At 37.1% G+C, this 72,089-nt stretch overlaps 1 long non-coding RNA gene across 1 annotated transcript; it reads left to right on the top strand.

The window, feature by feature from the left end:
- Window positions 1–25,067: 25,067 nt before the first annotated feature.
- Window positions 25,068–37,960, top strand: LOC133807310 (uncharacterized). The gene is made up of 3 exons (XR_009879259.1): window positions 25,068–25,155; window positions 27,097–27,141; window positions 37,525–37,960. It is a non-coding gene; the product is annotated as an uncharacterized LOC133807310 (long non-coding RNA).
- The last annotated feature ends 34,129 nt before the right edge of the window (window positions 37,961–72,089 follow it).

Raw genomic sequence — 72,089 nt, 5'->3', positions numbered from 1 at the left:
CTAAAAGGGTGTTTTTGTAGTAGTATCTCCTCCTAGAACAAACAACAGTCGTACTTGCAAGCATGAATTGGTTGATAATCTAACCCTAACTTCCTCATTTTTTTCTTAGACTCTTAGAATGAAGTCGGAATCTTATTCTCCTTTGGGAATAAAAATTTCATAAACTTCAAAAGTTCATCAAATGAACAATTTGTCCATTTATTCATAATCTTCATGTGCATCATCTTCGCTAAGAAGTTCAAGGAAGACAACCAAGCACAACCAAGGTATAACTCAACTTCGACCTCTTGAAACAGGTCATCAAATTGATTCTTCGCACTATTGCCACCACAACGTTAGTGTCGTGTTCACCAATAACATCGTTGATGATGTCAATCATCTCATCAGTCATTGGAGCCCTGTCGTCCACTACTGGAGGCATATCAACTTCACTGTGGTAGGTCCACTTCACGTATCGCTGCAGAAACTCATATCGGTGTATGTGAGCCTCCACCACATCTAGTTTTTGATTCAGCATATTGACACACTGAACACATGGGCATCTGACTTCTCTCAAAGCATTCACATGATTCTTGGCCATTTGTATAAATGCTTGAAAACCATTCCAAAACTTATCAGAGTTACGTCGTCTATTAGTTATCCAACTCTTGTCAATCATCATAACTTATTCAAGTGGAAAATAAATTATCACAATGTGATAATAAAAAAATACTACCTTTATTTGCTAATTTTTTTTTATCGCCAAAACACTAATTTTTTTCAACTAAATTGTGAAATCTTATGAATAAATTATTAAATTTTATGAATATATATAATCAAATTTTATGAATATATATTATTGTTAGATATGAATATATTATAAAGTTTCGTTATATACTAAAATATTTAATTATTATTATGTTATTTAATAATTATCAAATTCTTAATATAATTTTCACTTTTTATTTTTTTTAAATAACAACAAAGTTTAATTATTTTAAAATTATTATTTTAATTTTATCTTAATTTTAAGAGTATAGTTAACTTAAATAACTATTTTATCTACATATATTATCAAATTTTACGAATACATTATAAAATTAATTAAATAAACAAACATTTAATTATAAATTTATTCTTTTACCATTAAAGATTATTATTTTAATTTCTACTTATTTTATAAAAAAATATTAATAAAGTTTTATACTTGTAAAATTATTATTTTAATTTAGACTTTAAATTTTTTTAATTAATTTTATTAATTGCTTTAAAATTTATTAATTAAAAGTTTTAATCACACTAGTTTTAAATCTACAAAAAATTTAGCAGCATAAGGGCTGTAATCTAGCCTATCCCAAAATTAAAAATGGGCATAAAAACATATAAACCAGTCCCAGAACATATATAATCATATTAATCTAACCTTCCACAGAATTTAAAAATATAATTCACATCCACATTTATATACATATTCACATATATTCACATTTATATACATATATCTAACCTATCATACATTTTTTATAACATAACATTTGATTAAATTAAATTAACATAAAACAAGATTAAAAATCACAAATATAATTAAATTAACAATACAAATTTAAAATGAAAAAGAAAATTCAACACTATCTAAAATAACCAATTACCCAATCAAAAACATAATTTAACCATTGATCAATCACAAAATATTTAAAAAAAAACACAAATATAATCAAATTAACAAACATACAAATCTGAAATGAAAAAATAAATTAACACTATATAGAATAACTGTCTGCCTTCCCTGGTTCTTTTTTCTTCAACGTCGGGCAATCCTTCTAGAGGTGTCCAACCACCCCACATAGGTAACAGACCGTTGCCCGACATTCGCCCATATGGCGCTTCCAGCATCTAGTACACTCGAGATAGCTCCTCCATGACTCACCGCCTTCCTGGCGGCCACCCTGGGCACCTCGGCCCCTTCTATCAAGATCAACAATAGTCGAGGTATCAGGGGTCTTCCTCTTCTGATCACTGGGGCCTCCGCCCCTACCAGGCCTCGTAAATGGAGGCATTACCCTGCGAACACCCCGTCTTGCAGCGTTCTCCCTCCAGATCTTGTTCTCTACCTCCTAAGCAGTTAGACCTTCTCAACCGCCTAAGCATAAGTCATCTCCCCACGCACTGATGTGATCCTCAAATCTTGGGCTATCATAGCATTAAGCCCTCGAACGAACCAATCCTGCTTATATTGGAGACAACTTGACTCCAGTATATAAATTAACAAATCTGACATGTCGTCACTGTAGGATAGCATATAATACTTGAATCCTCTCGTGTACTATGCGAATCCCCTATAGCGATGATAGGCAGTAAAAATTTGATTAAATTTTTGGCGGTTCACTTTCCCACTTTTTTTAGGTCCTATTGCGATGAGATGTCGTCACGATAGAGTACAAAGTAGCTGACTAGTGGATTAAATTGGACTCTATAGCGACGACATGTCATCGCTATAAGGAGTGAAAAATAGGCAACCAACTCTTAGCAGCTAAGTTCCCTCCCTATCCTACAGCGACGACATGTCGTCGTTCTAGAGCAACATATTTCCCTCCTTTTTTTCCACAAGGGCTCTACAGCGACGACATGTCGTTGCTATAGGGGGTGCAAATAGGCAACAAACTCTGGGCAGTTGAGTTTCCTGAGCATCCTACAGCGACGACAGGTCGTCGCTATAGACAAACATTTTTCTGTCTTTTTTTTTCGACGAAGACCTTACAAAGGTGACATGTCATCGCCGTAGAGTCAGTTCCCACCTCGTGTTCCATCCAAACACCTGGTACCTTACAGCAACGACGTGTCATGTATTGTTGAAGACCCTACAGTGCAGATATTTCGTCGCTGTAGCTTATTTTTTTAATAAATTAAGAATTTCTTTTTCGTGGATTTTGCCTACAGTCGTCGCAATAGATGTCGTCGTTGTGGAGTCTTTTTCTTGAAGTGCAACTCTGCATTTCTCCTATTTGGTAAGTATTCTTTCCCAATTTTTACGTCTTTGATGAATCTGTCTGAATCTCTTCGTTTTGTTTTATTTTGATCCAAAATAATTGACTTGTTTGAATAAAAAACTATTCTTAAGAAAACAAAAATTGGCTTGTTCCTTGCCTTTTTTTGCGTGATACTTTGGGTTTAGATGCCTATAGGCTAACCACCCTTTAGATTCAGTGGCCTAGGTGATTTCCAGGCTTAGGAAATTAGGGTTGGGCGATTTGGTTCCCCATCTAGCCATAGGCGATTTCTAGGTCTTTAAATTCCCTCATAGGCCGACCATCGTAGGTTTTCCTTAGCCTGGGCGATTTCCAGGCTTAGGGGATTAGGGATTAGGGTTTAGGCCGACTACCCCAAGTGTTTTCTTAGCTGGGCGATTTCCAGGCCTATGTGCCCTATGATTGGCGATTTCTAGGGTTTCACAACGTAGGTGTAGGCGATTTCCAGGGTTTCAAATCCTATGTTTTGGTTGACCCTAGATCCTCTTTGTGTTGCACCATTTTTTTTATGAGACTTGAACCCTAGCCTTTTTGCGATTTTCTATAGCTTAAATCCTCAAGGTGGTCAGCCCAAGGTGGTAGATCGACCACCTTAGTTCCTATTTGTCTCCTTGATGCGCCAAAGTGTTCTCCAATCCCTAGGGCAGTCGACCTAAGCCTAGGCCGACCACCTAGTCTTAGTTTTTGCACGTTATTGGGTCTCCAATATCCTAGGGTGGTCAGCCTAGGCCTAGGTCGACCACTACTTTGAGACATCGATCAATTTTCCCAAGCCTAGGGGAGTCCTATTGTGGTCGGCCTGAGCTTAGTCTCACTGAGCCGACCCCCTATATAGTTTTTTCCCTTGATTTCTTCATTTTTCTCCTTAAATTGGCCTATCTGGTCTGTGGTAGGGAGCTTCGTTATGTCGATATTCTAACTTTACTCTTTGTTTTTCTTTGTTGCAGATGTCCAACTCCTCTTCATCGGATAAGTCTATAAGCGAGCGTACTCCACAGGAGTTCTAGGAAAGGGTGAAAAGGATTTTCCCTTGCTCCGCTATATATTTGTTTAGTGAGGAAGACTTCTTGAAAAGGTATATCCCAATGGCGAGAATAAAACAGACAACTTGGCAACCCTCCGAAGATAATCTTCAGATTTCCAGGCACATCACTCAGGACTCTTCGCAGATCTCTTCTCAGCATAGTACTCCTCGTGGCTTTTAGGAAACATCTTAGCAAAGTCATTCTTCTCAGCGGAGTCTGTCCAGTCAGCGGGACCCCTTGCCATGCCCTTTGAATTGGGATACCAGTCGGGTTCCCCATCACTCTTCTTCTCAGCGAGAACATACCGAGGGCTCTCATCACCAGGTTACTTACCCTCGAGAACATTTTATTCACAGGTTCCGGCCTAAGGTGGTTCGCCCTTCTTCCAAGAGCCAGACAGTCTCGCTAGCTACGCAGCAGAAGAATAGACAAAAAAAAGAGGTCCATTCATCAGATTCTGGGGCCACCTTTGCTAGTGAGATCATATGGAAACTGGTTGAGAAGCCTCGCCCTGTTGATTACAAGGTTGTTTGGTTCAAGGGGGCTGCCTCTGACATGACTGAAGAGAAGGTAAAGAACTTCAGGAAGACCTTTGACCTTTCTGACATATCTATTACTATCCCTAGTCCAAACGAGAGAGCTGAGAACCCACCTTTGGGTATGTGTGCCTAGACACACTCTGCCATCATGTTTGGTACCCTACTTCCTCTTCATCTATACTTCTAGAGCGTGGCAGATTATTTTGGTATTAGTCCTTCTTAGCTGGCTCCTAACACGAACTTGGTGTTATCTATATTGATCATTATCTATCATCGTAGACAATGGGTTGCTCCAGTACCTCATGAGATAAACTAATTTAATCTGAAGACAAACCCTTCTCAGTGCAACTCGGGGTACTTCTACTTCCACCATTATACGAGCGAGGGTACCGAAACCTTCTTGGAAGAGATCTCTGGAAATAACAAGGCATTTAAATATGTCGACAACTATTTCTTTACTAAGGATGTAGAGGCCAACTACTCCAAGTTTAAGCACGTCAGGCCTTTTTATAGAGCGCTTCTGACCCAGGCTATGACCGTTAGGGTCAAGGCGTTGATTTCCATGACCCCTGAGGAGAAGAATGTCAAGACCCTCGTTACTTCAGAGAACCTTAGGAAGGTTGGGCTGTTTCCTTCTAGTCGATGTTCCAGATGAAGATGGTCATGAGCCCGTGAACGCCATAGACTCCTCGTGACCTATTGATGTTGAGGAGGTACCCTGTTCACCCGTGCTAGCTGGACAGGACAGTGATGAGGTGGGTGCCTCCGCACACTCGCTACTTGCTTCAGATGAATTTGATGAAGCCACGTTCGAACCTAACTCTCATTCAAAAGGTCTGACATTTTTATTATCTTTACTTTATTTTTCGTTTGTATTTGATATACAACTAACATTTGATCTTCTTTTGCAGGTTCAGATATGTTCGACTTTGTTCATACCCAACAGAGGTCCACTTTAACCAACACTAGCTCTTCTGTCCGAGCGGCCAATAGGGCTAGGATTGAGCCTGAGTCGATAACGGAGGTTCCTCCCAAGGTGTCTTCTCTGACTCCTTTGCCGTCTAGTCATGTCACAGAGGTAGAGCCATTCTTGCCTATGTCAGTTCCTCCCATTTTCACTTATGCGGGTGCCTCTTATTCTGCGCCTGCTACCTTATCTGAGCCACACCAGTCTGCCATACAGAATTTAGGTGCCATCATGGACCGAAAGTCCCATCTGGAGCAGACGACAATGAATTTTAATGGGATTAAGAATGAGGACTTGAGCACCATCCTCACGAAGTCACTCCTTGACAATCAAAGTGTAAGTCCTCTACAGTTTTCTTTTTGTCTAGTTAGCTTGTGTGCTGACGTTATCTAACACTTGTATGTTTTTTGCAAGCGCTGATTGTAATGCCCTAAACTCCAAGGACCGTTACGGTGTGCATTTTAAACAGTGCTAAACTCGGTAATCGAGTCATTTGGCTGTGGCGATCAAATAATTTAAAGGCTTATTACAACAAAATAATTTACAACTAGTCGATCTAAGTTGCAAAATAGGGTTTATCCCTAGCTCCTCTTTAAACCCTCGGCCGTGGCGGTCGAGCAACCGCATATGTCCACGTCGTCACCTAAGCTCTTCAGCTCAAGGATGGTCCAGCTTTCTTTTGCCTTTACCTGCACCACATAGCACCCGTGAGATGAAGCCGAGCAAGAAAACTCAATATGCTCATGAACAGTAATAACATGTCATCAAATCATAATGTGCATGCCTAGCAATAATAGCCTTAATCACGCATGCAAGCAGGTACAAATAAATTTTTGTGGAATCCTGCGCTCTAAGTAGATGACTAATAATTCTCCCGCTCTGAGGTAGATGACTAATAAGTCTCTTTCGGTTAGATGACTAATAAGTCTATCTCAGTCAGATGACTGATAAGTCCATCTCGGTCAGATGACTGATAAGTCCATCTCGGTCAGAAGACTAATAAGTCCATCTCGGTCAGATGACTGATAAGTCTATCTCAGTCAGATGACTGATAAGTCTATCCCAGTTAGATGACTAATAAGTCAATCTCGGTTAGATGACTAATAAGTTCATCTCGGTCGGATGAATAATAAGTCCATCTCGATTAGATGACTAATAAGTCTATCTCGGCTAGATGACTAATAAGTTAATCTCGGTCAGATGACTAATAAGTCCATCTTGATTAGATGACTAATAAGTCTATCCCAGTTAGATGACTAATAAGTCCATCTCGATTAGATGACTGATAAGTTCATCTCGGTCAGATCACTGATAAGTCTATCCCGGTCAGATGACTGATAAGTCTATCCCTGAGGTCCCATACCCTCATAGCCATGTGACGTGTAGATCACCTTAGTCTTTCTGACTCTGGTGCTAAGTGACTAGCCTTTAGACTAGAAAAGCACTTTTAGTTTTCATTGAACTTGAGGCCAGTCCAGCATTAATGCTCATGATGAGTCATTCAATGTAGATGTCAATTAGATCTAATCTTTTATCGACTCTGCGTTCATGACGCTTATGCCGCTCTTGACTCATCGGTCAGTAACACACGACCAGTGCTCAGTACCGTTGTCGAACTTGACTAGTAAGTCACAAATTCACAGACGAATTTGACACTATTGCCAATTTTGACTAGTAAGTCAGTGCCATTCACAAGTAAGCAAGATTTGCTAAGCATTTGATATGCAATCCATGTCCACATTTAAACACTCAACATGCCTCAATAATAATCATGCATGTCACATATGGGGTGCAGCTTTCTTACCTTTGGTTCGAATGAGAAATATCAAATGAACAACCCTTGAGAACGATCGATCCTTTAATACCTTAGCGGTCACCTAGTCATAAACCTCACTCCCGGGACCCCGAATTGTACCCAAACGGTGAGTAGATTCAATCCGAAGCCTTAGGAATTAAAACGCCGAGCCAAAAACCCATAAAAACACCCAAAACATGCATCATAGAAAACAGGGTAGCGCTACAGCACTACCCCCTAGCGCCCCAACGCTACAACCAGGGGAAATTTGCCATGGCTAGCGCTGTAGCGCTAGCACCAGGCAGATCACCCTCATTTTTCCCCTCCTTCGAATCCTCCACTTCCAACCTAAAATACAAGCTTCCAAACTTCTTTCAAACCCCCAAATGAACCCAAATACCATATACACAAGTCCTAGGCATCATCACCCAAGTATCCTTTGCCAAAAACTCCCATTGAAACTCAACTTTCAAACCAAATACCCAACTGAAACTCAGAGAGAAAACAGAGCAAGGACTAAGGTTTTAATGGCCAGAAACTCACTTCAATCTCAGCTTAGCACCCTTTTCAATGGTGGAACACAACCCTAGCTTATCAAAGCTTGGTTCCTCAAAAGAAGCTTCAACATCCAAGAAGAAATGGAGAGGAAATGGTGTACGGGAGAAGGAAAGGAGGATGCTCTGTTTTGGTTCACTTCCACAGCCTTTTAATAGCTAATTATAAGCTTAGGGTGAAAAGACCTAAATGCCCTCATGCCTAAATAAAAGCCTTAACAGCCACCAAGGGCAAAATCATCATATCCCGCCTATCTCGTTAATCATAATTAACACCCTCCAATTCTCGCTATTCTCAATAATCTCAAATGCCAATAAATCATATCCTAGTACCCTTTAATTTCTGGCAAGGTTTTAATCCTCAAATCACCCTGAGTCTCACCCCGAGCCTCTAAATTAACCATGTTATGACACGAACGAAAACTTGCATTCAAAGATCGTCTCATGTCGAATGGCTCAAACAAATCCACATATAATGTGGTATTATTTGTAATTAACCCACATGCGTGAAAATACACAATGACGCCCTCAACGGGCCAAATTACCAAAATGTCTTTATAATAAAATGTGGACCCATATGCATGCATTTATCATCATATAATAATATAATTCACATAACACATGCATATAATCATTTAATGGCATAGTAAATCAATTATGGCCCTCCCGACCTCCTAATCAAGGTCCTAAACCTTATTAGGGATTTTGGGGCATTACACTGATGTTGATCTCCCATGTCCATGATAAGTCTGTAGAGTATACCTCTATGCTTTCCAACCTTCGTTTTGAGCTTGAAGTTTTCCGCCAAGAGGTGTTGGACCTTAGGCGCGCTCTTGGCTTTAGGGATGCGGACATTGCTTTGAAAGATTAAGAGATCAACACTCTCTGCAGTACTGTGGAGCTCAAACAATAGGAAGTGACCGAGTTGACTCTCAGGATACCCCAGATGGAGGGGAAACTTGCCGAACAGCTCCAACAGTCTGAAGATGAGAAAGAGAAGTTGATTGCTGACATGGACCAACTGCGGAAGGATGCTCTTGTCGAGAGGGAGCAAAAGGTCAAGGTTGCTCGGGACAAGGCTCGAGAGGAGTATTCAGAGACAACTTTCTCTTGCTTCTACTTGATCTGGAATTCCAACAAAGATTTGAACTTGGATTTCCTTCCCGAGAAGACGCGAGTGAAGGAGCTTAGGAAGTGTCTTGCTCGTGAGGCTGCCGAGGCTCAGCGTGATCTTTCAGATGATACTCCTCGCCCTAGTTAGTCTTCTTTTGGTCTTTTACTCTGTCTTTCCTTTCATGCCATTAGTGGGGCACCTTGTACTTGACAATTTTTTCATATGACATTTTATGCCTTTATGCATTTCTTTATGAGTACTCAGTGTATTGATTGAAATTTTTTATTTCCAATGCTTACTAATTATATCAACTCACAACCCTCATTGGTTTGGGTATCAGTATACTTAGAACACATGTATTTCACATGCCATACTAACCTCACTCCTTTACGTTTTTCAAGTTAACAACCATGGTAATGTGAGTAGTACGATACTTCACCAAGCACCATGAACAAAACGGTCAGTTCGACCACCCCATGGGTGATAGGTAGACCACCCTATAGGGTTGATGGACTAGTCGACCACCCTATAAGGGACATGGCTAGGAGTCTCCCTACCAATGCCTTTTTTGTTTTTGTTTTTTGTACTTTCGGAACATATGTTGAAAAAATGTCCTAGAAAAACTGGAGCTTGCTTAGTACTTAAGGTCACACCCTCATTGCTCGTGTATACCCCGATCAGTATGTACTATATGCCCCCCAAGTGATCATGGGTTTAAAAGCCTTGGCCACTTACTACTAGACTATGCCTTGCTTACACGTAGTATTATCCTTTTCACCCAATGATGCAAGCAGCAAATGCTTCTCCCTGATTGGTAGTCGGGTGATGTTTTCATACTCAGTAATAATGATACCTATACACAGATGCAGATTGTATAGCAAGTGTCAATCACAATCTACGTAATCTCTCATGTACTCGTTATAATGATTGTAGACAAAAGTGTCTAAGTTGGACCAACTGGGTCTAGATGGGCTAATCTAGCCTAGAATGAGTCTTAGATCAAATTATCGATCGATACCTCAAGGACCAGATTCGATTATGATCCAATGATGGTGACTGGCCTTCGAACTAGTCTCTTTTATGATCGTATGGGTCGATAGGTTCCTCAAGAACCAAGATCGAACATGATCAAAAAATTTGGCAACAAAGACCTTAGACCAGTATCTCATTTGGATCGTATGGGTCGTTAGGCTCCTGAAGAACCAAGATCGAACATGATCCATAATTTGATGACAAGGTCCTAGGACCTATCTCTCTTATTGATCGGGTGGGTCGATATGTTCCTCAATAACCAGGATCGATCATGATCAAATAATTTGGTGGCAAGGTCCTCAGACCAGTCTCTTGTTTGAATCGTATGAGTCGATAGGCTCATGAAGAACCAAGATCGAACATGATCCATAATTTGACAACAAGGTCCTAGGACTGTCTCTCTTATTGATCATGTGGGTCGATAGGTTCCTTAAGAACTAGGATCGATCATGATCAAATAATTTGGCTACAAGGTCCTCGGACCAGTCTCTTGTTTGGATCATATGGGTGGATAGGCTCCTCAAGAACCAAGATCGAACATGATCCATTAATTTGGTGACAAGGTCCTAGGACTTGTCTCGCTTTTGGATCGTATGGGTTGATAGGCTCCTTAAGAACCAAGATCGAACATGATCCATAATGGTAACAAGGTCCTAGGACCTGTCTCTTGTTGAACATAATTTAAAGAATTAAGATAAGCATAAGAAATTAAACCCATTCATTGAAGCACTATGGCTGTCACATAGATAATTTGAAAATACTACATTTGCAAATTAAAACTTGTGTCACTGCTAAATAGCTTCACTGATAGTACGGGCAGATGTGTTTGCCATTCCAGTAGATTTGGATTAGTTCTCCATTTAATCGAGCTATGTTGTATGTCCCTGGTGAGATCACCTCCTCCACAAGGTATGGCCCTTCCCGATTAGGTCCTCGTAGCCCTGCTGTAGTGTCCTTTGAAGGAACACCCTCCTGAGTACTAAGTCTCCAACTTGGAATTTTCAATCTTTCACTATGGAGTTGAAGTATCTGGCCACTTTTTGTTGATGTGTTGCTACTCTGAGACTTTCCTTTTCTCATCTTTCTTCGATTAAATTGAATGACTCTTTTATTAGTTGATGCTTCCTCCCCTGATCGTATGTCTCTCGTCTATGGGATGGGGAGTGAGTTCAACTGGCAACATGGCTTCATACCCAAATTCCATAGAAAATGGCGTACGACCTTTCGCCATTCAATGTGACCATAGGACATCCATAAGTAATTCTGGCCAGGCTCCTTTGGCTTCTTCACGGTGTGTTTTTAGAGTGTCTTTGATAGACTTATTCACTACTTCTACTAGACCATTAGCTTGGGGGTGTGCTACTGAGGAAAAGCTCTTTGTGATTCCATGCCTCGTACAAAATTCAGTGAACATATCACTGTCGAATTGAGTCCCATTGTCCAAGACTATCTTCTTTTGTAGACCGAATCGACATATGATATTTTTCACCATAAAGTCTAAGACATTCTTCGAGGTGATTGATGACTCTAGGAATTAGAGTTATTTTTATGCTTTTGAACTTATATTTTTTTTATCAAGGAAGAGTGATTTGTGATGTTTTGTAGTAGTTTTATTGTGTTTTCATTAAATATTAATTAAAGTAGGGTAATATTAAATAGTATAGTAATGCTGGGAAAATCTCTAAAAAAAATGTTGGTTCAGTATCTTGATAGGTGGTCATTGAGTTTGGCGCAATTTGAGAAAGAATTAATGTGTGGAGCAGAATCGCATCCTGGCAAATGCTCTATTTTGAGGGTCCACGTGTGAAGTTTCAAATTTATGGTTTTTAACTCATTTTCTTGTAATTATCTTAATTGGGCTGAAAGTAATTGATAAAAGAATATTTGGGCTTTTATTGTACCTAGTCCATTTGTGGTAAAGAAGACAAAAAGAAATTAAAAAAAAAAAACAAAGAGGAGGCCCACGTGACCCAAGGGAAGAAGAATGACCTAAAGGAAAAGTTGTCTTCTTTTCCAATTTTTGTATGACACACGGCTGGTAGAGAAGGGAAAAGACCCAGCCACCTGGTGCAATCAAGGAGATCCAATTTAGTCCTGGCAGCCATTAATGTGAAGGAAAGAGGAGAGAGGAAGGAGAAAAGAGGGAAAAGCAAGAGGACGAAGCCACTTAAGACATCACTTGGGCTTGAATTTCTTATGTTTATTTCTATTTTCTTTAAGTTTATTCTTTAAAATTTTAGATTATGGATTGTATTTTTTTGAGTATTTTTTAGATTATGAGTATGAGCTAAACTCTAAATAGCTAGGATAATTAGAATCCTAATATGTGATTGTATTGACACTTTTATATTGATGTTTATGCGAGTTGAGACGTTTATCCATTCAAATATTTATCATGTTTAATGCTTGTTATTGATTGATCACCTTTAGTAGGTAATTGGGTTAATTTTTAATTCTGAAAAGGTTGAAATTAATGGACACACAATTTGAATGGTGCATGCTTGAACTCTTTGAATTCAAGATTGTGGTGATATAGACATATATTATTACCATGCATAGTCTTATGGAATTGATGCTTAAATTAAATCTTTGAAATTGAATTAGCATATACATATGTGATTTAATTAAAAGATTAGAATCATAGTTCTTTCACGGAAGCCTATGAAAATTAACTAAAATTATGGGCTAATAGACAACCAGTTGCTGCAGCATTAGTCCAGCATCAGTGTCAGAGTCGCAGATTAGGGGGATAATTATCCTAGTTGTCGTTATACCATTTGTCACTCCTTAAATCAATTTACCTAAGTTGTTTCTTTTTTTTGTCTGCATTTAATTAGTATTTAATTACTTAGTCCTTACACCACAATCTTTTTAATTAACTTTAGTGCTTTTAAATCATTTTGTTAGAACTTAGTTTCACAATTAAAACTTAAGAAAATAGTCCTTGTGGATACGATATTTGGTACTTGTTACTATATTACTTGTTGTTGACAGTGTACACTTGCACTTAGCTTTATTTTACGCAACAGTGATGGTGGCAAGCGGTTCTACTTCAGTCCATTTTGTTAAGTAGTCTACCGCAACAACAACAAATTGGAATCCTCCTCTTCCCGTGGGTAGCTTTCCGATCAGATCGATTCCCCATATAGCGAAGGGTCAAGGGCTTTGCATTTGTGTTAATTCATTAGGTGTCACTCAGGGTATCTGGGAGAACATTTGACATTTGTGGAATCTTTTGATATACTCCATCGAGTCTTCATTCATCGTTGGCCAAAAGTATCCTTGTCTTAGGATTTTCTTTTATAGGATCTGCCCCCAGCGTGATCTCCACAAAACCCCTCGTGTACCTCGATCATTACAGCTTTGAATCGTTGGGTGCAACACACCTTACCAGTGGGAGGGAGTACCCTCGTTGGTACATGACCCCTTCGACTATAATATATCGTGCAGCTTGTCTCACCAACTTCCTTCCTTTATTATGATCATTGGGTACTACTCCTTGGTTGAGATAGTTAATAATAGGGGTCATCCACATATCTGTTAACTCAACAAGTAGCGCCTCCTACTCGGTTATGCTTATTTTTGCCAAGTATTCGACAGGAACGACGTTCAGGGTGTTCGTATCTTTGGCCCTGTCAAGCTTGGCTAAGGCATCATCATTGGCATTCTGCTCCCTCAGGACTTGTGTAGTCGAGTATCTCTTGAACCGTGTCAACAAGTCCTTCACCTTGTTCAGGTAATGCACCATCCTAAGTCCCTTGTCTTGATACTCCTCCAATACCTAGTACACCACTAGGTAGGAATCGCTGAATATCTCTAGGGACTGTACATACATATCCTGAGATAAGCATAATCCTGCTAATAATGCCTCGTACTCAGCCTCGTTGTTTGAAGCATTGAATCCAAATATGAGAGCGCAGTGAATTCGATGATTCTCCGAAGTGATCAGTATGATTCCTGCGCCCGAGTTGTGTTCGTTGGATGCTCCATCAACATATAGCTTCCATATGGGAGTATCTCCTTCCATCTCGGTATCTTCATTCTCTGATTGGTAGGAAGGGTCTTCAAGGTTGGTGCCTTCGACTATGAAGTCTGCCAATACTTGTCCTTTTATCACCGTCCTCGAATGATAAGTGATATCAAACTGTCCTAGTTCAAATGCCCACTTGAGTAATCGTCCTAAGGCCTCTGGTTTCTGAAGAACTTGTCTCAGTGGTTGATCGGTCAGGACTCAGATTGAGTGAGCTTGGAAGTATGGATGCAACTTTTGAGAGGCGATTACTAAACATTAGGTTAGCTTTTCAAGAGGGGGATAGCTAGACTCTGCACCTTCTAGCCTTTTACTGATATAGTACACATGGTGTTGTACCCTGTTCTCTTCTTTTACCAAAGCAGCGCTGATTGCATCCTTGATGATTGCCAAATAGATTAATAGTACTTCACCATCTACTACCTTCGCTAGGAAGAAAGGTTGAGCGAGATGCTCCTTCAAGGCTTGGAAGGCTTTCTCACATTCCTTAGTCCATTGGATCTTCTTGTTGCCCCTCAGTAATTTAAAGAAAGGGACGCACTTATAAGTAGACTTTGATATGATCCTACTAAGGGCAGCTACTCTCCCTGTAAGCTTTGCACTTCTTTGATTGTGGTAGGTGACTTCATGTCGATCAATGCTTTGATCTTCTCGGGGTTAGCCTCGATTCCATGTGAATTGACTATGTATCTGACAAACTTACTAAACCATCTCCAAATGAGCACTTGAGAGGATTTAACTTCATGCTATACTTTTTAAGTATTGCAAAGCATTCCTCAAAGTCTTGAACATGCCCTCCATATTTTTTGGACTTGGCCAACATGTCATCGACATATACCTCCATATTTTTGCCGATCAAGTCTTGGAACATGCCATTCACTAATTGTTGGTAGGTGGCTCCTACGTTCTTCAAGCCGAATGACATTACCTTATAAAAGTACAATCCCTTGTCTGTCCAGAAGCGGGTATGTTCCTTTTCTGGAGGGTGCATTCTTATTTGATTATACCCAGAATACGCATCCATGAATGAGTGTATTTCATGTCCTGTAGTTGCATCGACCAGTTGGTCTATTCTGGGTAATGGGAAACAGTCCTTGGGGAAAGCCTTATTCAGATTTGTGAAGTCCACGCATCTCCTCCACTTCTCGTTTGGTTTTAGGACCAGCACGGGGTTTGATACCCAATCTGGGTAGTAGGTATCCCTTATAAAATTGTTTTCCTTGAGCCGCTTGACCTCCTCCTTCAGGGCTTGAGATCGGTCTTTGTCAAGCAGTCTCCTTTTTTGTTGCATTGGTGGGTAGTTCTTGTCTATATTGAGGACATGACTTATCATGGATGGAGAAATTCCAACCTTGTCCTTATGTGACCAGGCAAAGACGTCCTGGTTTTTCTTCAAAAATTCCACCAACCGTTCTTTAATTTCCACCTTTAACTCCTTCCCGACTTTGATTACTCTAGTCGGGTTCTCCTCATCTAGTAGGACTTTGTCAAGATCTTCGACTTGTCATACCCCCATGAAGCCATCCCCAATGCGAGGATCAATGTCGTTTCCCTCGCTTTGGGAAACTTCATATAATAACAATTCTTCATTAAAAGGAGCCCCCGACTCCAGTAGAGTGTTTCTTTCAATGTCAACTTCCATGTTGACAACCTCATCAGTTCCTTCATTCCCTTCGCAGCAGGTTACTACCATGTTGATTACACATGGTCCTTTCTCTGCCTTGACCACTGATGCATTATAGCATTCCCGTGCCTCCCTTTGGTTACCTCGTACTCATCCTTGCTCTGCGCTTGTGGGGAGCTTCAAAGACATATGCCAGATAGACATTGTTGTGTGTAATGCCATCAAGAGGGGTCTCCCATGCAATACATTGTAAGCCGATGAGCAATCTAACACCAGGAACTCTATCATCACAGTCTCGTGCCTAGGGGTCCCCCACTGTGACCAGCAGTCTGATAGTTCCTCCTGGTGCTAGGCATTCTCCCGTGAACCCATATATCACTTGGGAACATAGTGTCAGGTCCTTGACATTGAGCTTCATCTTCTAGAGGGATGATTTGAAGATGATATCTACTGAGCTTCTTGTATCCACCAAGCATCTCTTCAATTGGGCATTGGCGATTAGAATGGTAAGGACCAGATGGTCATTATGAGGGTACCTCATGTGCCTGGCGACATCCTCCATAAAAGTGAGATTTCACTTTCATACTTCAGAGTTTTTGGAGACCGCTCCTCGGATACCTTGCACTGGGAAGACTCCCCTACCTCATGTCTTCTGACCATTGCATATCGCCACGAGCATTGTTAATGTTGCCTGCTATGGGGGGCCCCCCACATATGGTATCCAATGTGAAGTATACAGCTGCTAGCTCCAGTGGTGGACTCCTCTACCTTTGGAACTCTGAATTCCTGCTCGAGGTTTTGCTCTTGACTCGGTACCTTGAGAGTTTTCCTGATCAGAGGAGAAACTCTATCTCATCCTTCAATTGTTTGCTCTCATTTCTGTCGTGCCCATAATCATTATGGAAACGACAAAACTTATTCTTGTCCCTCTTTCCTTCTGAACACAAGGGTGGTGGCTTTCAGTATGGTACCTCCTGGTATGTTGCCAAGTAAATCTTGGCCCTTGATGTAGTCAGGATGGTATAATTGGTGAACCTGGGCTGGTAGGGCTGCTGTTTAGGCTGTTCGTCAGTTGGTGTTAACTTAGCCTTCTTTTCTCCACCGTGCTCGGACCCTGACATACTCCTCTTTTTACCGTTGCCCCCATTGCTGCCCTAAGGGTTTATACCTTTTTCTTCCTTCATGATAGCGTCATATAGCTTCATGTATTTGTCTGCTTGGTCCAAGAACTCCTGCAAGGTGTTGATGGGGTTCTTGTGCATGCTATTCCACAAGGGACTATGATAAATTATTCCTGCCGAGATTGCAATGAACTTCTCCTCATCTCCTACTGTGGACACTCAGTTTGCCTCTCTCATGAATCTTTGGATGTAGTCCTTCAGGGATTCATCATTCCCTTGCTTGATGTCAGCTAGCTGATTGGCATAAACTAATTGAATCCGTCCAGCACTGAAGACCTTGAAAAATTGCTTCCTGAAGTTCTCCCAGGAAGTAATGGATCTAGGTTTTAATTTCCAATACCATTCCTGAGCTGAGTTAGAGAAAGTGGTAGCGAATACCCTACACCTATAATGATGCTCCACACCGAGTAACTCCATTTGATCCTTGAACATTCCAATGTGTTGTACTGGGTCCTCCTTCCTAGTGTATGTTGTAAGTTTTGGGTTCTTCAATTTCGGTGGTGGTTGAGAAACTTGGATCTTGGCACTGAAGGGACTTCCACTTCTATGAGCTAGCTCGATATCGAAAGTTTTCTTTGTCATACCCTGAACAACCATGACGAGTTCATCTATTTGAACCTGCACTACTGGCGGGATCGCTGCTCCAGGTGGGGTAGACGTCCCTAGTACCCCCTCCTGAGCGCTGGTCCTCCTGTTGATGACCTCCCTCGGATCCTGAGGTTGTGTATCTTTCCCGAGTCTATCGAACATGGTATTGGTGTTGTTCATCGATTCCTTTCCCTTGCGAGACTGAGGATGTAGGGGTGGTAGGTCCGTCTTGCCTTTGCAGGTGCGACCCTGCCCCCGAGCCTCTCCTCATATGTGACTTTGAGACATTGAACGACCATTTCCATTCCTGTCACGCCTCTCAGAAGTTTGATACTCCTCTCTTGTGTCGTTTCGTTTGTCCCCCTGGGAGGGGGCCTTCGGGTTGGTAACACTCTTACGCCGAGAAGAAGTGTTATTCTTTTTAGTTAAGGAAGAGGCAGTCTTGGACTACGCCTCTTCATCCTATCTCTGGGAAAGATGCTCTGAGAGCGTCCTTGGGGTTCGACTCCTCCCTTGAGACTCTGAGTTACTACTGTCTCGCATACCTACTTCTTTGACCTGAGCCTCCCTTACCGCCTGAGCAGCAGCTTCAGCGTTAGCTCGGGCTAACTAGATAGCCGCCTCTAGGGCCACAATAGCCTTTTGGTGCCTCCGGTCATCTTCCTGTTCCCTCTGGATCATCCTTTGGACCTGCTCATCTGTCTCTCGCGTTGTCGTTCCATAGTTGCCCTATTGAGGGTAATTTATGCGGCAAAGGCCTCATGCCTCTCCAGAAATTGAGTCGTCTCCTCCTGGTGAGCATCCTGTGGATCTTTTGCATCAGGTTGATCTCCAACCTCTACCTGAGGTTCGTTAACGGGATCGATGGGATCCTGAGTGGTGGAATCCTTGGAAACCATCTTCTTTGTCTGAGTAGGTTTTGGAGGCATCCTAAAACTGATGAATGTGTGTTTCTGGATTTCGTACTCTCAATGGAAGCACCAAAATATTGACCTGTGAAATTGGCCAACGGTCGTATGAACAGTGTCTGACACCTTTTGAACGAAATAAAAATAATATATGACATGGTAAAAATATCTTAAATAAAACACAAAGATTTTATAGTGGTTCAGCCCTGTTCTGATGAACCGAAGTATTCATTCGTTACTAATTTGCCCAGAATTTCTCTCTATAAAATATCTCTCTCAAACTTGTTCCCAGAAAGATCAAAAACGAAGAACTCCCTTTTATGAAGCCCTGGGTCCTTTATTTATAGTACCCAGGGGTTGTTACATGATCAATAATACTGGGATTGTGGTTTGGTACACGATTATTGGGTAGTGGAGATACGTGTCCACCTCCCCATGATTATGAGATCGTGGGTCTTCTCGTTGTTTCTCTAGATCGTGGTTGACGATGCATGATTGAAACCTTCGGGAAAACGCTAAGTCTTGGTTGGTCTATGAGACTTAGGTTCTAAGCCCGATGATCCTTTAGAGCTTGGGTGCTAGGCCTGATGACCTTTTTGGGTGCTAGACCTGTTGACTTCAGCTTGAACGAGCGTGAACTTTATCCAGCGAAGTCTATTTGGGAGTTTAGGCAGACCACCCTATGAAGAATAGGGTGGGTCGACCACCCCTAGGGGTTGGGATCAGGCTGATAACTCCTAGGGGATAGGGTCAGGCCGACCACCAATAGGGGGTTTTGGCCTGGTCGACTTTCTTTAGGTCTTAGACCTATCTTTTTTGTTCATCGGTCTTTTTCCAATACTTCGTCGTTTTCCCTGATTTGTGATGACATGTACTGCTTTCTCATTTGCCACGCCATCCTTGGATTTTTTAGGGATAACACGTCTAAATATTGTGGATTTTAGAAAAAAAAAAAGAATTCAGTTATTTGGAAAAAACCAAAGTCTATTCTAGACTTTTAACTTCGGTTTTTACCAAATAATCGAAGTTAAAAGTCCTCATTACTTGACATCAGCGTGTATCCAAGACTTTTAACTTCGGAAATTTGGTAAGAACCGAAGTTAAATGTCTAGAATAAACTTAAGTTTTTTCCAAATAACCGAAGTTAAAACCCCATTTTAAATTTAGTTTTTTAAGACTTTTAACTTCGCATGGATAGATTCTGATTTCTATTTATGCGAGAACCGAAGTCTATTCGCCTTAAAAATTAAAGTTAAAGCTTCTTTATGTAGTAGTAATAAAACGACAAAAGATTTGAATTTTTCTTAATAAAATAAATAATTATAAATATTAAGTACAATCTTAAATATAGATTTATGAAAAATATAATAAACTTTTATTTTATACAATTTTTTTCAAAAAGAAAATTTTATTATTATGTTGTATAACAACAAATATAAATTTAAAAGAGTAGAAATACTCAATTTAAAAGGAAACCTTTAATTTAATTAGAATTGGGGTGTACTTATAAAGCCAAAAATTTTATAAATAGATTAATGATTTAAATTGTATATTTTAATAATTTTACATAATGGTCAACATATAGTAAGAAATATTTAAAAATAAGGTATTTTTATAATATTTTGATGTGTAAATATAAGTTTTCTATATTTTTACTCAAGATAAATTAATGTCAAATTTTAAAAATTCAAATAAATTACTTGGTGTAGTCTTGTAAATGACGAAAGATATAACAAGAAAAGATTCTATTACAACAATTGAGCAACATATGTCATCATAATAAAAATTGAAAGTCAGTGCAATAGGTCCCAAAACACTTATTGCAATGACATATCTTCACTACCAAATAGTCATCGCAATAGATTCATAGCAACAAATAACTATTGATGCGATATTTCGATGTTGCTATGATAAGGATCAACCTCTTAGGAAAACAATTTAATTTGTTGTTATAGTTTCAAATTATTCATCACAAAAAAAATATTTGAATTTGTCATTTTAGAACACCTATAGCAATGAATTTTTTATAAATATTGTTGAGATGAAAATGAGGTCATTGCAATAAGAAATTGTTTTTTTAAATAAAATAAAATTTGTATTTATTTAATAATATTTACAAAATAAAATTTATATTATTAAATTATATAATGAAAGTAACGAATGCTAAAGTAAAATTAATTCCGTTAAGAAGAAAATTTCTAATTGTTTAAGTTGGTCGAATGTTCATCACCTATGCCACTTCTTTGCATCGGTTCACGCAATTGACCGATGCTACTATTAATAAAAAACGACGGTTACTAAACCATCGTTTACATTTAAACCGAGGCTAATTAGTTTTAATCAATGAAAATGAATTTATTGCAATAAGAATTTGTTTTTTAAATAAAATTAATATTTAATTAATAATATTTACAAAAATATTATATTATTAAATTATATAATGAAACTAATGAATACTAAAGTAAAATTTATTCCGTTAAGAAGAAAATTTATAATTGTTTAAGTTGGAAAAATCTTCATCACCTTCGCCACCATTTACTACACCAAAAGAGGGATACTACGTCGCTTTTTTGCGTCGGTTACTAAATCATTGTTTACATTTAAACCAACGCTAATTAGTTTTAACCCTCATCCCTGTCCTTCCCCTCATTCTCTCATTTCTCTATGAACTGAAAGGCGATTTCAGCGACGGCACCCCCCTCAAACCCAACCCCTCTCCCGTCGATTAGAGCCCTGTTTCCACCCTACTAGGGTGCCCGAGGCTCTCTTCGTCCCTTTCATCGCCCCTTGTGTCCTTCGAAGCTCTACAACTGTGAGAGGCTCCACCATTGTCGAAGCTTGCGCCCCTTGCGACCTCCACAACTCCGAGAGGCTCCGCCCCTCATGGCCTCCACAGCTCTTGTAACGAACAAACTTAAAACCCATTAATTTACTAAATACTCCATATCTAAGTAAATTAATATTTACGTGAATGTATTTAAGAAAAAAAACAAAAATTTTATTGAAACAAACATGAATTAACACCTTTTACAAAACATGCAAGTCGAGATCTCGATATTTAAAATAAAACATGTTTTACATGCACGATGTAAGTAAAAATACACGTTTTAGACACAACATAAAATCAAAAGTTATCGGCCTTTAAAACAAAAATACATTAGAAACAACCCCTTGACCCCAGGTCAACCAATCACAGCATGCACACGTCTGACCAAGCCTGCTCCAACTCATTGTCTCATCAACTACACTTATGCCATTACCTACAACACAGAGTACCCGTGAGCTAATGTCCAGCAAGAAGAGCTATATAGGACACAATCCCCAAGCCCAACAATATGAGTTCTAAACCATAAACATAAGCATAAACTAATTCATATAATCACAACCTAAAACTTATACTTGTCTTAACTTATACCCTTACATACATTATAACGTTCAACAATAATTCATATTGTATCGTATCATTCTTCTAGCATAACTTTACATACCATAGCATAACGTATCATAACCTACAACAATCATAACATATCACAAAAAAATTATACAGTATTACCGGTGTCGTTCCGGCCATAAACCAGTGCTAATCTGGTTAACTGTGTAATCAAGCACAAGAAACATAAGCATGTATTTTATTATAACGCAAGCATGCAATTTATGGTAATGTAAACATGCATTTTCATAATGTAAGCATGTCACGCAAACATACAGCCTATTCACACATAACATAGTCACACATAACATGCATAACCTATAACATACCTTATAGCACAACCCATAACATAATTCCTAATATAACTCATAACATAATTCATATCATAGTTCATAACATAATTCTTAGCAAAGTTCACAATATAATTCCTAACATAATTCATAATAAAATTCATAGCATACAAATTTTATCACACTTAAGTACGTCGAGAGTACACCCTACGTGCAGGGGTCCACTCTTCTAACCTTAGGTCCAGCAGTGACGCAATCACCTCCCTTCAAGTGCATTGATGAGTCCTAAATTCAAAACATACATCATGTATCATTTAGAGACTCATAACTCAAATCAAAGGTCATGAATCAAACCTTAACCTTCCGAAGATCCAATCAACCTTATATTGTCCTTAGGAAAGTCCTAAAAAATGTCTCCAAGAAGTTAGGGAGGAAGTCCCCAATGAACCCCATATGAAACGGCTTCAAAACGACCTAAATATAATAAAAGATGACCCTGTTGCAGTCAAGCACAGCGGCTCTACCACTTAGCACCGCATACCTTTAATTTTTCCTAGATTCTGGGCACTTTGGGCGCCTAGGCGCTCTCTTTTTGCACCGTGGCGCTAATTCGAAAATCAGACGTCGACCAAACTTCGAAATGTCATAACTCCTTCAATATAAATCCGATTTTGATGATTCTTTTTGGGTTTTTCTCATCTCGAATCCCTCTATATCATCATATTAGTAATAGAGATAAATAAAATACCAAAAATTCATGAGAGGCCCCTAATTCCATAACCCTAACATGTTTCTAATAATTATAGATTGATACCTTAGTCTCAAACATGCATATAAACCAATCAACCCAACTTATCATGCTTTCCAATTAAAACCACCATTAACATAACCCAAACCTTCAAGAACAATCAAATAAACTTAAAAAGTGTGAAAGTTCTTACCAATATCATGTGGAGCAACCTATGCCATGAAAATCTCCTCCAAAAGCATCCTAATTGAGCCCCCACATGAGTGCCCAGTGATCCATACGCATATGAAGAGATCATCATCCTTCTTCTTCCTTAGATCTTGATCCTAGTCTAGAGAAAGAGTGAAAGAGAGTGCTCTCCTTTGATCATGTGTTGAGCAGCCACCAAATTCAAATTGTGAGTCTTAACCTAACCCTAATCTCTCACTTTATATTTATAATGACTCATTATCGCGAAATTACCATCCTACCCTTGATCTAAGCCATTCTAACAATTTCACTAAACCCTTTTTAGTAATTCTCCACTTAAACTACTAGTTTTCATAATCCATAATTAATTTACTCCCTATAAGTTATATTTACTCAATTATGACCCCTCTTTCAACAATTCTTGACAATAAGTTCCCAAGCCCTTGAAGGAAATCATGATTCATCACTTTAACACATATCTTGAGCACTTTCAGTATTTTCCAAAGTAAAATATCTACATTGATATAATATATACATATTCATATAATCAAATAATACGTAATTTCACAAAATTACAAAAATACCCCTCAAGAGTATTAAATTACCAAATTGCCATCATAGGACAAATTTACCAATAGACCCATGAAACGAAAGACAGATATTACAGCTCAGGTCCGCCCCTCCACCTAGAGGTTAGTTTTTGTTAAATCTTAAAAAATTCAAAATTTTCAATTTTTAAGTTAATTATTTTTCAATTTTTTTAATATAATTAGGTTATATTAATAAATTGGATAGTTGGGTTTAAATTATAGTTATTTGAATTTAGAAATTGAATTTGAACTAAATTGGAGAATATTGATATTGATAAATTGATAATTAGGTTAAATTATAGTTATTAGAATTTAGAAATTAGGATTTGTGTTGTTGATATAATTATGAGAATTTAAAAATTAATTTTTTTAATAGATTTGGGTTAATTTTTAGAATTGGAATTAAATTGAGAATTGAGATGTGAAATTATGAAATTTAGAAAATAGTTAGGTTAATTTGGAGATTTGTGAATTTAGAAATAATGGATTGACAATTTAATTTTTTTGTTTAGTAAAGTTAGGTTAATTTATGAGAATCGAGAAATATATAGTTTGTATGATTTTTTGTTTTTAAATAAATATGTAATTATTTATAATTGTTAATGTTTAATTGTTGTCAGGTTTCACTTTTTTTTTCTTTTTTTTTTTTGCGGTTGAATGGATTTGGTGGTGATCCCAATTGACGGCTAAACATTTATCTTGGTCGAGGTAATTTAATGAAACTTAAATAGTATATAAATATATATTGGAAGATATAGTTATATTAAATTTAGTGGAATTTAGGATTAGAAGTTATTAAAGATAGGTTCTGGAACTGTGTTGTAGCGCACCAATTTTTTTTAATTTATTAATTTTGTGCTTTGTTTTATTTTTAATAGTTAAGTGTTAGAAATTATTTTAAATTGTTTGAATTGTTTGGTAGGAATTGTGTGAATCTAATTGTTAGTTGTTTTATTTATTTATTAATTTAATTAAATAAGAAAATTAGTTTTGGTTGAATGTACTAAGGTGCATGGTAGGTAGTGATACACCTTAGCAATTGGGTGTGTACATGTGCGTGGTTGCATGGTGAGCATGCAATAGATTTCCTACACATTATTTCTTTTTATTTTATTTAATTAAAAGAATTTAAAAAAAAATAAAAGAAGAGGAAAGAGAGGAGTGGGCAGTAAAGCTTAGTGGAAAATGAAGGATTTATTTTCCTATTTGGTTTGGTCTTAAATCAATATTGATTGGATGACTATAGCTAAAATAGGAAGAAGAGCTGTCATCTTTTATGTACTCTATATTTTCCTCTAGTTAAGAAAAATCAAATAAAAATAAAGTAAATTAAAATAAAGACAAAGAGGAAACTTACCATTTTTCCATTAGGATTAGTTATAGCATTAGGTTAGATAAAATGGAAAGAAAGAAAAGAAAATTCCATTTTGTGCTTGGGTGTCGTTGACTAGGAGGAGAGAGAGAGAGAGGGCTAGAGAGAGAAAGAGAGAAAAGAAGAAAGAAAGAAGGAAGGAGGAGGAGGAAGAAGAAGGTTTCGAAAAACTAGGTTGGTGTTCTTGATCCTTAAGTGATTTAAATCCTCTAATCTATATCCTCATCTTCCTGATTTCTAGTTTTCATGTTAATGTTTTGTTCTTTCTTTATGTGGCCATAGTTTGGGTTCTTGTCACTATTGTGTTCTTGATTCTACAATCAAGAGAGGTAATAGATCAACTTTTATTTTTCTTGTGTTTGATTTGGTGTTAATGATGGTACGTGGTTTTGAGTATGGATTGATACTGACAAGGAAACTATGTTGATCTCTTGTTAAAGGTATTGTTTGATCTTAGAATCATGGGCATGGTGATATTTGATGTTATGATACCTAGGGTTTTTCCCTATGACATGATGATATGGCTTGTTTGATTTTAAGGTTCTATTTAAAAGCATGCAAGGGTTCTGGTTTTGATCCACTAAATATGATGATTTTGGTATTTTATGTTTATGACCATGAAAGTTTCGGCCAAACCATATGTAGGGATTGCATGTTGGGTTTTGTATAGGTATCTCTTGATGTTATATGAAGTTGGTCATGTTATTTGGTAAATAGGAATATGCTTAGGGTTTGTGATGTTTTCTTTATGTTCTTGTAAAATGCAAAAGAAAACATGGGATGATGATGAGGGTTTCGGCCTATAGGGTGTTCATGCATGTTGTGTTGTTTTTATTTTTGTGTCACCTATACTCATTAGAAACATGCAATGTTAATTGGTTAAATGGAGAATTTGTCTTGAGTATTTTGTAAATGATAATTTAGTCATACATGAAGGTTATGGTTTGAGTTTTTTTTTAAAAACATGAATTAAAGATGAATTTCATGTTAGTTATGCTTGCTGGTTTTTGTATATAATTGGTGAAACAATGTTTTAAAATGCACATGTGATGCCCCTAGTGATGTTTGATTTTAAGGGGTATTTTATTTCGCATTTAAATGGTGTTTTTATCAAATTAACACATGATGATTTTTATGAAGAAAATGTGATTTTTAATCTAAGTTTGTGATTTTGAATCAATTATTAGTTGCTGTAATTTTTGATTTAAAAATAAGAAATATCTTTTAAATGAGATAAATAATGTTAGTGCATCAAATAAATTATGCCATAAGTTATGTATACGTAAAAGTGATATTTTTAAAATGTAACCCTGGATTTTCATATTATTATTTAGGTGTAGTTTTTTTTTTATCTAAATGAGAAAAATATTTTGGTTGAATTCACTTATGATTATTAAACAAAATAAATAGTTCCTGAAAGTTTGTGTTATTAAGTGAAAATAATTGTTTTTTTATTTAAGAGTCATTCACCTATATAATTCAAGACTTAAATACTATAAATGAAAATACCTTTTCCACATTTTAAATTATAAATTATCACATTGAATCATATAATTTTTATTAAATTTAGAAAGGCTATATTTTTCTAAAGGAAACAAGAAATTTATTAATTATTTCTAAATGACTAAAATTTTTGTTATTTTCTATGCAATTTATGAGAAATTAAGAAAAAGATAAATGAATTATTTTTATCAAGTAAAAATAATGTATTAAATGGTTTAATAAAACTTTGAGACTTATAGAAACAAATAATGGTAAAGTAATAATGTTGCGGAAATTATTTGAAAAAAAAAACAAGAAATAAGCATGTAGGAATTATCGTTTTAAAACGTTATATTTTAACAACACACCCACGTACGCATGTCGCATAAAAATGCATTTTTATGTTCAAATATATGCCTATTGTTCAAACATATAGTTTTTTCTTTGTAATCATGAAGGGTTAGTAGGTAGAATTAACATTATTCTTTTATGATTTTATGAGAAAATGCGTATGTTTAGACTTATTGAGCAACTTGTACTATATGTGCATGGCCCATGCACACATGGGGTATATATTTTGGGAATGAGTATATACATGTGATTCTAAGAGACAACGTTTGATTATGATTATAGGCTCGTTGTGAAGTTTTTCTCATTTTTGCTTTGCTTGGACCTGAGGTAAGGAAGTTAGATAGTATTTCTATGTTTATGATATGAAATGGTAAGATTTGTTTGTTATGAGGAAAATGATGTGCTATGTATGAAGATGGACCATGTAATATGAAATATGGAATTTTTATTTTGAAATGTTATGATGAGTATGATGCAACATGTGTTTCCTGTGTTTTGATATGAAATGGATTACATGTGTTTGTATGCTGTATGAAAAAACAAATGGTTGCTAGCGTGCTGAACGTGACACAACAAAGGGGTTACTAAGGATATGACGTAATTCATAGGAAAGACGCTCCAAGGTTATTCAAGGACCTAAGATCTTGTTTACCTCATAGAGGAGGTCTTTCCAAATTTAGGTTTTTACTAGTTACCTCAAGATGTGACATGAACAATAGTGGCACCATGATCACAAAGAGTATGATTATGATGTATGGTTATGACGTATGATTATGAAAGGAATGTGATATGGCTATGATATGATATGCTATGATTACGGTATAATATGTTCTTATTGTGTTTCCTTGAATATTGTTGTATTGGTTTGTACTTCCTTTCTGGGATTTTAGCTCACCCCCTTACTTTCCCCCTTTCAAGTAATAAATAGGGTTTCTCTTTGGTACGTGATGTGATGTGGGGAGTTCCAACGTCTGGTTGTGTATGGCGTGGGGGTATCCTATTGTTGACGCAGTTCTTCGCCAACAGGTAATTAAGAAAAGAAGAGAAAGGGATTAGTGCTTAAGTGAACCGAAACATATATACGATCTTATAAAATGGAATGGTGACTCAAAATATGTTTTTTGAGTGGTTCAAAGGTTAAAATCGTTCTACTCCACTAGTCAGTATTATTGCTATATACTGGATATTTGATTACAGGATATTCTTTACAATTGAGAATCCAACCTCTATTAACTCCAGAGGTCTCCATATTTATAGGAGAGGGCACCTGGGAGTTGGTAAGAAGGTCATCCCGTGACCTTCTTACCTATCATGTCAACTCTGTGGCATTCATGATTAATTCCTAAACCTGACACATAAGTGGGGTCAAATCAATAGGTAAGGAGATAATGGGCCGCACGGCCCAACCCAGTCGTGGGTGTCTGAATACGCACGTTCCTGCTGCGTGTCCGAGAAGTCAGGGATATATCCAACACGTGATGTTTGATATATGCACGTTTACCTTGCGTGGTTGACTTTATAAGGGGTCACAGCCTCCAACTCCAGCTCGTATCACGAGCTGAATCTTCACTCGACCTGCGGCCTTCCGAGTCCAGACTCAATCCTTAGGCAATCTTGGCGAACCCTTAGGTTACCCCGAGCTAAGGAGGTAGGACCTTACAATGGCAGCTCCGGTCCTGGGGATGTCTGCCTGGTAATCATAATTAGGCCGTACCTCAGCTCGCTAATCAGCCCGTGGAAAAATCAGGGCGTACACCTATGAACGAATAAACGATCAACATAAGCCCCAAGTTTTCAAGAATCATGTTATGGAAAGAAGCCTCCTATTATTAGAACCACTAAGAAATAGTTACTCAAGGAGATTCGCGCGATACCTAAGGTTCTACTCGACGAGGATTACAATGATTGGAGGATTGCTGTACTGAAAACAACAACGATGGTTTGAGATCATATTCAAGGAATGGTGAAAAAAAGAGGGGGCGTTTCTGTGGGCCATAGAACAATACTGGGTGTTAAGGGAAGCGCTATCGATATATCTCGAGGCCCTTCTCCACTTGACCATAGCATGGTACGATGTCATTCAGGATGAGCTGGATTTTAGCACCATCGAGTACACAATCTACGACCTCATAGATCATTATGATTTTAGTTGTTTGGAGCCGGTCATGGTAAAGAAGGATGACATAGAGATGGAGGAACGATACGAGATGGTGCACGATTTGGAAGCGGAGATTGCTTGTCAAAAGGTAGTGCACGCCATACCAAAAGTAAGAGCTAGGATGAGGGCGTTGGCGAACGCTCCTGATTACTTCCACATTTTGGAGGACGTTTTCGACTACGGCTCAGGGGACAAGTCCATGGTTAAGGACTAGAGTCTGTCTTGTATTTTCTTTCAATAAAATGTTAACGAATAAGACGGGACTTTTCTTCAGTTGCCTTAAGAACTTATGGCTTTCAATTATGGTTATTAAATACTTCATGGGATGTTTGGAATAATTTTTTTAACAAACTTTTAATGTTATGGTTTAATAATTTTTCTCTGGCAAACTCTAAGTGGTGTGGATATTGAATGTATGATAATTTTCACGAATATCTATAAGAACCAAACCATTATGTGATTTATCCTCTCTTATGATTTTCTTTTGGTGCCTTAGAATCTCATAATATCAACAAGAGAAAGAGGATGCAAGGGAAGAGGGAGAGGCCGAGGAAAGGTTGTCTCCACAAGATCTAACACCATAGCAATTCCTAATTTAGGAATGCCACCAGCCCAACCAGCAGCCCCAGCTGCACCGATTGTAGATTTGGCTGTAGAGATAGCAAGGTGGAGGGAACAAATAAGATAAAGAGATGAGAAGTTGGATAAGCCAAGCAAGTACCCAAGTGCCCCAAGTACCAATGGCTCAGCCTGAGCCTCTAGTACCACCACATGCACCACTGCCTATGGCTTATGGATTTGAGCCAGTCTATGAGCTCTTCAGGCAGCAAGCTCCACCTAGCTTCGAAGGGAAGGCTGACCCTATGGTGGCAATGGATTGGTTGAGATCAGTAGAGGCCATTTTTTATCACATGGAGTTGACGAACACCAGAGAATTTCATGTGCAACCCACCTACTCATGTTGGATGCAAGGATATGGTGCGATGTGGTCAAACAGACTGGTGACCTGAATACTATGACCTAGGCAGAATTTGTTCAGGCATTTGGCAAGAAGTACTACAATGCAGCTGTATTGGCAACCAGGGTGGACGAGTTCGTGAATTTGGTTCAGGGCAACCTCTCTGTTACTGACTACGCACAGAAGATCGATAGGTTGGCTAGATTTGCACCCAAAGTAGTACCAACCAAAGCCATGTGAGTCCAAAGGTTTATGAGAGGAATCAAGCCAATGATTGCTAGGGATGTTAAGATGACCAGTGCTGAGGTGGTCAATTATGCTGAGGTATCGGATAAGGCACTCAAAATAGAATACTTGGAGGATCGTATATAAAAAGGACAGTACTGCGAGAAGGGAGGACAACAAAAACAAGGGCTTCCATGAGGGCAATATGAGGAAAGCTAATGAAGGTCAGAACAGTGCCACTAACAAGAGGCCTAGAGCCCCGACCACAAATAACAACAATCGGAACAGTCATAACCACCAAAACAATCTCAAAAGTCACAATAATGATTGTAACCGTGGGAATCACCAAAACAACAGAGTTGAGCACCCTAGCTGTCCTAAATGCTCACAATGACTTGTGGAGAATGTCAGGGCGACACCAAAAAATGTTGAAAGTGCAGTTAGGAAAGCCATTTGAGGAAAGAGTGCCCACAGTGGAAATTAGGACAGAGTTGTAACAACAACTTAGTGCGAGCAAGTGTTTTTGAGTTGACCTAAAAGGAAGCAGCCAATAGTAACACTGTGGTCACATGTCAGCTCCCTATTTCTGGTATGATTTGTAGAGTCCTTATTGATTCTGGAGTGACTCACTCTTATATTGTTATGAATATGATTGATAAATTGGGTATGCCTTATAAAATGTTTGAGCATAGTTTTAGTACAATATTACCGTCAGGAGACACGATGTTGTCAACTAGGTGGTTATAGTCAGCACCTATAGCAATAGAGGGCAGGGAGTGCCCAATAGATCTTATAGAATTATACATACCAAACTATGATGCCATACTTGGCATGGATTGGTTATCCAAACATGGAGTGACGATTGATTGTCAAAAAAGACCGTGGAGTTCAAACCAGAAGAAGGAGAACTTTTTTCTTTAAAGAGAGAAGTGAAGAGTTTTCGTACACCCATAATATTGGCACTGGAAGCACGGAATATGATGCAACATGGGTGTTTGGCATATCTGACTAGTGTGGTGGATAAGTCCAAGGAGATAGAGTTGAAAGTAGAGAATGTCATATCATTTTTGAGTTTCCGGAAGTGTTTCACGGGGAATTACTAGGTTTAACCCCAGACAAAGAAATTGAATTCATGATAGAACTTGCACCAAAAACAACACCAATATCTAAAGCACCCTATTGAATGACACCTGCAGAGTTGAAGGAACTCAAGACCGAGCTATAGGAATTGTTGGATAAGGGGTTCATAAGACCTAGTCATTCGCCATGGGGGGCACCAGTCTTATTTGCGAAAAAGAAGGATGGAAGCATGAGAATGTGCATCGATTACCGAGAACTCAATAGGGTCACCATTAAGAACAAATATCCTTTGCCTAGGATAAATGACATTTTTGATCAACTGCAAGGGGTAGCAGTATTCTCAAAGAATGATCTGCAATCCGGGTACCACCAGATGAAAGTAAAGGAGGGAGACATTCTTAAAACGGCTTTCCAAACTCGCTACGGGCACTATGAGTTCCTAGTGATGTCTTTTGGACTCACTAATGCACCAGTAGCATTCATGGACATGATGAACATGGTATTTAAGGACTACTTGGATAAGTTTGTAGTAGTGTTTATAGACGATGTCCTGATCTATTCAAAGACCAAGGAAGACCATGAGGAATACTTGAGGTTGACCCTAAATAGAATATGAGAGCATCATTATATGTTAAGTTCTCTAACTGTGAAATTTGGTTGGAACAAGTGACTTTCCTAGGGCATATAGTGTCCAAGAATGGAATAGTAGGGGATTCGTCAAAGATCGAGGCCATTAGAGACTGGCCTCAGCCAAAGAATGCCTTAGAGGTTTGAAGCTTCTTAGGGTTAGCGAGTTATTACCAGAAGTTTGTCGAGGGGTTTTCAAAGATTGCCACACCCTTGACCAACTTGACCCACAAACATCAAAAGTTCACATGGACCGAGAAATGTGAAGAAAGCTTTTAGAGTATGAAGGATAAGTTCATCTCTGCACCTATCCTTTGTGTTCCCACAGAGGGCAAGAAATTCATGGTGTATTGCGACGCATCAAAGAATGGCTTAGAGTGTGTGTTGATGAAGGATGGGAAGGTGGTAGCTTATCCTTCTAGACAACTCAAGGACTATGAGCAACCATATCCCACACATGATCTTGAGTTAGCAGCAGTGGTGTTCGCACTAAAGATATGGAGACATCACCTTTATGAGGATAAGTGTGAAATTTACACTGATCACAAAAGTATGAAATACTTCTTCACTCAGAAAGAACTGAATATGAGACAGCAGAGGTGGTTATAACTAGTGAAAGACTATGATTGCGAAATTCTATACCACCCAGGCAAGGCAAATGTGGTGCCAAATGCATTGAGTAGGCGAGGACATGGAAGTGTCTTTGCTCTTAGCACAATAGAGGTGCATTTGCAGAAAGAGATTGTAAACGCCGGTATTGAGTTCGTGACAGGACGCCTAGCAAACCTCACGTTACAATCCTTCCTAATGGAACAGATTAGAGAAGGACAGAAAGTGGATGAAGCCCTAATAAATCACGAGGCATTGGTACAAAAAGGTGATAGTGGCGACTTCACTATGTCTACCGATGGATTGCTGTGATATAAGGATAGGTTCTATGTGCCTAACAATGATGAGATTAAGGAGAGTATAATGAAGGAGACACATACAACACCATATTCCTTACATCTAGGGTCGACAAAGATGTACCAAGACCTTAAGGCATTGTATTGGTGGCCTGGAATGATGAAGGACATTGCTGAGTTTGTTGCCAAATGTTTGACATGTCAGCAAGTCAAGGCAGACCACCAAAGGCCATCAGGGCTACTTCAATCGCTTTATGTTCCATAATGGAAATAGGAAGATAGAGCAATGAATTTTGTGGTAGGGTACGTAGGACCACAAAACAACATGATTATGCCTGGGTAATAGTGGATAGGCTGACTAAGTCTGCCAATTTTCTACCAGTTAAGACCACCTACTCGGTGGACCAGTATGCAGAGTTGTATGTGAGCGAGATAGTGAGGCTTCATGGGGTTCCAAAGTCAATTATTTCTGATCAAGGGTCAGTATTCATATGGAATTTTTGGAAGGGATTACAGAAAGCCATGGGTACAAGGTTAAAGTTCATTACCGCTTTCCATCCCCAGACTGATGGGCAGTCTGAGAGGACTATACAGATTCTAGAGGACATGTTGCGGTGCTGTGCATTGGACTTTTCAGAATCTTGGAGTCGATATCTACCTCTGATGGAGTTCTCCTATAACAATAGCTACCAATCCACTATTGGGGTGGTTCCCTACGAGATGCTCTATGGGCTCAAGTGTAGATATCCTTGGCACTGGGATGAGGTTGGGGAGAAGCAAATATTAGGCCCCGAGGCAGTTAGGGAAGCCAGCGAGACGATCAAGAAAATTCACCAAAGGATGCTTACCGCTCAAAGTCGGCAAAAGATTTACGTGGACCTTAAGATAAGGGACATTGAGTTTTTAGTGGGTGAGTTTGTGTTATTGAGAGTCTTGTCAATAAAAGGTGTATGCATTTTGGGAAGAAAGGGAAGTTGAGCATGAGATATATAGGTCCATTTGCGATTTTGGACAGAGTAGGGCAAGTTGCATACCATTTAGCATAGCCCAAAGCACAAGCCAAAATGCATAACGTCTTTCACATCTCGATGTTGAGTAAGTATGTGTCAGATCTATCTCATGTTCTGAGTTGTAAGTTGTTACAGCTAAAGTTGGACCTGAGTTACGATGAACAACCTAAGCATGCTTTCGAAAAGGGAATCAAGGACCTGAGATCCAAAAGGATTCCATTAGTTAAGGTCCTGTGGAAGAATAGCACGAAACAAGAAGCAACATAGGAGTTGGAGGAAGACATGAGAGAAAGATACCCTGAGTTATTTGGTAAGAAAGAATTTCAAGACGAATTTCCTTTTAAGGAGGGTATATTGTAGCGCACCAAATTTTTTATTTATTTATTTATTAATTTTGTTCTTTGTTTTATTTTTTATGGTTAAGTGTTAGAAATTATTTTTATTTGTTTGAATTGTTTGGTAGGAATTATGTGAAATTAATTGTAAGTTGTTTTATTTATTTATTAATTTAATTAAATAAGAAAATGAGTTTTGGTTGAATGCACCAAGGTGCATGGTAGGTAGTGATGCACCTTGGCAATTGGGTGTGTGCATGTCCATGGTTGCATGGAGAGCATGCAATAGATTTCCTACACATTATTTCCTTTTATTTGATTTATTTTATTTAATTAAAAGAATTTAACAAAAAAAAAGGAGGAATGAGAGGAGTGGGTGTGTAAGGCTTAGTGGGAAAGGAAGGATTTCTTTTCCTATTTGGTTTGATCTTAAATACATTTTGATTGGATGACTATAGCTAAAATAGGAAGAAGAGTTTCATCGTTTATGTACTCTTTATTTTCCTGTAATTAAGAAAAATCAAATAAAAATAAAGTAAATGAATATAAAGACAAAGATGAAACTTACCCTTTTTCCATTATGACTAGTTATTGCCTTAGGTTAGATAAAAGGGAAAGAAAGAAAGGAATAGGCCATTTTGTCCTTGGGTGACGTCGACTAGGAGGAGAGAGAGAGAGAGAGAGAGAGAGAGAGAGAGAGTGCGTGAGATCTAGAGAGAGAAAAGAAGAAAGAAGGAAAGAAGGAAGGAAGAGGAGGAAGAATAAGGTTTCAAAAAACTAGGTTGGTGTTCTTGATCCTTAAGTGATTTAAATCCTCTAATCTATACCCTCATCTTCTTCTTTTCGAGTGTTCATGTAAATGTTTTGTTCTTTCTTTTTGTTTGTTTCAAAACCCTAGGCTTGAACAAGTAGTGGCCATAGTTTGGGTTCATGTCACTATTGTGTTCTTAATTCTACAATCAAGAGAGTTAATGGATCCACTTTTATTTTTCTTGTGTTTGATTTGTTGTTTATGATGGTATGTGGTTTTAAGTATGGATTAATATTGACAAGGAAACTATGTTGATCTCTTGTTATAGGTATTGTTTAAACTTAGAATCATCAGCATGGTGATATTTGATGTTATGATACCTAGGGTTTTTCCCTATCACATGATACTATGGCTTGTTTGATTTTAAGGTTCTATGTAAAATCTTGCAAGGGTTTTGATTTTGATCCACTAAATATGATGATTTTTGTATTTTATGTTTATGACCGTGAAAGTTTCGGCCAAAGCATATGTAGGGATTGCATGTTGGGTTTTGTATATGTATCTCTTGATGTTCTATGAACTTGGTCATGTTATTTGATAAATAGGAATATGCTTAGGGTTTGTCATGTTTTCTTTATGTTCTTGCAAAATGAAAAAAAAAAAAAAAACATGGGATCATGATGAGTGTTTCGACCTATAGGGTGTTGATGCATGTTGTGTTGTTTTTATTTTTGTGTCACCTATACTCATTAGAAACATGCTAGGTTAATTGGTTAAATTGAGAATTTTTCTTGAAAGTCTTTTATAAATGATAATTTAGTGATACATGAAGGTTATGGTTTGAGTTTTTTTGAAAAGCATGAATAAAGATGAATTTCATGTTAATTATGCTTTCTCTTTTGGGCGCTGTCACAAACAAAGCATTTGTGACAGTTGGTAAATGACGCAAACGCTAGGATTTGTGACAGTTCTGCATTGCCACAATTTCTTTGTTTGTGGCCATGCCCAACTGATGCAAACTACCTTCATTTAAAAAAAATTAAATCAAATCTCAAAACCCAGATTTAAAAAGTAAATCTGAAGAACCACCACCAACACCAAGAACCTCCTGCAAAACGAAATCCAAGCAAAGGCAAGAAGAAAAAAAGAAAAGAAAAAATGTTAAGATGATTAGAAACAAAATAACATAGATAACCTATAAACAAAATATTAATATGATTAAACACTAGTCCCCATTACCCATTGATGTCAGAATACACAAATAGAGATAGATATTAAGAGATACATACTCCCGCCGTAGGTCCCAAGCGTCGCCATCGCAAAGATCCCCGATCCCTTTCGTCGCCGAGCCTCGCCATGGCCAAGAACCCCGAGCCCTGACATCGCCTTCGTTTGTCATTCACTATGAGTGAGAGAGAGAGAGAGGCCATGAGGTATAGAGAGCCCATGAGAAAAAGAGAGAAGAAAGATGAGAAAATGAGAGAAAAAATAGAGGCCGAGATAGAGAGAAGTGAGAGAGGCGGCTGAGATTAGGTTAGAAATAAAAAAATTAGATTAGAAATGAAATGGGCGTCAGCCCAGATTTTTTTTAACATAAATGCATTTGTGTCAGTAGAATACTGACCACTATGCAAACGACGAGATTTGTGGCAGTGCCCCAGTGAAAATGGTCTTAACAGTGGGGTTTCGACCCATATTTTTTTTAATATAAATGCATTTGTGTCAGTAGGGCACTGACACAAATGATGAGGTTTGTGATAGTTCCCCATTGACGCAAATGCTCTTAGCAGTGTCACCAAGCCACTGACACAAACAATCCTTAATAATGGCGTCAGTGTTACTAATGACGCAAATACTCTTTCATTTGTGACTGTGTCCAACTGCCACAAATGCTAAATCTTGGTCAACCGCGTCAGTTAGCTGACACAAAAGGGGTATTATGGTATAGTGGTTGGGCATGAGTATCGACATGTGATTCTATGAGACAACGTTTGATTATGATTATTGGCTCGTTGTGAAGTTATTCTCATTTTTGCTTTGTTGTGACCTGAGGTAAGGAAGTTAGATAGAGTTTCTATGTTTATGCTATGAAATTGTAAGATTGGTTTGTTATGAGGAAAATGATGTGCTATGTATGATGATGAAACATGTAATATGAAATATGGAATTTTTATCTTGAAATGTTATGATGCAACATGTGTTTCCTTTGTTTTGATATGAAATGGGTTACATGCGTTTGTATGTTGTATGAAAAAGCAAATGGTTGCTAGAGTGTTGAACGTGACACAACAAAGGAGTTACTAAGGATATGGCGTAACTCATAGGGTGAAAGCGCCGAGGTTATTCAAGGACCTGGGATCCTTTTTACCTACAGAGGAGGTCTTTCCAGTTTTATGCTTTTACTGGTTACCTCAAGATGTGACATGGACAATAGTGGCGCCATGATCACAAAGAGTATGATTATGATGTATGATTATGATATATGGTTATGATGTATGATTATGATTATGATTACAAAAGGAATGTGATATGGCTATGATATGATATGCTATGAGCTTTACGATATGAATATGTTCTTATTGTGTTTCCTTGAATATTGTTGTAAGGGTTTGTACTTCCTTACTAGGCTTTTAGCTCACCCCCTTACTTTCCCCCTTTCAGGTAATAAATAGTGTTTCTCTTTGTCACGCGCTGTGATATGGGGAGTTCTGACTTCTAGGTGTATATGGCGTGGGGGAATCCTATGAACGGATAAATGATCAACATAAGCGCCGAGTATTAAAGAATCATGTTATGGACTTAGTTTTAAAACTATTAGTGGGACATAAAAATTTATTTTCTTTAAACGATGCATAAGAACACTTTGTTTTTATTTTGAACTATTGGGCCCAACTTGCATGTCTTATTAAGGCCCCACTAAATTTCTCATGTTAAATGGTATTTTCTAATTATTTATGAGTTGTGAGACGTTTTAAAAAGTAATAGAATAGGGCGATTTACTTGTGTGTTGTAGTGATATAAGGTTGGAATTATTCATGTTGATTGATTGTTTGATATTTGTGTATCGTATGTTGTGTATAGTTACTTTTTGAGATTGGGAAATGTTGTAGAAATAGGGGAAATGCTGCCCAATTTTTTTCAAAATAATAACATTGACAGTTATAAATATTTGATATTGATTGATACTTATGCATGTTGCTATTTGTTGTTTGATTTTTTTGTATTAATATGTGATGTCTATATGTAATATATGAATTTTGGATATGCTATAAAAATAGGAAAGAAGCTACCCAATTATTTTTTTAATATAACAAATCTAGTCTTTGGCAAAATTTGAATTTTTTTGCTTGTTTGCTTTGTTTCTTAGAAAATTGGCAATGGATAGAGATTTATTATCTTCAGATAGGCTATCAGTGAAATATAGGGAAGGTGTTGAGTATTTCTTGCAATTTTGTTCAAGAAATTTAGAAAATCTAGATTTTGTTCCTTGTCTGTGTCTTAAGTGTGGTAACGTTGTGAAGATTAAGCTTATTACAATGAAGGAACATTTATTTAGAAACGGGATAAAAAAGAGTTATAAGGTTTGGTTTTTTCATGGAAAAATTATTACTCTTAGGGTGGAAGGAACCTCTAAGAGGATAAGGATGTTGAATTAGATTATGAAGCGGATTACATTGCAGAAATGATTGATGATGCAAAATATGAATATCGTATGGATCCAAAAAAAATTCAAAACATCTGAGAAGTTGCTGATAAACTTATATACCCTAATTGTAAAAGGTTCTCTAAATTAACGACCCTCGTTAGGTTGTATAATTTGAAAGCCAAACATTGTATTTTTTTTATAAGAGTTTCTCAGAGTTACTTTCTTTCTTAGGAGAATTATTACCCGAAGATAATAAGATGCCCTCAAGTTTTTATGAGGCAAAGAAGATATTGTGTTTGTTAGGCATGGAATATGAAAAAAATACATGCTTGTCCTAACGATTGTATCCTATATCAAAAGAGATTGCAGATGCAATTACATGTTCGACATGTGGTGAGTCTAGATGGCAAAAGAAAAAGAATTCAAATGCGGTTAAGGATGGTGTCCCTGCAAAAGTGTTATGGTACTTACCACATATACCTCTTTTGGTTAGGTTCTACCGAAATGTCGAATATGCTAAAATTTTAACTTGGCATGCCGAGGAGAGGGTAAAAGATGGAAAGATGAGACACCCAGCTGACTCACCAACTTGTAAAACAATTGATGTGATATGGCCTTACTTTGGCAATGAACCTAGGAATATACGTCTTTCTCTTTCTCCAGATGGGATTAATGAACATACTTCCTGTAGCAGTAAGTATAGTTGTTGGCCTATTATGTTGGTTATGTACAATTTAACGTCTTGGTTGTGTATGAAAATGAAGTTCACAATGTTGACATTGTTCATATCGGGTCCTTCACATCCTGGTAATGATATTGATGTATACCTAGCTCTTCTTGTTGACGATTTAAGTGGATTGTGGTATGAAGGTGTTACTGCTTACGATGGCCACATGAAAGAATCGTTAATCTTAGAGCAATGTTGATGTGGACCATTAATGATTTTCCCGCATTTGGAAATTTTTCTGGATTTAGTGTGAACGGGTATAAAGCAAGTCCTATCTATGAAGAGAACACTTGTTCTCAATATTTAAAACACTTGAGAAAAGTTTGTTATGTGGGACACTGGAGATTTTTGCCTCAGAAACATGTCTTCCGAACATGGAAATAGGCATTCAATGGTAAGCAAGAATTTGAAATAGCTCCCCTACCTTTATTTGGAGAACAGTTGGTACTAAAGTTAAATATAGTCCAATTCAAATTAGGAAACACATAGAAAGACTAGTAAGAAAAGAAAAGGGTGTCGTGGAAAAGATTAGGAGGTTCCAAATCTACCTAAGGGTTGTTGGAAAAAAAGTCAACGTGTAAGTCATGACTTTTTATCTTAGTTACTTTAATTTTTTTTTATATTAACTAATTAATTAAGGTCAATTATATTTGGTATAGTGCCCTAGATTCATATGAGCTACATAGAGGACAGCATGTAAGAAGAGCAAAACTCTGCCACCCTTTGGTAAAAACAATTTAATCACAACTTAGAAGTTTTCAAAGTATCTAAACACACACACACACAGATATATATATATAAATGAAATGTGTTTTGGTATGTTTAATAGTGTCGACAGCAGAATGATGACATCAAGTGTGGGTACTACGTAATGAAGTTCGCAAGGGACTTCATTTCTGAAGCCAACCCAAAGAACCCCTTGAGTCATCACGTAAGTATTGTTTAATTTATTAGTTATTATATAGTTTAATTTAACTTTTATTGTAAAATCATATATAATTCAAGTCTAACTAATTTTTTGAATTCATTTGTAGTTCAAAAGCACAATGGTGTACTCGCTTGAAGAAGTCAACGTCGTGCGAGATGAATGGGTGGAGTCAATTCTACCTCATCTCAGTGTTTGATAAGAACTAGTGCTGGCTAGTACCTCCTGCATATATCGATTGAGTATGAATATTATTTTTTGAATCATATGTTGATCTTGACTTAGATTAGTTTACTAGCTAACTTATTTGTTTGTCTCTAATACATGGGCTTAGATTAGTTTTATTAACTTAGTAATTGTTTTCCCTCTCGAGTATATGAATATTGTTTTTTGAATCATATATCTCGACCATTATATACATATAGTTTCATATAAATATATATTTTTGAAATGTAAACGTGTTTCTACTTCTGTTTCTGCCCTTATGCTTTTGTTTCTGCATTTGTTTTGCTACATGGGGAAAACAGCAGAAACAGATTACATAATACAATTTTTAAACATATTAGCATTAGATATGCACAGGCACAAACATATTCGACAGTTTGTAACCAGCACATCTAAGTCCCTGAAGCGTCGGTTACAGACCGACACATCTGAGCAATGGCATCAGTTATAGACCGACGCTTCTGCCCAGGTCAAACCCATCGCCTCCAACAATGTCGGTTCCAAAAATGAAGTTATTGGCAAAAGCATCGATGTGTAATCGACGCTAAACCCCTATTTTTTTAGTAGTGATAAGTAGTGTATATCTTGTTGTTGTGGTGGTGGGAGCGAAGGAGGGTTGAACATCTACAATAGTTGGTCATTGTAAATGTTAATAAATCGACGAAAGATTGAATAGAATCTCATTGGGTAGCACTTGTTCATGCATCATCTCAAGGATTGCTATTAAAAATTACATTCATTAAAACAATCTTAGGCAGCGATGCTACTAATAAAGTGAATTTGGCTTTGAGAAGGATGAAAAATTACTACTTAAGGTCCACTTCCATTCGTGTAGTCTTATGCCTTGTTTGTGTGGCCTTGTTGTTTACCACATATCTTCTATGTGATGGACATTTAATCGACAGAGGCAGCTGTATCGTATAAAGAGAACACAACATGTATCTATGTCATAAGATCTTATTTCGTCTTGTTATATCAATTCTTGAAAGAAAAAAGGTCAATTTAGTAAATTTAATATTACATAATTGTTGTAAACACAAACAATACAACTCAGTGCAGATACTAATTCAACTTAAACAAGAATAAAAATTCAATGAAACAATTTATCAAACACAAGAAAGACACAACCAGATTTATATTGGTTCAGCCAATAAAGTATTGGCCTACATCCACTTCCTCCATGGGTTCCACTATCATGAATCAATCTGTTACAACCTAAAGAAGAAAAAAAAGGTTTGAGTTTATACACCCTTCTTTACTTATAAGGGATTCAAGCAAGAGCAGAGATTCCTTTTACAATTGAGTTCTTGGACTAACAAATGCTCCAAGTCTCTTAGCTTTCTCTCACAACATGTACAAATTCTCTCTAAGTGTTTCCCAAAACCCCAAAACTAAGAATGAATGAATCGTTGATCACTGAAGTTATTTCTAAAGCTTTATCTCTAAGTTTAGTTTTATAATTTAGACAATACCAGAAATGCCCCTGCTTGGTTGAAACAAATAAGATAGTCATAACAGAATGTTAATTAGTTGAGTTAGTTTTATATGGATTACTTTACAACAAATTCCACCTTAATCCATATAAGACTAACTGTAAACACCCCATGGAGGACTGTCATAGAGGATTATCTATCTCTAATATTTATAAGTTTCAAGCAATGTTAAAACTTAGTATGAGTTAGCACTTTGGTTCCTAGATCAGCAGGGTTCACTTTGGTTGGTATTTTCTCCATTTCAATAACACCTTGTTCTATCTTTTCCCTTATCCAGTAGAGTCTCGCATATATATGCTTAGACCTTTCATGATAAACAAGATTTTGCATAGATGATATGGATGACTAGCTATCAGAGTAAAGTGCCACTTTATCCTTTAAAGTTTTGAGTACTTCTAGTACACCTTTAAGCCAAATTACTTCTTTGAAAGCCTCTATTGTAGCCATAAATTCTGCTTCCACTACTACAAAAACAATCTTTAAGGATACTTTGTTAAGGCACTCACCTTGATGCGAGCCCTAAAAATAGGTCCTGGACGTTTTAGGACACTTATTGAGAGTCATTAAAGAATTTATTTTAGGACACGCAGTGCAATGATAAATTCATTTTAGTGTTGTTTTATAATGTGTTTTTGTGGTAATCTTGAGTATTTATGTGTTAGTGTTGCGACTTGCCCTTATAAGTCGCACCGGGAGGGGAAATCAGAGGCTAAAGCAAGGGGCCATCAAAGACGCAAGTCATGGCTTGAGATGTCTAAGTCACGGCGCTTGAAGACTTATACAGACTCGAAACCTGCTATTAGAATAGGAAGAAAGATATTTATAATTGATTAATAAAATTAGTAGAATGAAAAGTTGATGAAGTTAATACCCTATGTCTTTTTATTATTGATTTTCATCTTTTGATTAGTTATTTTTGTTCATAGTTATTTAAAATTTTATAATTAGATTTATTCATCTAAATTTTGTTTGCCAAATAGAAATTAAAGAACAATTATTGGTAATTGGTTAATAGTCTTTGTGGGAACGATACCCTATTTACGATCTATATTACTTGAATCGATTGTGTGCACTTGCGTATCATATTTTACCGATCATGCGAGCCCTAAAAACTGATGTGTCCAAAAAGTTAATTTTTTTTAACAAAAGTTCCTATAGTTTTTAGGACACTCAGAGTCCTTAAAAAACACACTTTAGGACTCGCAATGAGTGTCCTCAAAACATATGTGGGACCTAAAAAACTTAAATAGAAAATTTAAGTGTATAATATGAGTGGTGACTTTTAAGGGCTCAATTTGGGTGTCCTAAAAGAGTATTAAGAGCTCCTAAGGCGTGTCCTAAAAACTTTTAAATAAAAAAGGACAAAAATTGCTATAATTTTCGAATTGAGCTACATTAGGGCATCATTTCTCATCAGCACACAAAGGAAGAAGAACACAAGGTGCTACCTCTTTCCCTCTAGATCTCTCTCCTACCTGCGTCAGTACGGGCCCCGACCGCCGCCCTGCCGCCGTCCACCATTGACACGCATCACACCATTAGACGCAGAAAGTCACCGAATTTCGACCCCCACGAGCGCTGCCCCACACGCGCCATCCTCTTCCGCCTAGATCCATTCGAAGTCACGGTGGTGCTGAGATTCCCAGACACTTCCGAGTGTTTTTTAACCACCTCGAGCCACCCTGACCCAAACGACCACCACCACTGCATTCCTTGTGCTTTGGGCATCAAAAACCACTAAACGATTGAACTCAACGGCCATTAGAATTGGAAGTCGACGCTAGCCGAAATCCATCGAGGTCCGAGAAATCATAGTCCAAATCCGGCCATTCTAGGCCTTTCCAAGAAGAACCATGTAATGTCCTGGATAACCAAGACCGTTACACTGTGTATTTGAAATAGTGAAAGGCTTACTAATTAAGTCATTCGAACAAAAAAAGTGCTCCTAAGGTCAACTATCATGTTAGAGTTAATTTTCACTAAAATAGATGTTTGGTACATGGCATCCCAAAAACAGGGTTTAAGAGACAAATTTACAACTCTCAAAAGTTATATACAACTAGTGACCACTCTAATGGCAAAAATACAAATTTTAGGCTCTGTCCCTATACTTTCCCTCGCCCGTAGCGGATGAGCAGCTGAAAATGTACACCTCACCCCCAGAGCTCTCCAACTCATGGTTTGTCCATATTACCTATAACACCCTACCTCCTTAGAGCCGTTACTAAGTGAGTTTAAAACGTGCAATTAACTCGCTAATCAAGGTTTTAGGTTTAAAAGTGTAGCTAAACTATAATAAAAGTCATACAATTTGAAAATGTAATCATCCATTGAGAATTATAAAGCGTTAAACATTTAGGATCCCAAAATATTATTTTAGAAATATTTACAACTCAAAAAATAAAATTAAAGTTGACTAAACGACAATATTAGGTTTAATACAAACATCTCCCAAAAATACCCCTGGCCATGAGCAGCCAGGCAGGGCAAACATGTACATGTTGCTTCACGCTCTCCGTACTCATGGTTGGTCAACTTTCCCCTTGCCCTTACCTGCACCATAGAGCACCCGTGAGCCGAAGCCCAACAAGAAAACTCCACACAAGCAAATAACAAAATTGCCAATAGGCTAAACACATAACGCCCATGCCGTCCCAGGCGCTTTACCAAGCCCTGGGTTCGCGATCTACATCGTGAGGATATCCTAGGTATCCTATAGGGTCTCACCCTGGCAACTCGCACTCCGCGTGCTTAACGCTACTCCCGGCCCCTAGCCGTACTCGGCCTTCGTTGTTACCGGCTCTCGCCGTTCTCGACCTTCGCCGTTACCGGCTCTCGCCGTTCTTGGCCTTCGCCGTTCCCGACTCTTGCCGTTCATTCACATATGTGCACACATAGCATAATTAAACAAATACTTAAACATGTATAAACATAATCAATGGGTCTACACCCTGCAACACAATCATATAGGGTCGTGCCCTGCAACACAAACTATAGGGCCTCGCCCTGCTCTAAGGGTACAATAGTTTTCTTACCTGTGTCCCGAGCTTTCCAGGCACCGATGTCCCGAGCATAGTCCCCTAGTCCTAGCCTCGCTGAAAACCTAGTCGCAACGCATCAACAACATCCATCCATCAAGTTCTAATCCATTAAATAACTTTGGGTTATAATTATAGTCTCTGGGACCTTGAATTCCATCAATCCGGGTGATAAAATCCGTCCCGAGCCTTAACTTTTGGATTCCTGAGCCTAAAACCTCCTTCGAGTCCAAAAACTCACTAAGCGTCGCGGCCCCAAGAACCCATGTCGAGGCCCCCCTCAACCAGAAACCCCAACCCCCAAAATAAGGCATGCGCGCCGCGGCCCAAGCCATGGTTTGCCATGGCTCGCCCTTCTTCCTGGCCTCCCAAGTGTTCTAGAGGGCCGCAGCTCAGCAAGAACAATGTTGCGGCCCGACCCTTCGAACCGAGAAAAATCCTCCATTTTCTCCACAAAAACCAAGCCAATATACCCAAAAATCAATCTAACAATCCCTTGACAAGCAAGCCAAAATCTTCCTATAGATCAAAGTCTCCAAGCTTCCAAAGAGAGAGAACTCCAAGAGAGAGAGAGAGAGAGTTTGTTTCTCTAAGTTTCTGAATGCTTCCTTGGCTTTATTTTACTTATCCTAAGTCATTTAAGTTACCTCCAAGGCTCTGGGTACCAAAAACGTCCCCGAAGGCAAAATGGTAATTTCCTCAATATCCCCTCCTATACGTTTTAACTTCTAATATATCTCCAAATATTTATTTCCATAACTCGATAACCCAATAAAACATCTAACGCTCGGACTACTCCTCGATTCGTCCCGAGTCGGGTATTCGACCCCGTTGTGACTTTCTAGCTAAACCGCTCCCTAGGACTGTCTCGGATCGTGCAACATGAATATATCACAATATTCACAATTATTAAATTTATGCCCTCAACGGGCTAAAATTACAAATATGCCCCTAATAACCAAATGGGACCCACATGAATATTTAATTCACCTAAACATGCAATTCTAATCACATACTCACCAAATTCACATATTAGCATTACAAATCACTTATTGTCCTCCAGGCACGCTAATCACACATAAGCTTTTAGGGCACGCACTGTGTGTCCTAAAATAAATTCTTTAAGGACTCTCAATGAGTGTCCTGAAAATTCTAGGAACTTTTGTTAAAAAAAATTCAAACTTTAGAACACACATCAGTTTTTAAGGCTCGCACCACGTGTTCTAAAAGAAATTTTTTAAGGACTCTAAATGAGTGTCCTAAAAAGTCCAGGAGATGTTTTTAGGACTCGAATATAGGTGAGTGCCCTAAAAAATTTCCCTAAAAGCATGTTTTTGTAGTAGTCTTTCCCTCTATCTCTAAGACTATCGATGCCAAGAATTTTCCTTGCAGCTCCCATGCCTTTCATTTAAACTTCTCTACTCAAAACCTATTTCAACTTGTTAATTTTGCTCATATCCCTTCCCATAATCAACATATCATCTACATAGATTAAGAGAAAAGTAGGAACAACAATGTTTACATAAGAAAAATACGAGCAAGTGTCGAATTTGGACCTTGTATAACCCACTTTGGTGACCACATCATCAAAAGTTTTATACCAGTGTCATAGGTACCTACAACGTCTCCTATGGGGAGACTTTGTAGACATTCAACGTCTCCCCCTGGGAGACGTCATATGGTGTAAACGTACACCCTATGACGTCTCCCAGGGGGAGACGTTGAATGTCTACAAAGTCTCCCTATAGGAGTCATCATAGGATTTTGTATTTTTTTTAAAAAATAATTAAATAATTATTTTCATTATATTAAATTTTTTAAATAGAATTAAATATATTATTTAAAAAATATAAATTATATGCAAATTTAAATTGTGAATTGTCATTAATAAAACTGAAATGTGTATATAATATGTTTTTGCAAACTAATTATATAAAATTGTAATATTTGTTGTTAAACATACAAAACTAACAAATATTATACTAGCTAGCTAGACATATAGTAAGAAAGAAAAAGTAAAAAAAAAAAACCTAATATGTGGGACGATGGCTTTGAATTATCGGTAGCATATGGTTCGCCTAGTGTTGTCGCATTTCATTAATCTGTGCTGGTGTATATGTCATAGTGTTTAGCTACAAAAAATTCAAAGTAAAATATATTAGTTAATTATTATTTGATTATGTGTATACTTTAATAATAAATAGATTGTTAACTTTGTATAAATATATATGCATGTACCTCTTTCTTCAAGTAATGCCCAGGTCGTGAATGTTCAATGTAATCCTTCAACATTCTCATCACATAATATCCACATGCCACATTTTTTGGTTGGTGTGGACACTAATATTTAAATAAAATATCAAGCAATTAATATAAAGAATATTAGCAAAATTCAATTATAAATTTTCAAAATAATTAAAGTCGTAGTTACTTACTTTCGGTTGCACAATTTCTATATTATTTGGAATCTCAGGAGGTTTTGGTAGACTGGTCAGAAAAACGTTAACCCCATTTTTATATTCCACAAATAACCTATTCGCTGACATCCATTTTCTATTTATATCCTCTCCTATGTCTATGAAAAATTAAACAAAAAAAACTAAATAAACATACGAAAAATTGAGCAGTATTTCCCATATATTAGTACCATAACAATCTGTCAATCTAATCAAGTCCAATCAAATAAGCACAACACAATACAAATATAATAATAGGATACATAATTCTAGACAAAACCGAGCAGCGTTTCCCCTATAATAGAGATCTAACCATCTGTGAACAACAAGTCAAACAATTCAAACAACAAACAATAAATTTCTTCCTTATAGTTCCGCAGCACACAAACAAAATTTCCAGAACCTACTTCACTAAAACACACAGTTCTCAACCTTCTGTTATCACCGAAACACGCAATTTTAATCTCATAACCTACTTCACTATGGATAAATATTTAAGATAATCAAACTCCTCTAACAAAAGTGTAATAATACTAAAACAAGAAATAAGATAATGTATGTACCACTTGTAATTAATAGTCCTTGCTAGCAAATTTACTTCACTTTGCAAAGCGCGCACTTTGCTATTAAATTCACAACCTACAAAAAAAAAATTATTTAATAAATAAAAGATTACTAAACAAACTTCACTAAATAATTAGATTAACAATAACTTTTTATTGATATTTTAGAAACTTAAAAACCTCAAATGTGTGCTTGAAATCGAAATTTGAGGCAAAAATCTCATAAAAATCTCTATTAAAACTACAACTTAAAAATTTAAATTAATTAGTTAATAAAATATTACTAAATCAATAAAAATAACATAACTATATATAAATAACATACTTAAATGTTAATAAAGATTACAAAAATATATAATTTTCTAATTAAATAATAATATAAATTAAAAAAATTTATAAACATATAAACTTGAATTACCATTTTGTATGTAAAATTAAAATTAGATTATTTTTCTTATTTTAGAAAAAATTATTAAATACATTTTAGCAAAACATATTTACATATATATACTTAACAAACATTAAAAATTAATTTTAAAATGTATAATTTTTGGATTAAATAGTAATAAAAATTTTAAAATAGTAAATAATGTGGCATCATCTTAAAATTAAACAATATAGTATCTCAAATATACATAAAAATTATTTTTCATACTTTAAACTAATATTTCTAAGAAAACCCACAAATCATATAAAAAATGCATAAAAATAATTTTTTTCTACCATTCTAACTATAATACATTGTTTAATCTTGAAACCCTACCTCAAATATGCTTTAAATCCACTTGGTTCAGCCAAAAATCACCAAAAATTGCAACTTATAAACCCTAAATTCCCAAAATCAATCCCTTAATAACTAGAGAAAATAAGCATGAAAATTATCCTAAATATTATACAACACTTATAAATAATAAAAACTTACCTCAAATGAGATTTTATAGAATAAAATCAGCCAAAATTGTCAACAAAAAAAAAATGGCCCTAAAATCGCCCAGAAAGTCGCCCTTCTCTGCCTCTAGTTCGTGCGCTCGGGGAAGAAGAAGGAAATGTTGAGTATATAGTAGGCTAGACTTCTAACATCTTCCCTGGGAAGACGTGCCAGACATCTAACGTCTCCATTGGGGAGACGTCCCATGTGACACGTCTTCCCAGGGGAGATGTTAGATGTCTGACACATCTTCCCAGGGAAGACGTTAAATGTCTGGCACGTCTTTCTAGGGGAGACGTTAGATGCTCTTACATGACTAATATTTTATAAATAAATAATTTTATATTCATATTTTTAAATTAACGTCTCTCACCACTTTTAATGACTTACCTAAGTAGTCATTAACAAGAACTTTTAATGACTTACATCATTAGACTTTAAATATCCTTGAATACTTTTAATGACTTACACCATTGGTGTAAGTCATTAAAGAGAGTCATTAAAAGTGAAAATTATTGTAGTGTCCTTTTGCTTCCACCTTGAATCGATCTGGTTAGTTCATGTAGATTGTCTCTTCCAATTTCCCATTGAGGAATGCAATCTTCACATCCATTTGCTCCACTTCCCAATCATTTTTAACAACTAGTGACAACAACAACCTTGCTATCTTCATTTTTACAATCGGAGAAAAAATCTCTAGGTAGTCGATACCTTCTACTTGTATAAATCCCTTTGCCACCAGTCTCTTACTTTATATATTTTTGGATCAGTTGGTGTAACTCCATTTTTCAAGTTGAAAATCCATTTGCATCCTATCACCTTTTGTCTGTCGTGAATGGGAACTAAAGTCTAGGTTTGATTCTTGTTTAACGAATCAATTTCTTCCAACGTGGCCTTCTTCCAAAGGTGAACCTCTTTACATTCAGTAGCTTCTTTGTAGTTTTGTGGTTCACAACCTTTGGAATTGTTCATGACAGTAAGTGCATATGCAATAATGTCTGCTTCAGCATATCTTGCAGAAAGCTTTATCTCCCTTCTTGGTCTATCATGCGCTAGTTGATAATTAGTTAAGTCTTCAACTTGAGTGTCATCTCTGGTATTGGATTCTTCCTCATTTCCTTGGCTGTTTGAAGTCTCAGAAAGTGATGTTTCCTCCTCAAATCGAGTTGTTTTTTTGAGGTCTTTTTCTTGGTTACCTGAAACACTAACAAAAAAACCTTTCTCATTTATCAAATTCATTAAAAAGTACAGCTCCACTTGTTAATAGCTTACATGTTTCAAGGGATTAGAGTCTATAACCCTTAACTCCATCCGTGTAACCTAAGAAAACACATTTAATAGATCTCTTACCAAGTTTTTCTTCTACATTGTGTGCATAAGCTGCACATCCGAAAGTCTTAAGGTGAGTCAATGATGGTTTCTTACCAAACTATTTTTCTTCAGGTGTTTTAAATTCATTAACTTGACTAGGACTTTTATTTAGAAGATAGCATTATAAAGAGCCTCACCCCAATATTTTTTATTCAAACTAGATTCTATCATTAAACATCTAACTTTGTTTAACAATGTTTTATTCATCATTTCAACAACTCCATTTTGTTGAGGGGTGTTGATAACATTTTTATGTCTTTAAATGCAAAATTTCATTAAATTCTTGGTTGACAAACTCAAGACCATTATCAGTTGTAATATTTTTAATTTTCATATTAGTTTGAGTTTAAACTAAAGTTTTTCATATTTTAAACTTATCATGGCATTCATCTTTATGTTTGAGTAAATAGACCCAAATTTTTCTATTTTAATCATCAACAAATCAAAGAAAATAAAGATTACCAACTTGAGTGCGTCTTCTACTTGCTCCCGATAGGTCCGAATGTATTTATTCCAGCACTTCAAAGTATAATTTAATTTAGAAATATTGAGTTTAGTATTTTTTTTAAAAATTATATTTGGATTAAAAGATATTTATATTTATTTATTTTTTATTAATTGGATTTTATATAATTTAATAAATTTAAAAATTAGTTTTTATTAAGTTTTTTTATTTTTAAAATGGTTTTTTTATTTATTTATTAATTTAAAATCAATTAATTAATAAAAAATAATTTTAAAATATTTTTTAGTTGTCACATAAGCAAATTGTTACTATTTTAGAGGGGAGGGGTAAAAGTTTACAGATGTTATACTTCAAGAGTAATTTTGTGCAGCAAATAAATTCAAGGCAAAAATCTACATGTGCTGAAGTTCAAATAAAAAAACATTTTTTTCAAAAAATAAAATGTATTCCCTCGTTTATTGAAATAAATTACTTGGTGTAGTCTTGGAAGTGATGAAACAAATAGGCATAACAAGAAAAGAGTCTTTTGCAGTAACAAATATATCATCATAATAAATGGTAAAAGTCAATGCAAATAAGTCCCAAAGCATTTGTTCGAACGACATATCATCATTACAAAATAGTCATCACAATAGATTTATAGCAACAGATAACTACTGATGTCGCAATAAGGATCAACCTCTTTCGATAACAGTTTTGCTGTTATAGTTTCAACTTTGTCACAAAAAATATTTGAATTTGTCTCTTTAGAGGACCTGTCATTTTGTAAAATATCGTTGAAATAGATGTGTATATATACGCCGCCACAATAGAAAATTTACTTTTATAAGAAATTCATATATTTGTCATCACAATAAGAATCTGTGTTTTTTTCTTAATAAAATTAATTTAATTACATTAAAATTAATAATATTTAAAATAAAAAATTATATTCTTAAATTATATAATAAAGGTAATAATAAATACAAAAGTTAAATTTATTTGGTTAAGAAGAAAAATCATAATCGTTTAAGTTGGCCAAATCTTCATCACTTTCGCTGCTAGAAGTATCTTGTTGTTGTTGTGGTGTGATGGTGCGGCGAAGAGGGTTGAAAGTATGCAATAGTTGGTCATTGGCAATGTTCATATACGAAAGATTGAATAGAATCACACTATTCGAAGGCTAGGATTGCTACTCAAATGTGGCTTGAGAAGGATGACTACCTAAAGTAAAGTCCCCTTCCATTGGCGTCTTACACCTTACCTTGATTGTGGTATCATTGTTCACCAATTATCTTCTTTGTGATAGATCTTTAATCAATTGAGGTAGGTGTATCATATGAAAACAAAGCAAGTTATTGTATCTATGGCATAAGATATTTATTTAATCTTATTATATTAGTTTTTGAAAGAAAAATGTCAAGTTAGTAAATTTAACATTGCATAATAACAATAATAATAGTAAAGAAATGACATAAAATGTCGCACTAATTAATACATACATAGTCGGCTTCAGCTAAGTCATTGACAAACTCCCCTTTGCTCATCTTGTAATGAAAGTTGCGTCACAACCAATGACCCCAACATCTCATTAGTTTCATGGGTTAATTCGGTTAGTTTTAGAAACAACACCATAAGAAAATCATATAACCATAGAAAAATCTAAATTGTGAACACTCACCCGTGTCTCGCTATTACATATGACTAGGAGCCCTAAAGGTGAAGATCATATTAGTTAGTTAGTTCAGCTAGGCTTACTTCTGTTAAGTGTATTTAGTTGTTAATCTTGAATGTAACTAACTGATGTGTTGTACTCCTATTATAAATAAGAACTTTCGGACTAAGCTGGGTTAAGGCTTAAGTCATTTTCCTCAAACATTTACATGGTATCACAGCCCTAGATCCCTTTCCTTTCTCGTTGCTTCCTTTTCTTTTTCTTCCTTTCCTTTCTTGATTCTTCCTCCATGTCGACCTCTGGCTCCGAATCTGGTTCCGATGTTCAACCTTCCATCCCCGCTGCTACTTCGACCATGGCTCCCTCCATTGTTCCTGAAACATTTGTTGCCCTAGCTCAAGCTCTAAATCATACTATACCTGTCAAACTTGACCAGATGAACTTTCTTCTCTGGAAAGCTCAAATGGAAAACATGATTTATGCAAATGGCATCTACGGGACGTGCCAAGCTCCAAATCAATACATCTCTGGCACCCAGAATCTCACACCTGACTTCATTCAATGGCGTCGTAAGGATCGCCTCATTCTCTCTTGGATTTTTTCTTCTTTAACCCCTGCCATCATGTCTCAAATAGTTGGCCACACTACTTCTGCTACTGCCTGGAGTGCTCTGCAGCGAGTCTTTGCAGGAGCTTCTAACGCTCGTATCATGCAGCTTCAAACAGTCAAAAAAGGCAATCTTTCTATGATGGATTATGTTGTGCGAGTCAAGAGTTATGTGGATTTCCTTGCCGCTATTTCTGAACCTGTTTCTGAACAAGATCATATTCTATACATTCTTGATGGTCTAAGTGCTGAGTACAATTCCTTTGTGGTCTCTGTAACTACAAATGCTAATCACACATCTCTTGAAGACGTTGTCAGTCTACTTCTTGCCCATGAAAATTGTCTTCAACAACAACAAACCGTGGACGAGGGTCTGAACATTCAAGCAAATGTGGCCTCTCGATTTCCATATAGGCCCCATAATCACCCTATCAAGAACAAATCTGGTCGAGAATCACGCCCTTCCAATCACTACAATCGTGATTCTCGTGGTTCTACTAACTCTTGCTCCCCCAATAGTACTCGACCCATTTAGCCCCAATGCCAACTATGTGGGCGATCTGGTCATGTTGGTTTGCAATGTTACCGACGATTTGATCCTTCTTTACAATACAATTCTTCAACTAGTCCTCAAGCTATGGTTGCTGCCTCACCCTCCTCTCCATATGATTCTTGGATTCTTGATTCCGGAGCGTCTCATCACCTCACTCCTCATCACACCAATCTTGACAATACATCTTCCTACACTAGTGATGATGAGGTGACTGTAGGTAATGGCAACAAACTCCCCATATCTACTATTGGTTCTTGCTCTATTCCTTGTTCCAATTCAGTTTTACATTTACGTAAAGTCTATCATGTCCCCTCCATTTCTTCCAATTTACTTAGTGTCTCACATCTTTGTACTGACAACTCTGTTTCTGTTGAATTTTTCTCTAATGTGTTTCATGTTAAGGACCTTATTTCGAAGAAGGTTCTTCATCAAGGTCAACTTCATAAGGGTCTCTACCATTTTCAAGCTGCTTCCGCCATTCCTCAGTTCTAGACTTGTTTTCTTTCCCATTCATCTTCCACTTCCTCTGATTCTACTAATCCTAATGTGTCTTTAGTTTCTATTTGGCATGCTCAATTGGGTCATGCTCATTTTGATACTGTAAATTCTGTACTAAAGACATGTAATATACCTTCTAAATGCAATAAGAATTCAGTTTGTTCTTCCTGTCAATTTGGTAAAAGTCATAAATTACCATTTCCACTTTCTGATTTTACAACTTCACAGCCTCTTGAGCTCATCTATTCTGATATATGGGGTGCAGATGGCTCAAGATATTTTATCCTCTTTGTTGATGACTATTCTCGTTTTGTTTGGCTATATCCCTTGCAAGCTAAAAGTGATGCTCTTACTGTGTTTCAACAATTTAAAACATTAGTAGAAAACTAATTTTCTACTTCAATAAAACATTTTCAATGTGATGATGGTGGTGAATATAGAACCTTTCCTAACTTTCTCACATCTTGTGGTATTTCCCTTAGAAAGCCTTGTCCTTATACATCGTCCCAAAATGGTCGTGTTGAAAGAAAACATAAGCATATTGTTGAATCTGGTTTATCAATGTTAGCTCATGCATCTCTCCCTTTACATTTCTGGCTTTTTGCATTTCGAGCTGTTGTCTATGTTAATAATAGACTACCTACTCCTATCCTTGGTTCTAAATCTCCATATGAAGTTCTGTATAAAAGAACTCCTGATTACTCTTTGTTTCGCACATTTGGTTGTGTGTGCTTTCCTTATCTCAGACCCTATAACAAACACAAAGTTGAATTTCGTTCCTCCAAATGTATGTTTGTTGGATATAGCACAATTCACAAAGGATACTTATGTCTTGATCTTATTTCTCATCATATGTATATCACAAGACATGTCATTTTTAATGAGTTTACCTTTCCCTATTCTAACCCCAAACCCATAATTCAACCCTCCTCCTCTTCCCTCACTCCAGCTCTTATTCCGTCCCTCCGTAATTGTAACGCCCTGGCTGCCCCAGAACAGTTACGATGAACGGTGGACCGGAAATTTGACTCGTTACCCGAGTCCTTTGGTCAAAAACGTGCTCTAAGTGTAATTAACAGGTTAAGGTGTAAAACCGATAAAAAGGAAATGGAAGCTTTCATTACGAACTGCTCTGCAGAGCTAAACAAAACGTTTACAAGTCGTTCTCAACACAAAATGGTCATTACTGTTTAAAATTTACAACCCCGCCGACCTAAGCGGCAAAAATAGGGTAAACCTCCTAGTTCCTCTGAGAACTCCTTGGCCGTGGTGGTCAAGCAGCCCAATATGTACACATCACCACATCAGCTCTCCACTCAAGGCTAGGTGAGCTTCTCTTTCCCTTTACCTGCACCACATAGCACCCATGAGCCAAAGCCCAGCAAGAAAACATAACACTTTGCATAAACATTATCAAATGATTATCATTATAATCACACTGAGCATAAAGCTTTCAAACAAATGAGTGAACATCACATGAGGTTCCGATAAACCATACTGAGTGACTGACTAGCATGTCACTAATTCAAGTGGGAGAGTGGCTGCTAGGTAAGCCACTAGCCTCCAAGCGCTTATTTCATTCATCGACCCTCGGGGTCGATCTGGCATTAATGCTCTTTGAGCCATTCAATGCTGATAGTTGATTAGATCCAATCTTTGTTGGCCTGCGTTACATGCTAAGGTCGTCCTGACTAATGAGTCAGCGCAATGTGACCAGTGCCCAATACCACTGCCGAACCTGACTAATAAGTCACAACTTCACAGTTGATACTAGCACCTTTGCCAAATCTGACTAATGAGTCAGTACCATGTGCAAGTGAGCAACATACGCCAAACATTCTTTATTCAATCCAAGTCCATATTAACACAATCAACATGCCTCATGAATATCCATGTATGTCACACTTGGGGTGCATTTTTCTTACCTCTGGTTCGAGCGAGAATGAATTAGAAAAACAACCCTGAGAACGATCAACCTTTAGATTCCTTAGCGGTTACCTAATCATAACCAATTATAATCCATTAATAAAATAAATTAATAAATAGTTTACAATCTAAAACCACACTCCCAGGATCAATCCCCCACTCTCGGGATGCTTAAAATACTCAAACGGGGCAAAGGAACCAAACCCCGAGCCTTAAGGATCATTCCGAGCCCTAAAATGTGTTTGCTGAAAAATGGACTAGCGATGCAGCCCCATCAGATGGCGTTGCAGCCCTGTGAGTGGCGCTGCAGCCCTATTTCCAAGCCAGAGAGCCCATCTCTGAGCCCTGAATAGCGCTGCTGCGCCCTAAGTGGCGCTGCTGCGCCAACAACAGACCAGAAATTTCCTGGTTCATCTTCTTTGCGATTTCTCTTGAAACCAAACCCTCCAAACCAATCCAAAACCTTACCAAACACCCAATTCAACCCCCAAACCTCATCTACATCATACCCTCATCAAAACCCAATCAATCTTACACAAAAACTCCCATTGATTCCTACTATCCACACCAAAACTATAAGCTGAAAACTATAAAGTAAAACAGAGTATGGCTTGTTTTTCATGGATGAATTCTTACCTCAAATGAGATTAAAGTCCTTTTCAATGGATGAACCGAGTCTACAACTCCCAAGCTTTGATTTCCTAGCTTGTATCTTCAAATTGGGACCAAAAACTTCAAAGGAAGAAAGAGTGAAATGGATGTACGGGAAGGGTAATTCTTGCTCTGTTTTTGCTCTGTTCTGTACGGTTTCTACAGCCATCCAAACTTCACATATATCCAAACCCAAATGACTAAAATACCCCTAGGTCTTTAAGAATTTCTAAAGCCTTCCCCAGGGCAAAGTTGGTACTTCCGAACCTATACCGTTAATCGTAATTAACGCTTCCCAATTCCCGCTATTCTCAAAATTCCCAAACACCAATAATTCATGTCCCGTTACCCTTTTTACTCCCGGCAATGTTCTAATCATTAAAACATCCCGAGACTCACCCCGAGCCTCGAACTTATTCCCGTTATGACAAAACCGCTACTTTAACACGTAAAGATCGTCTCATGCCGAATAGCTCAAACAAATCCACATTATAATGTGGCCTTAAAACATATCACCAACATGCATCCAAATAAACAATTTACCCTCAACGGGCCAAATTACCATCACACCCCTGTAATTAAGAATATGGACTCACATGCATGCATTTCACATCATATCATAATATAATCAACATATACATGCATTTTATCAATTATTAACACAATTAAGCAAGTATGGCCCTCCCGGCCTACTATTCATGCCGTTAAACACATCGGAGAATTCGGGGCATTACAATAATGTGCCTATTCCATCATCATCTCCTCCCTCTTTCCCTTCTCCACCTATTCCACCCATAGAGTCTACAATTGTCATTTCTTCATCTGAACATCACATGCAAGAATCAACAGACACTCTTAATGGCACTAATAATATTACTAACACTTTATCTGCATCTCCTTCTCTTATTAGTGAGGATACTACACATTCTGTTTTGCAGGCACCTGCTGTTTGTCACTTAGAATTTGCACCCCATGGTTACAAGGTCGAAAAGTGGCATTACTAAGCCTCGGCTTTTGCTTGCTTCTGTTGATCTTGATTGCTAAGAACCGACCACTTACAAGAAAGCTCTTCAAAGTGCCCCTTGGAAAGCAGCAATGGAAAGTGAGCTTGCTGCTCTTCATAAAAATAACACCTGATATCTTGTTCCTTCTCCATTTGGTGCTAATGTCATAGGCTCAAAATGGGTTTTTAAACTTAAATACAAGGCAGATGGTTTAGTTGACAGATATAAGGCCTGGCTAGTGGCCAAAGGATTCAACCAAACTCATGGTCTTGACTATTTTGAGACCTTCAGTCCGGTTGTTAAGATACCTACAGTCAGAGTTGTCCTCACAGTTGCCTTGTCTCGTGGCTGGCCTATTAGGGAGCTTGATATTCACAATGCTTTTTTGAATGGTGACCTCCATGAAAATGCCTATATGACCCAACCACCTAGTTTTGTGGACTCCTCCTATCCTACGCATGTGTGTCAGCTTACCAAAGCCCTTTATGGCTTGAAACAAGCACCTCAGGCCTAGTTCACCAAGCTTAACACTGACTTAATTGAGTGGGGTTTCCACTGTGCTCACTCTGATAACTCCATGTTCGTGTACAACTCTGCCTCTACCATGCTCATCCTTCTCATTTATGTGGATGATATCCTTGTTACAGGTAACTCATCCTCCAAAGTTTTAGCCTTAATTAATTCTCTTCATCAAAAGTTTGTTTTGCGAAACCTTGGTCATATCTCCTATTTTCTCGGTTTGGAAGTGCATTCCCACTCTACTCAGCTTCATCTCTCCCAAACTAAATACATCAAAGATGTCTTACTTAGAGCTGCTATGTATGACTCTAAAGCAGTTGAAACCCCTGGTTCTCTTGCAAAACCATTGTCTAAATTTTAAGGCACCCTACTGTCAGACCCGAGTGTGTATAGAAGTATAGTAGGTGCCCTGCAATATGCCACTTTGACTAGGCCTGAAATATCTTTTGCAGTCAATAAAGCTTGCCAATTTATGCAAGCTCCTACTGATTCTCATTGGTTGGCAATTAAGAGAATCTTAAGATATTTGAGATGTACTTTCACTCATGGTCTTACTCTTATGTCTACCACTCTTCATCTTTCTGCCTTTACTGATGCAGATTGGGCAGCATGCCCCGATGAAAGAAGGAGTACAGGAGACTATTGCATTTTTCTTGGTGATAACTTGGTTTCTTAGTCTTCTTCGAGGTAGAAAGTTGTCTTTCGTAGTAGTACTGAGTCTGAATACAGAGCCTTGGCAAGTGTAGCTGCTGAACTTGCTTGGTTTCGCTCTTTGTTTCAAGAAATTTCTATTTCTGTTCCCTCTTCTCCTATAGTGTGGTGTGACAACATTAGTACTGCTCACTTGGCTGTCAATCCTATGTTCCATGCTCGAACAAAACATATAGAAATTGACTTCCATTTTATTCGTGTTATGGTCCTCCGAAAAGAACTTGTTGTCAAGTATATTCCAATTGACGATCAAATAGTAGATGTCTTCATCAAACATCTTCCAGCTGCTCGGTTCTTCATTCTTAGAGGAAAAATTACTGTCCTTCCACGACGGTTTCGTTTGAGGGGGGATGAAGATCGTATTAGTTAGTTAGCTAGGCTTTGTTCAGTTTGTTACTTCTGTTAAGTGTATTTAGTTGTTAATCTTGAATGTAACTAACTGATGTGTTGTACTCCTTCTATTATAAATAAGAACTTTCGGGCTAAACTTGGTTAAGGCTTAAGTCATTTTCCTCAAACATTTACAAAAGGCTTGAATACTTTGCTTTCTTCTCTAGTTTTCAACTTTTTTCGCAACACACTAAACACCATCAGATAAACTTAGAGTTTTATGTATTTCATCCAATCTTTTGAGCTAACATTTTTGGATGGATTGTGGCTAGCATGTGCTCATGTGACTGTCCTTTCCCATGTGCTAATTGAAAAATGGACCTTCCTCTATCATTTCTTATCTTGATATCAATCTGCACACTCTAAATTGATACCAAGTATAATGTAGGATACTTAGGGAAGGAAGAAAAAATTAAAAAAAATATTACTGTATCATCATTAAAATTAATTTTTTTTTCCACATATATTAGTTATTAAACTAACAACAAACTAAATATAATACTAACAAACTCATATTCTTGCTCTACCTGCTCTTCTTTCATAAGGATCTCAAAATGCTAATGCTTAATTTTCATTAAACCACCCTTTGTAACATTTTCAAATGCAAAAAAGAATCAAGTAACAGCGTCAAAAACTAAGAAAAATATGTATAGTGTATTACTTGTGCAAAAACTTAAATCCACTGCATGTTGGGGTTCTAGGCCTATTTATAAGGGTAAGAATTTTTTTTTACAATCATTACACTTTCCTCTTTCAAAGAGATAGAAAGAATGAACATGTATAATTATGCACTTTACCACCACATTGTGGTGGTTGGGTGACAGCTCTAACACTATTCAGGATGGTGGCTCGATATTTTTGGTACGTGGTCGTACCATTATAGGCTTTTTCCGCAGGGCCTTAGCTTCTATTTTTTTTTCTTTTTTGGGTACGCTTATTTTTGCACCTTCATCGTTGCCCTAACTTTCGCATTCATTGTTGCCTTAACTCGTGCTTTCAGCATTGCCTTAGATTATGTAAACTTTTGTGGACAAAAAACCCTTAAATAAATCGTAGTTTGTCGAAATCACATGCCTTTCCATAGTGATTTTATAAATATGATGTGCAACCCAAAATCTCTTAGTTTCCATGACATAGACAAACAATCTAATCCCGAATGCTACCACCACGATCCAAATGATTGTGCTAATAGTTTAGTTTGGCTATTGGCGAGACCTTGATGATGTCGGTAATTTATTTCCATATTTTGTTTAAATTTTAAAATTGCCAAATATATCAAAACTATGTAAAAAAATCATGATTATGAAAATTTCCCATGTTGTCTGTACAGGAAACACCAAAAGGCTTTTGGTGTATTCTGATGCATCCAATCAAGGTTTGGGGTGTGTATTGATGCAAGATGGTAATATTGTATCTTATACATCAAGACAACTAAAGAAGTACGAGCATAAGTACTCGACACACGACCTAGACTGTTGTGGTCTTCACACTAAAGATATCAAGACATTATCTTTATGGCGATAAGTGCGAGATTTACAGTGACCATACAAGTCTGAAATACTTCACCATACAAAGGGATTTTAACATGAGACAGCAGAGGTGGCTGGAATTAGTTAAGGACTACAATTGTGAGATTTTGTATCAAATTGGGAAGGCCAATGTAGTGTATAATTCTCTAAGCAAGTAGGGTCTAAGCAAGAGGATAAGAGGGTAGATTTCACCTTGTCGGAGGTACATGCGTTATATTACAAGGGAAGGGTGTGCATGCCCAACGTGACAACAATCAAGGAAAAGATCCTGAAGGAGGCTTACACAACTCCCTACTCAGTACATCCAGGGACTACCAAGATGTATCAAGATTTAAAGATCATGTATTGGTGGCCAAGAATGAAGAAAGATATATCTGAATTTGTGGCAAAGTGCCTCACTTGTTAGAAAGTTAAGGTAGATCACTGAAAACATGGTGGACTATTACAACCGCTAGCGGTATCAGTCTAGAAGAGGGAAGAGATTGACATGAATTTTGTGGATGGGCTACCAAAGACTTCTAAGAAACAATGCGCCATGTGGATAGTCATTGACCGTCTCACTAAGTAAGCTCATTTTCTTTCGATAAGAATGAAGTATACCACAGATCAATTCGCAAGGCTCTATGTGAAAGAGGTTGTGGGATTGCATGGAGTACCAGTATCAATAGTCTTAAACTAAGATCCGAGGTTCACATCAAAGTTGTTGGAAAGCTTACAACAAGCTATTGGAACTCATTTGAATCTTAGTACGAATTTTCACCCATAGACTGATAGATAGTCAGAAAGAACAAGCTGCGAGCATGTGCTTTAAATTTCAAGGGTTCTTGGAGTGATTATTTGTACCATATGGAGGCTTTGTACAAAAATAGCTACCAGTCAATGATAGGAATGACTCTTTATGAGATGTTATACGGATGAAAATGTTTGTAATGTTCTAAATTTGCTAATAAGGCTTAGCGCCTTGATTAGCGTGCTGAGAGGGCATAAGTTCATTTATATATGGATTTAATTGAATATATATGTGATTATAGTAAATATTTGAGTTATATTAAGATATGACTATGTATGCATGATTATGTGTATTAAATGTGATTGTGGGCCTGTTTTTGCGAAAAGATATTTTCGTAATTTTGACCCGTTAAGAGCATAATTGTAATTATATGTGTTATGTGATTGGAACCACATTATTATGTGGATATATTTGCGATAACAAGCTTTAGTCGATCCTTTAGAGCAATTTGGCGAAAAAGTCACAACGGGGACTTATACCCGGCTTGGGGTGAGCCAAGGGTATTTTGGTAATTTTGCATAGGTTATGAATTAGTGGAGCATTATTGGAGGAAATATTCATATTTGGAGGGTTAGTAATTTAATTGGGAATTTAGGGTGTTAATTTGAGGCTTAGCGAGGTTTGTGGCAAAATGACCTTGGTACCCTTGAAGGTTTCCTTGGGGGTTAATTGTTGGTAGGGGTAAAATGGTCATTTGACCAATGCATTATAGTAATGGTGCAACCCTTGGGAAATCACTTGCACGTCTTTCCCCTTTCCCTTGGTTCTCTCTTAAGGTGCTTTTGGTGCTAAGGAAAGGTCTTGAGCTTCAAAAGAATTTTTGGCAATTTGAGGAAGCTTCGAGAATTCGAGGACCAAGGGAAGGAGCTAGGAGCTGCCAAGGTCTTACTAGATTAAGAATTTTTTAAATTTAGAGGTAAGCTGCCATCCTTTGAGTTTTTTTCTTGCTTCATGGTGTGCTCTGGAATTTTGGGAGTTTGAGATTTTTTAAGCTAAAATTGAAGTGCGTAGAGTTAGGATTTGGGTGTGATGAGTTTTGAAATAATTTTTGTTGCTTTAAACTTTGGTATGCTGCTATATCATTGTGATTTGGGTTTAAGATTTTCGAATTTGGTTGATGGAAGCTTGATTTCTAAGCTCAAACATGTCAATTGTTGGTGTGTTGTAGTTTTGATGCATTTTTGGGAGTTGGTTGTGTTGGTATTACGTTGTTTGGGATTAATAAGATGTTTTGTGGCCGCAAACTAGTTGAAAAGTCTGTTTGGGGTCGATTTTCTAGGTCTGGTATGCAAGGGAATCACGAAGTTGAGAATTGGGGAAGAACACTATAATTTTTGGGGTATTTTTGGGCTTCTGGTGACCTAGCGCGACGGCACTAGGGTCCCAGAAACTTAAGAATTTGTTTTAATTTTGGGCTTCAGATTCAGTGGCGCGACCGTGCCAATACCCCAGAAATCCCAAACTCTCTGCAAGCGCGACCGTGCCAGGTGCCCTTAAATAGGGTTTTGCTGATTTTAGGATTAGGGCTCGGGGATTTTGAGAATTCATTTGGTGGCCCACTTGGAGCCTCGAGGGGTGTTTCTAGCGCCCCAACATCTTGGCATAGTAATCTTAAGAGTAAGGTCTCGGTGAGGCTCAGGATTTGAATTTAATTCCTAATACAAGTATGTTTATGTTGTGACTATATTATCATAATGCTCGAGATGAAGACCGAACTTGAGATCGTATTGCCTATTACACGAAACTCGAGGTAAGAAAACTACACCCTGCTTGTGGTCGAGGCTCAGACCCTTGTAAATGGATATGACTATGGTTATAAATGTGATTATTCAATTAGGCATGCTTGTATATTCTACATTCGATTGTGCACTATATAATCTATATGTCTGATTATATTTAATCTAAAAGTTCAGCCTAAGGAAGTCAGGGCGACATCAAGCATGCAAAACGCAGCATGGCCTAAGAGAGCCAGGGTCGGCTATGAGATCTAAGGGATCGGCCTAACAAAGTCGGGCCTAAATGTCACCTAAATAATCAGAAGTGCCGATTGCACTTGTTTAACTTATTGATTATTAACGTTGATCATGTGCTTGTTTGAGCTGGTTTTTACTGCTAAGCTTATTGTTTATACTCTGTTGCTTATTGAATTTGTTGATTTAAGTTTTCTTGTTGGGCATTGACTCATGGGTGCTAGGTGGAGCAAGTAAGGTAAATGGAAAGCTGGACCAGCCTTGAGTTGGAGAGCTTTAAGGGCGGCGTGTACATTTGCAGCTACTCGACCACCACGGCCGAGGGATCAACATGGAATAGAACCAAAACTTAATTTTGCCACGTAGGTCAGCTTAAGTTGTAATTTATTTTGAAGTTGTAAATTCCTTGTAAACATTTATTTTTTTGGGATCCTATACAGACTCAAACTTTTTAATGAAAAGAACTATTCCTATGATCAAAATATTTAAACCCCTAATCTAGTAATTATCCTTAGTTACACGTTTAAATCCAAATGACTTAATTATAAAGTCCACCACTATTTAAAATACATAGTGTAATGGTCTTGGCTATCCAGGGCGTTACATCTTGGCATTAGAGCGATCTAGGTTTAAGGGTTCTTGAAGACTGGTTGGGCATGTACACTCGCTGCTATTGACAAGCTCGACTAAGGGTTTGGTAACTATATATGTGGATATGTGTTTAACTGCTTAAATAAAATATAAATGCCTTATCAATCTCTTTAATAGGAAGTATGAGATATACTGATAAGGCATGCTTATTAGCATTACTACTGTATGTTAGTATTAAGGGAGTTCCTGTTAGCATGGTGATTTTATGTGATGGCTTAATTGTTGATATTGGACTATGGGGTGACTTCTAAAAACCTATTATCATTGCCTGATCAGCCGAGTCATTGATTGCAGATATACTTGGAGAGATATGCCTCCAAGGTGATCAATTCGACTTGCCAGCACTGAGATTGAGGCTAGAGATGATAATGAGCTTCAGAACCCTCCGCCAGTCCCTGAGAACTGGTAGCAAATGCTTGCTGATATGCAAGCCAGGCGTTAAATTCAAGAGGAGGAGATTCGTTTACTCAGAAAGAAAGTTCTTCCAGGGAATGCTGCACCAGACATTCCACCTATCGTGGCATCAACCGTACAATAGCCTGAGATTTGAAACAGGTGGGAACCATTGTACGAGAGATTCAGGAAGCAACATCCTCCAATCTTTGAGGGAGGACCAGATCCGCTCAAGGCTGAGCAATGGATGAGCTTGACTACCTTCATCGTGGATTTTATGAGGGTAGTTAGTAATGACGGAGTGGCTTGTGTCACCTTTATGTTCTGAGATGATGCTCGTATTTGGCGGGAGGTAGCATCCCAGACTCGAGATGTTTCTACTATGAGTGGGATGAGTTCAGAGTTTGTTCAACCAGAAGTACTACAGTAATGCTATTATGGTGGTGAAGGAGAATGAGTTTACCGGTTTGGTATAGGGTAGTATGATAGTTACTGAGTATGCCCTGAAATTTGATAGATTAGCAAAGTTTGCACCTGATCTAGTGCCTACCGATGCAGCTAGGCAAGACAGATTTGTTCGAGGGCTAAATGTTATGATAGCCCGGGATGTGCGGATTACATCAATACATGGGGAGAATACTTATGCCCAAGTGGTTGAGAAGGCCCTCACAGCTGAGGAGGCAGAAAACAAGATATGGACTGAGAGCGTTGCACGATAGGATGTTCAAAGGGAAATGTCTCCAATTGTGGGCTCTGGTAGGGGCAGAGGCTCTAGTGATTAGAAATGGAAGACCCCTAACACCTCGACCACTGCTGGTCTGGATAAGAGGGGTCAGGGTGTCCAAGGTGCCCGCCAGAGTGGTAGTGAGATCTGGAGGAGTTACCCAGAGTGTGCTACGTGCAGGAAGCTTCATCTGGGCGAATGTTGGGTGAAAGCATGTTACTTGCGCTGGGTAGTTGGACATCTCAAGAAAGACTACCCGACTTTGAAGAAAGAGGAACCAAGGAAGGCGGACATCTTGACTCCAGCTCGAGTGTTCGCCTTGACTCACGCAAAGGCTAAGGCTAGTCCTTCGATAGTGATAGATCAACTTTCTAGTGCTAGCACTCCATATACTATATTGATTGATTCTAGTGCTACACATTCATATGTTTCTAGCAGAGTGATTGATAGATTGTGTAGACCTTGTGAGTATTATTCTATGTGGTTTGGGACGTTATTGCCTACTGGGGCGCTGGTAGTCTCTAGGAGATGGATTAGGTGATTTCCAGTGGTGGTGGGCAACAGGGAACTATCGTTGGATTTCATTGAGCTAGGCATGGATGAATTTGACATGATTTTGGGAATGGATTGGTTAGCGAGATACGTGGCAACTATAGACTGCAAGAAGAAGATGGTGACTTTTGAACCTAAGAAGGAGGACCCATTCATGTTTGTTGGCACTATGCATGGGCTCCATATTCCCATGATATCAGCATTGAGGGTTAGAGACTTATTACAAGGAGCTTGTATAGGATTCCTTGCTAGTGTGGTAGATACCTCTAGGGCCATGCCAGTGGGACCAGAGGAGACCAGATTGGTGTGTGAGCTCTTAGATGCATTCATTGAGGACTTTTTGGAACTAGCACCACACTGGGAGATTGAGTTCGTCATTGAGTTGGCGTCAGGTACAGAACTAGTGTCGAGGGCACCATACAGGATGGCTCTGATAGAGTTGAAGGAGTTTAAGGTACAGTTACAGGAATTATTGGATCAAGGATTTATCAGACGTAACTTCTCACCGTGCGGTGCTCCGATTTTTTCTTTTCATGAAAAAGAAGAATGGGATCCTGAGAATGTGTATAGATTACAGGGAGTAGAACAAGGTGACCATCAATAATAAGAACCCATTACCGAGGATAGACGGCCTGTTTGACCAGCTGCAGGGTAAGACATTGTTCTCGAAGATTGATCTTCGATCTGGTTATCACCAGCTAAGGATCAAGGATGAGGATATTTCAAAGACGACATTTTGCACGAGGTACAGACATTATGAGTTTCTAGTCATGTCATTTGGGTTGACTAATGCCCCAGCAGCATTTATGGATATGATGAACAGGGTGTTCAAAGATTACTTGGACTAGTTCATGATTGTTTTCATCGACAACATCCTGGTTTACTCTTATTTAGAGGTAGAGCATGAGCAACATCTCCAGTTAGTATTACAGAGATTGAGCGAGCACCGTTTTTATGCCAAGTTTAAGAAGTGCGAATTTTGGTTACCCCAGGTTACATTCCTAGGTCACATTGTCAGTGGAGACAAGATAAAAGTAGATTCGGCCAAGGTAGAAGCAGTTAGGGATTGGCCGAGGCCAAGGAATACCTCAGAGGTTAGGAGTTTCTTGGGTTGGCGGGGTATTATTGACGATTCGTGGAAGGACTCTCAAATATTGCTACACCACTAACATAATTGATGCAGAAGAACTTGAATTTCGTGTGGTCAGACAGATGTGAGAATAGTTTCCAGGAATTGAAGCGACAATTGGTTACTGCTCCAGTGCTGAGTTGGTTATTCCATAGTTTAACAAATATGGAATCTATTTATTGATTGAATAATGGTTCCCTATTGAGTTGACTTTTGGAACTGAAAAGGTTATGAGCGATCACGTCGCAAACTTGTTGTGACACAACATTCACTAGTAAAGTCAATGGTACATTCGAAACAATATATAGTTAAAATGATAAAATGGTAATTTTATTCCCTTTTAATTATGAACCATTAACAGAAGATTAACATTGTATGTAATGATTATATCAATGGACACTTTATTTTTTAATAAAGTATTCTGTGAATATATGTCTATAATTATCAAGAGTTCAATCTCATATTTATAGTAGAGTAATCATGAGATTAATAAATATGATTATTAAATCAAAAAGCTTTGATTAATAATCTAATATTTGTTGGAGCTTGATATTATAGGTCCATAGGTCCTCAAGGTGGCTCTATCAACACCATATTAAGGTAATAGTTGATACAAGGGTAAATCTGTAATTTGGAAATTTGAGAAGAATTTTATTCTTCGGGTCAAGTATACAATTATATGATAATTGAGATTGAATAATTAATTTGGAATTAATTATTAAATTTTTGAAAATATGTTTATTAATTTAAATATATAATATCGAAATTCATATATATATATAAATTAATTAATTAATTTTGGAAATTAATTATTTTATTTGGGTGGGAGAAAATAAAATTGGTAAATCAAAAATAGTTTTTGATTTATTGAAATTTAAAAGATGATGATAATGATGATCATCAATTTAAATTTTGAATTTTGAATTTAAATTTTGAAAGATGGTTGTAATCTTTTCCTTAAAAAGATAATACCATATTTTTTGGAATGATTGATTTTAGTTAAATAAATAAATAAAAGAAAAATGTAATATCCCTAAAAAGTGAATACTGCAGTTCACGCATGACACAGTCCAGGGAATAAACCATTCGTGTAGCAGTACACTGATATTGTATCAGTGTTGTTTTTTATTTTAATTGTTTAATTAATTAATTAATAATTTGAAAATATATATTTTCAAATTTAGTAAGTAGATATTTACCTAAATCAATTCATATCATCATTATGATATTATTATATTACTATTATTATTATTATTAGGAATAATAAGGTAATACATAATCTATATATATATGATATAGAATAACAAGAAGAAAAGAACAATAAACATATACAAGTCAGTGAGAATTAAAAAAGTTTCAGAATTTTTGTCAGATAATAAATTGTCATCTTTTTCTTCTTTTATTCTAACATTTCTCAAACCATAATCCATGTCCTCATGTGTTGAGATATACTTGTGATTCCTAAATTACAAACCCTTGTTCTCTATGTTGTCACACACATCTTGAGGTGTAGAGAACAATCCGGAAGATCGTAGTCTGAGTACTCAAAGTGTTGGATAGGAAGATCGATATATATATATGAATAGACTCAAAGGCACTTGATAGGTTTCAAGAGGCAAATATTTTTTTTTCTTGAATATTTGTGTATATGATATATATATGTGTGTGTGTATGTTTATATATGTTGCATGATTAATAATATTGTATATTAATGTTTCTGTCTGGATGTTTTCTTGAACATACAAATTATTTATATGAGAGATGGAAATTTTTTTGTGTAAATATACATTGGGCCCACCACACCCGTTTTCGTTGCGTACTTTGATTGTTTTCCAACAATTGGTACCAGAGCATGTCATTAATCTATACATATTATTAATTGTTGTGTGGGACTATGTGTATTTTTATAATATATGTGCTATATGTTTGAATGGATGGATGTTTGTATTCATGATGATAGATTCTTAAGGGTTGTTTATAATGGTGCTTTTGGGTTTACGAATTGTCCTTAAAATTTCTAGATGAAATACGTAAGCCACTTTTGGGGCATAGGAATTTTGTAATTTTTATTTTAAAAAATTATGTCTGAAATTCCTAGATTGCCCGAACCCCGAGCCCCAAGCGTAAGCCTAAGCCCTGAGCCATGCCCCTGCGCCAGCTCGCGCCTCTGCACGTATGCCTACCTAGGACCGCACTCTTGCACGGCTGCTCTACCCAGGTTTGCACCCTTTGCGCGCCTGCTTGCCCAGCCGTGCCCCTGCGCGCTAGCTCTACCCAAGCCTGCGCCCCTGCGCGCTTGCCCGTGTAGTCGTGCCTTGCACGTCTGCCTACCAAGACACACCGTTGCCGTCGCACCTCAAAGGTACACACCTAGGGTTTGTATCTTACAAACCCTAATGTGATGTTACCATAATAGTTTTAATTTTGAATTAAATTACCCAAATTCAAATTGGGAATTAGAAACTATTTGGGTGCTAAAACCCAAAGTTTAATTATTTTAAAAGTTTGTTTAAAATAATTAAAAAAGTTGTATAATTCAAAATGGATATGGAAAAGGGGTGGTACTGGCTCAACAAGACTACATCTCAAGGTTCAAGATCAAAGTGCTCTTCATGAGGCCTTAAATAGTCTAGGTTGCATTTTCATGTATTTTTTGCAAGTGTTGTAATTTTTCTAGAAATACCCAAAAGTTACCAACCCGCTTTTATTTACTTATTACAAATGTTTGAATGTGATTAAAATGTTTAATATTTTGTCATGCATTAAAAGATGTCATTCATATACCCACGGAGTATACAATTGACATGCATTACATTCGTGTAGAAACATGCTATTAGGAACGCCCTATATTTTATTATATGTTTATAATATGATAATTCATATAATAATAAATTTAGTCTTAATTAGTTAAGATAGTAAATCAAAATTAAAGTTGTTTAATTTGTTGTTTTAATGAAAAATGTTTTATTAAAATAAAAATGATATTCTATTAGTTAAAGCAAAATTAAAATTAGAATTAAGGGCACAATTTTGATGTTTTGTTTAATTGGATTAATAATTATTAGAGTATCATTTGGTAAAATAATTAAATTTATTTTTACAACTAAATTAAAAAATATTGATTTTGTGAAAAACACACTTTTTCAAAATAGGGAGAGGGAGAGGGAGTTATGACAATAAGTCCCATGGTCTCCATTATTGGTTGAACGCCGAAAGACATATGAAGGGCCTCGTGTCGCCTCCGTTTGAGGCATCCATAAGGAAAGGCTTTCGAATATGTTTATTTTATCTCAATGTTGACTTCTCTTATGAGATTATAATTAGTGATGTATTTTAAGTTTGACTGACCCTAAGGCACACTTTTGAGTTAAGTCATTGATTGAAAATAATGGGTTACAGTCCAAAAGTGTATCTAGGTTTCCGAGCATGACTAGTGCATCTTGACCAAACTAGCGGTAGTTCATAAGTCAAAATAGAAAAAAGGCGTTTTTAAGTTTTCACTTATAAAATTGAGATTTGTCTCAAAATTAATTTGGAGTTAGTCTAACCTACCCCAAGGTGGTCCATTAATTTTCAAATTAATTTATCATGGATTAGTATATAATTTTTTATGTGTTTTTATATGTTGCATTCATGCGTCATGTTTACTTTTCCAAATAAAATCTGGTATTTATTATACGTTTTAATTCATTATATTTTATTTATTTATTTCCAGCAACAATGGTTAATTTTCTTAATGATTCAAGCACTTGAAAACTTGGGAATTCAAACACACCTCATTGATAAACTCTTGGAAAGGATTCCATTTAGTCATAACCGCATAAGAAGATAGTATAAAGGGATTCACATTGTCTTTGGAACACAAAACTTGTACGATGCGATCTATGATCTACATCCAGAGGTTCAAAGCTTTTCAACCTGCTTTAACGAACATGAAAAATGTGGTGAGTGGATGAGATTGAATCACCTGGCACGTCAATGCATATTATCGACCATGCATGGCGACATTAAAGAAAGATATATGGTTATTGAAACTACATACGAGATGTGGGCCTTGATAAAGAGTGATGCTATGGCACATGCTCAATTTTAGAAATATGGGATAAATTCGATTTACACAAAATTATGCCACTAATTTTATTTTTCATTTGTTCTTGTCTTCAGGGATGCAGAAATCTTTTGAGAAAAATGGTAATTGCATTGAAACCAAAGCGAAGAAGAAATGATGAAGACAATTGAATAAAGAAAATATTAGTTTAGAAATTTATTTGTTTATTTTCAAAACAATTTAAATTTTTTTCTCATTTTGAAATAATTGATTTTCATTATTAAAGAAAATAATAAGTTCTTTCTTTAACTTAGTTCTAGAATTCTTTCTAGGAACTATAGTTTAGATTCGTTTATTTGATGAATGAATAAGTTTGATATTTCTTTCAAATAATAAATTCAGTTGTTATTTTTTAAATATATTTGTTCCACCTATTTCATTAATGAGTATAAATGATAATTATGAATTACTCATTATGGTGGAAATCATAGATTTAATAAATAAGACATTATTCCAACAACAATTAAGTGAAACATATATGTGAATTATTTTTTGAGATTGACTTGTAAATAATTAGACACATAAAACAAATAAAAGACAATCTTTTATTGGAACCATTTATTGGTTCTCTCCTTGTTTATATAGCTGTTGACGGTAAGAACTCATCAACGATTGATGGTTAGAAAACTTCAATCTCTATACTATAAGAAGCTATGAATTAGATGGAAAGAACTCTAAACAACAGGAGAAAACTCAGGCAAGCATGAGAACCAGAAGCATATATTTCATAAGTCTCGTTTTTACATTCAGTTTTCCAACCCCTTAGCCTGAGGGGTTGGAGCCTATTTATAGGGGAGGCTCTATTGGCCCAGGATACAAACAAGTCCCAGACCACTGGGACGTACATAGGTACTCTGATAAAGTAGTGGCTCAGGGCGTAGTGGTGTCTACCCTGATGGTGTCAGAGTCGTGGCCTTGGACATAGTACTGTCGGCCCTAGCGCATGGTCGGGGGTGTCCAAGTGGTCTCACCACTCTTCGTACAGGTCCGTACCGCCACTACTCCTCAGACGCAGATCATAGGGTCGTGC

The sequence above is a fragment of the Humulus lupulus genome, chromosome X (assembly GCF_963169125.1).
Source record: "Humulus lupulus chromosome X, drHumLupu1.1, whole genome shotgun sequence".
Classification (NCBI taxonomy): domain Eukaryota; kingdom Viridiplantae; phylum Streptophyta; class Magnoliopsida; order Rosales; family Cannabaceae; genus Humulus; species Humulus lupulus.
This window is presented reverse-complemented; position numbering and strand designations above follow the sequence as displayed.